This window comes from Durio zibethinus, chromosome 22, assembly GCF_047325235.1.
Source record: "Durio zibethinus cultivar Kanyao isolate XHJ-2024 chromosome 22, ASM4732523v1, whole genome shotgun sequence".
NCBI lineage: Eukaryota > Viridiplantae > Streptophyta > Magnoliopsida > Malvales > Malvaceae > Durio > Durio zibethinus.
Window position 1 is genome coordinate 19,026,280 of NC_143183.1, and position 70,205 is coordinate 19,096,484.

A 70,205-nucleotide genomic window follows, 5' to 3' on the forward strand; every position below is an offset into this window, starting at 1 on the left:
TACATTTAAATAAATTTTTAATTTTAATTTATATTTAAATAAGTCCTTAACCTTTGATTTATACTTAAACACGTTCTTAATGTAAACTAATTTTTTGTTTGAAATAAAAACTTTTTTAGATATGAATTAAAGAATAGAATCTTATTTCAGTATAATAAAAATTGTAGAAACTTATTTAAAAAAATAAAATAAATAAGAGAATTTTTAAATATTTTAGCCGGTTTTAAATTTGATAACCTGTGCTGGGGCGGGGGTAGGTTCGGATAAGGAAAACATAGAATCAGGTGGCCCAAGTCGGGGCTGGGGACGGGTCTGATGCCGGTTATCTAAGCCCAACACCTATTCACGGGAGACGACTCTGGAGAAACATGGGCCTTTAGTCAAGTTGAGGCATTAAAGTAGTTAAAAGTCAATGGCTGGAGCTGGAGAGATTGAGAAAATATAGTACCATTAAATAACAAGATCATGAAAAATCTTTGACCATTTATTCTGAGGAACAGGGTCTATCCTCCTCATACAACTAAATTTGGCCCCCTTCTTTGCTTTTGCAAACTCAGGCTTTTTTCTTTTCCTTACAGGTTAGTTTAGCTGAATCAATCACATTAATTTCACAACGAAGGCCAATTAATATGTTATCTCTGAAATTTAAATCGCAATCCATTTTTAGTTGTCATTTTGCAGGAGTCTTTTTTTCTCAAATTAAGTGAATTGCTACGGCATGTTGGACTTCGCACGTCTAAGGGAAAAAGATTTACACAGTGAAATTTATGAAAATTTTTTATTAAAAATGAGTAAATAAAAATAAAAATTAATAAATTAAATAATTTCATCACATAGATTAAACATGTAAAATTTAAAAAATTTTAATAAATTTTGATATATTTATTAAATAAATATTTTTAATAAAAATATTGATAAAACTTTTATCGTTTTATAAGTACCGATTAAATTTGAACCATAAATAATATTTTTAATTTTTTTACATATTATTTATTTTTACATTAAACTTTATCAATCTATTGTTTTAGATTTTATATTAAAATTTTTATTAAATCATTTAAAAAAAATTTCACAATTTCAATTAAATAATTTCACATAAGTTTTGTTCAGTCTAAGGATCTTGAGATCATGGATAAAGAATTCTTTGGCTTCAATTTCCAAGTTTTTTATTTTTTATTTTTTTGCATATGATCTATAACATTTTGGTCTTATTATGTTCGTGATCAATCTTTTTGATCAATCATGAAATTGAAAATTTTTTCAGTCTATCATTTACATTTGTTCACTATAAATTTATATAAAATGAGACAATTAATTATGACAAGTGATACAATATTGTAAATATGATTATCTTGTTAGTAATGGGATAAGTTGATCCAACAGCTCCTTTTGCGTTCAATTAATGACGTCGGTGATAGCTTTAAGAGACAAGTAGTAGGAAAATATCAAATATCCCAAAGAGAGATCATGGCATGTTTGCATTTACATGAAAATTAATCAAGAAATTAATTTAGGGTTCAATTCTTTTGATTCATATAATCATTTTAAAAAAATGATGTCCAACAAATTTAAGATTTAAATTTTAATATTTATAATTCTTTTTTTATTTTCAAGCTGCACCCTTTGTATCAAAAAAAAAAAAAAAGAAAAAGAAACCTTGAGCTTTAGCTTTTGAATAATGATGCTTTAGCTACATATCTTTTCCTTTTAAGAAGCTTAATCAGAGACAAAGGGAAGAAATTGATGAAAGCGAGGTCAAACAATAATTTCAAAAAAGAAGAGATCAAAATAATAATTTAGCGGGACTGATCATTATATAGTAAAGAAGATAAAAAATTTTTTGGAGGGACCATGGCTCCTACTGCCCCATCTAGCTCCACCCCTGAGCTTAATTATAAAGCCATAATAACAAAGAAATTAAGCAAAAACTTTTCTTGAAAAAATTTCTCCCTTTGACATGCAATAAATTCTCTATCAACCACGCACATGGATATATTCATACACATTCAACAGCCAAGCACTTTTGGGTTTTGAATCTTTTTGAAAATTAAAGTTTAGTACCAAAATGACAGTTTCACCTCTTCCATTTTAAAGGGTTGGTTGAGGTTGGACCCCCATTTGCATTTACTTCATGCATTTGCCGACTGAGATCTAGACCACAAGGTTAATCCAAGGCTAGTCGATGCTACACTCATAAAATGGTTTTGCAAGGAGAATTTAATTTGTTAGATATTCCAAGGTTGAAAAACGGTTTTTTTTTTTCCTTTTTTCTTTTGTGTGGATGGCTAAAAACATCGATAGACATAGCCATCAAGCTGTTGAATGGCATGGCATAAGCTTCCGCCATACTTTGCTGCATGTTGGATTATGTGGTTTGTATATAATATTTCTGGTTTTGATCAAAAGGGTCATCGGATTCATAGATATAATGTGACTAGTTGTTTCCCGTCGCTCACATCTTGAAACATAGGTCAATGCTCGAGCGGCCAATACTTGTACTATAAACATAGAGGGGTTTAGATTCAGCTGAGTCGAATATCCTGTGATTATATATGTTTGACATTTGAAAAAATTGATGTAAGATCTTGTGATACGAAAGTACTAAAGTTAATTTCTCTCTTGAGGAAAAGCTAGCTAGATAGTATTTCAATAAATAGTTTGAGAGATGGCGAATACAGTCTATTAACTGTCACTTAAGTGACCTAAACAAAGATAATTTGTGTGATGATTGAATTAGAAGTTAGAGCTTAACTTAATCGGTTTATGAAATTGTTCTTATATGTAGCGATGGATTCAATAATTTTTTTTTAATGATATCCACTTATAATATATATAAAATACTATTGATGGATTTATTAATTTTTTTCAATGGAAAGGATGTCCAAAAATTGTTTTGAAGGTGTTTAGGAAAAATTTTACTTTAGATTTTCTTACTTTCCAATTTTTACGGTATCCAAAATAATTTTTTGGGGTGTCTAAAGAAAAAAAATTTTAAAAATTTTCTTGCTTTTAATCATGTACACCCCACAACAGCTTATGTGGTGACATCTAGTAGAACTGAGATTCAAATCTCAGCAATTATAAATTTTTTTTATTTGAGACTATTGACTCCTTTGTAAAAAAAGAAACTAAATTTCATTTTGATTAAACGTTATTTTGGGTCTTCAAGTAAAAAAAAATCACCATGATCTATAAGAACAATCCATGTTTTGGTTTTACAGACCAGATAATGCATGATGCCATGCCTTAAAGGCCAATACATATAACCTAACCATGTGAAATTGATTAAGTTTTATAGTACGGATGTAACAAGAAGGGTCGACTCAGATGAGCAAAGAAAACCTAACCATGTGAGCTGGCTGGCAATTGGTGTCAGATAAGAGATAAATCAATCACAATCCACAAATACTTTTCATCGAATAAAACAACTTAACCAAGAGAAATTGTTGGATACTTGATAGTAGTAGCTAAGATTATTATTTGCCTATTAAATGCAGCAAACGGTTTGTTGTTGAGATGATTTAATGCAATCCAATTGGCTTATAAAAGCATTTGAGATTTTGAAGCTCTCATGAACGAAGCTAAAACTCGAAAAAAATGGTAAGCTTAACTAAAAGAGTGGTCTTGTTATCTTTGCTTTGCTTCAATGTGCTTGTAGTGAATGTTGTTGCTAGAAATGTGGTGAGTACGAAAAAGAACGACGATGAGAAGTTCCTAACTATCCAAAAGGCTGGTGGCTTTGGTGCCAGAGGTGGGGGTGGTTTTGGAGGTGGGGCTGGTGGAGGTGCTGGAGGAGGTTTTGGTGGTGGTGCTGGGGGCGGTTTTGGTGGAGGAGCTGGTGGTGGTGCCGGCGGAGGGTTTGGTGGTGGAGTTGGGAAAGGAGGTGGTTTTGGTGGTGGGATTGGTAAGGGTGGTGGACTTGGTGGTGGCATTGGAAAAGGTGGTGGACTTGGTGGAGGAATTGGCAAGGGCGGAGGCCTTGGTGGTGGAATTGGCAAAGGAGGAGGAGTTGGTGGTGGAATTGGGAAGGGTGGCGGATTTGGAGGTGGCATTGGGAAGGGTGGTGGGATTGGCAAAGGAGGAGGTCTTGGTGGTGGAATAGGAAAGGGTGGTGGCTATGGAGGTGGTATTGGTAAGGGAGGAGGCATTGGAGGTGGAATTGGAAAGGGTGGTGGACTTGGTGGAGGAATAGGAAAAGGTGGAGGACTTGGCGGAGGAATTGGGAAGGGTGGTGGTATTGGTGGCGGTGGCGGTTTTGGTAAAGGTGGTGGCATTGGAGGTGGGATTGGAAAAGGTGGTGGTGTTGGAGGTGGCGTAGGTGGTGGATTTGGAGGTGGTGCCGGAGGTGGAGGTGGTTTCGGTGGTGGTGGTGGTTTCGGTGGAGGGGTAGGTGGAGGTGGTGGATTTGGAGGTGGCGGTGGTTTTGGAGCTGGTGGGGGTGGGGGTGGCGGAATTGTACACCACTAAAACTATAAGCTTGACATTGCTTGCATCCATGCATGCATGGATTTATCCGAAATGAGTGTTTGTTTAATTAAATTAATACTGTTATGCGTCTTCCTATATAAGATCATGTGAAAGATTTTGTTGAAATTGAAAGACTACATGTTAGCAATAAATTTAATCTCTTATCAAATCCCACGCACCCACCTACTTTTATATTTTGTAATTTAAGTATAACATATAGTTTTGGGTTTAACTTTTGAAAAAAAAACCTCCATAAAACTAGTATGAATTCAATCCTCACAACCTCAATCATAAAAAAAAAAAAAAAAAATCAGCTGTTAAGTGTCGACATTATATCGATATAAGAAGCCTCTTCCAAGTTCCAACAGCTTCAAGCAAAGATGTTAATCCACACAGTAAATCTAGTTTAGCATTACAAACTTGGATTGCAAAGTTCAACTACGAGCAGTTGCATTTTAATGTTAGGGTTCTTGACTTGTGTAGAATTGCTGAAAAAATTATCATAAATAAATTTTATGCAATGAAGAATCTTCCTATATAGTTCAAATTATGAAAAATGTTTAATGTCACGATTTTTTTTTGTTTAATTTATACTTATTGCATTAAATTATTTGATGCGTTCAATACCTAAGACTTTCACCCTCAAATTAAAAATCATGATTCCATCCTTGCTCTCATTTACCACTTTGCAAAATAAATATTTTCCGTACCATAATTCTGTTTAAGAACATGCAAGAAGAAAATTACAAACTTTTTATCAAGCAAAATGTGGATAACATTATTGTAGATTTGATAATTTTAAATATAATATGATAATAAGATATAAAAATAAAAAAATAAAAATGATATGATTTAAAATAAAAATATAAAATATAAAATATAAAATGTAAAGATAAAATAAGATATTTTTAAAAATAAGATATAAAAATAAAAAAATAAAAATGATATGATTTAAAATAAAAATATAAAATATATTTTTTAAAAATATAAAAAATAAAAATTTTAGATATTTTAAAAAATATAATTTTAAAACATAAAAATATGAACAAAAAAATAAAAAGAGGGATCCAAATTAGAGTTACTCATGGGCTAAGTTTGGGTCGGACATAGCATAATATTCTAACATTTTAAATAAATTTAAGCTTGATTCGGTTTTATTTTTTAGGCATCATTTATTATCAAATCTATTTTTACATGTAATAATAAAATCTAAACTTACTTAAAGTACTTATATTTAAAATTAAAGAAAATAATTTTTTTATTTTTAATAAATTATTAATTTAATTAATTTTAACTAAATTTATGAGCTATTTATTTGTGGATCTAATTTAATTTTATTGAATATAATTTAAAATTAAATTGTTATTTTATATAAAAAAATAAATTTATCTTATTATGAGTAATAAAACAAATGAGTTTTATCCATTATAAAAAATAAAATAAATTGACTTTGTTCCGTAATAATAAAAATATTTTTTAATTTTTGAGTTTGTTCTTAAATGATAAAATCTAAGTTTCGCTCTATTTTTAATAGTTTTTTATTTATTTATCTAAATTTATTTAACAAGTTTAATATTTGTATTCAAATATTTTAAAATTTCTAATAAATTTTTGAGTTTAGACAGATTTACCGATTCATGAATTGATCTAATCCAAATTGTGAGGTTGGGTTCCAAAACCAACCAAATTACCTTGGTTAATATTTTTCCTGGTGGGGGTTGAGTTGAGAGGGAAAGGAGCAAAGAAAACTTTATTTCTTTTCTTTTTTCTTGGACAAAGAGAAGCATGAGGCGGGGGAGGACTTTAGACTTTTGGATCACTTTTGAATATTGATGGGCTAAATCCTAAGCCTAACTGACCAGGTTGGAGCTTTACCTTGTAATTTGCTGCGTGGGAACAGGTTTTTCACTTTAAGTAAACTACGAAAAAATGCTACACTAGATTTGACTTTTGTCGTACACTACATCTCTTGCAAAAAAAAAAAAGAATGAAATGGTTTGGATTGAACAGAAACCAAAGTAACCGTCGATTATCTTGGCTTAATTGGTAAATCATTCAAATTTATATTTAAAAATTGAGAATTTAATAAAATTTAAATGCATAATATTTTTTAGTTAAATATATAATTGGGTAAAAAATTTAGAAATAAATTAAAAATTAAAAAAAACCAAATTAACCGTACAACATCCAGAACATTAAACACTACACACATTTCCCAATAGTTTTCTTTGATACAAAGGAAATCTTATTTCGGAGAAAATAATTACAATATTGGTATTATAAATTTATTAAATATTATTTTTTAAAAATTGATGGCATGAAATAATTGAATCTGGATTTGCAACAAATTTTTAAAGATTTTTTTTTGTTCTCAGCAAAACAGAAAGAGTAAATAATTTTTTTCTCTCTGTTTTATTTTTAATTTTTTTTTAAATTATGTCATTTTTTTACATTTAAAATTTTATTTTTTTATATAATTTTTTTATTTTTAATATTAAAAATTATAAAACTTTAATTTTATAAATTTTTTTAATTTTAATATAAAATATTAAAATTAAAATTTTTTAAAATAAAAATTAATATCACCTAAATAATTTGAGATAAAGAAAGTAATTTTTTTTCAAACTTTTTTTTTGTCAGGTAATAAGCTACAACTTGTCTTACTGAAGAAAAATCTTGGTAATATTTTTTTGGATTTGAGTCTTGTTAGTGATTGTTTGTTAGAATCATTTTGAATACATGATTTATAATCATTTGTCTTAAATTATCAGATATGATACATTTTACTCTGATTTGAGAGACTGAATAACTTATCTAAATTTTTAAAAAAATGACACAGTTATTGTTAGGCTTGAAACAATAAACACAATAATGCAAAAGTAGTTTATCATAACAAACCCACAGTAATAGACAACAATCAATAATAAAAAACACAAAAAATAAAGCATACTAAGATTTACATGAAAAGCCTTCTAGTGTAGAGAAAAAAATTAAGGACCACAAAAAAAAACTCCACTATTAAATAATGGATATACAAAATTCTTCTCTAGCTAAAACTAGAGTTAATTAGAGAAATCTCATCAAATAAGTGACTCAACAAATACACACTAGATTTTTTCTTAGAGAGTTTTAAACCTGATCTTCACCGTTCAAAATGTAAAATTTTGAATCGTAAACCTATTGACAAAATTTTAGCTCAATCGGACCACGAATCGAGTTTCGTTCAACCAACTCTCCCTTCTTCCTTTTTTTATTTTTTTGATTTTTTTCTTTCTTTTCTTGGTTTACAACACCACCTTAAAATAGTCTTACCTCTTTCGATTAAGTAGCTAGGGCTCTGTGTAAAAAAAAAAACCAATGCTTATGGCCTTTGATTGGTCTAAAACATGGGGTTAGACCTCATTTCCCTAACAATCTCCCCCACTAACCCTATTAAGAGGAGATTCATTACCATAACAGTTTCATTTGAAACTTATCTTGGCCAATGAATTTATTCCAGTCAAGTTATTGTAGAGCTCAAGCTTTTTCTTAAAAAGTATCTTAGTCAACATATCTGCTACATTATTATCAGTATGAATTTTTTTCAATAGCATCTATTGTTCCTCAATCACTGAATATAACTAGTGATATCTAACATAAATGTTCTTTGTTTTAACATAGTATATGGTATTCTTACTCAAATCTAAAACACTCTGGCTATTACAAACTATCACATACTCTTTCTAATTCAACCATAATTCAAGAAAAAAATATTTCATCCAAAGTATTTTTTTATCTGTTTTAGTTGCTGCAATATACTCAGTCTTTATAGTTGACAAAACAACACACTTTTAACAACTTAGATTGTCAAGACACAGCTTCTCATGCAAAAGTGAACAAACACCCTAAAGTAGATTTTTTACCATTAAAATCACTTGCCATATCAGTATCAGTAAACCTTTCTAGAACTGATTATGAAACTCCATAACTCAAGTATATTTTTGAGGTGCCCCTCAAATATCTAAAAATCTATTTTATTGCTTCCCAAAGAACTTTTTTTTAGATTAAAAAAAAATCTGTTCACTAGACTAACTATGTAAGCAATGTCAGGTCGTGTACAAATCATAAGATATATTAAAGAATCGACTGCAAAAGAATAAAAAATACTAGACATAGCTAGTTACTCTTTCTTAGACATCAAATAAGATTTTTTACTTAGATGAAAATGGTTGACAAGTGAACTGCTAACTGATTTAGCATATTGTATGTTGAATCTACTAAGCACTCGTTCAACATATTTTTCTTATGATAATCATAGCTTTTTAGCTTTTTTATCCCAAATAATGTCCATACCGAGAATCTACTTTGTTGGACCTAAATCTTTCATATCAAATGACTTAGACAATTGTTCTTTTAACTTGTGAACTATACTAGCATCTTGTTCCATAATCAACATATCATCAACATATAATAAGAGAACAATGAAGTTACCATCAAAAACTTTTTTGATATACATATAAGGATATGCTACTATTCTTTTATAGTTGTGATTCACCATAAAAAAATTAAACTTTTTGTACCACTGTCAAAGAGTTTGTTTCAAGTCATACAAGTTTTTTTTTTTAATTTACAAACTAAGTGCTCTTTCCCTTTTATTTCAAAACCCTCAGGCTAATTCATATAAATGTCTTTTTGTAAGTCACCATACAAGAATACAGTCTTGACATTAAGTTGCTCAAACTCAAGATTTAAACTAGTTGTTAATCTCAATACCACTAGAATGAAATTCATCTTCATGACTGGAGAGAAGATTGCATCAAAATTGATGCCTGATTTTTGAGAAAAATCTTTCACCACCAATCAAGCTTTGTATCTCACTAGCTTGTCACTATCTTTTTTCAACTTGAATACCAATTTATTTTTTAATGACTTCTTTCTTTTTGAAAGTTTAACAATATCATAAGTATCATTTTTTGATAATGCTCCATCTTTTTTTTTTATTACTTGTAACTAGTGCTCTCTATCAGGAATAACTTGTACATCTTGAAAGCTCTTTGTCTTCTCTTAATTGATAACTAAAATAAAATTTGAACTTGGATACAAAATAGATGGTCTGTGCTCTCTAATAGATCTTCTAGGCTAAAACCTTATACCACATAATTTCAAAGGTAGCTTCCCTTGCTCAACATTTTCAGGTAAAAAGGATTGCTCTTTCTGCTCAAAATTAATTACATTTGACTTATCACTAACTATGACTGGTTCATTCATATCCTCAAGTTTTGTTTCTTGCTCATTTTCACCATCTGTAGTTTTTTCCTGTGAAACCCCTATTGATGTTGAAACATCCCACTTAACAGTAATCTATGTAGTCTTCATATTTTTTTCAAGGTCTACGATGGTTTTTTTTCATGAAAGATCACATCTTTATTTTTGAATGTCTTTCTCTTCACTAGATCTCATACCCTATAGTTAAATTTATCATCACTATATCCTACAAACACACACTATAAGACTTTACTATTAAGCTTTGACCTATGTTCTTTCGGTATATGCATGAATGCTTTATATCTGAAAATTTTTAAATAAGAGTATAAAGCATATTTTTCTGTTCACACTTTTTTTAAAAATGTCAAAACCCAAAAGAACTAATGGTGATTTGTTAAGCAAATAACAAGCTGTGTTGATTGTTTCACCTTATAATAGTTTTGGTAATTTTACCATCCTCAACATACATCTGACTTTTTTCATAATGGTATGGTTCATCCTTTTAGCTACACCATTATGCTGTAGTGTTTCAAGTTTTATCATCTCATGTTTGATTTCATGCTTTGAATAATACTTTTTAAAATCTTTATATGTGTATTCTCTATCATTAGCAATTCGAATAACACTTCAAGGGTAATCTTGTCATCTTTTCTACCATGACATGAAATTTTTGAAAATACTGTAATACTTAGCTTTTATTTTTCAACACATATACTCAAATCTTATGTGAAACATCATCAATAAAAGTAATAAAATATTTGTTATCACTTAATGACTCAACCTCAATGGGATCACATATGTTAGAATAAATTAATTTTAATTTATTTTTTTCTAAGAACTCTTATAAAAAAAAATCTACGATGCTTACAAAACAAATAATGATAACATAAATTGAGAAACATATCTTTGGTCAAGAGAATGAGAGACTGTTTTACCAAAACCTGTAACCCCTTCTCACTCATATGTGCTAGCTTTTTATGCCATAAGTGTGCTGAAGCATCATCCTCAATGGCATTTATCTAGTTGCCATTCAATCGTATCCATATCTTGTACATTATGCAGCATAGTTTTTCCCTTGCAACTATTATAAATTCTTTAAAAAGCTTTCACTGTTCACTCTTTTGTCATCTATCATATTCTCCATTATTAAGGATATTAATAGTAAGTAAGTTCATTCTCATATTTGAAATGTGTCTGACATCTCATAAAGTCAACATATAACTTGTACTAGTTTATACAATAATATCATCAATCCCAACAATCTGTGACATACTTTTATTTTTCATCTTGGCACAACTAAAATCTCCTGCTTTGTAAGTTGTAATCAGCTCTCTCTTAGAAACACAATGATATGTCACTCTTGTGTCAACTATCCACTCAATGTTGAGATCACCAATATGATTACAATCACTATGTGTACAAATCAAAGTAATTAAATCACTATCTGAAATCACTGCTATAACATTGTCACTATCTGAACTCTTATCTTTTTCATATTTCTACTCTTGCTTCAAGATTTTACAGTGTCGTTTTATATAACCTGCTTTACCATAATGGAGACACTTCACTTTATCTCTGGACATGGATCTATATATAGACTTACTATGTCCTTTTAAGTTTTGACCTTTGTCGATGTTTTACCCGTATTCTCTATAACTAGAGCTTGATTCCCAGGGTCTACATCTTTTAACTTTGTTTTTTCATTAAGCATATTTTCTTTAACCATCTCCAATATTACATTATAATCAAGAGTTGAATTAAGAACAGTTACAACTAGAGTATTTAAGCTGTTTGGCAATGAACCCAAAAAAATAATGCCTTCATTTCATCATCCATCTTAAGCTCTATAGTAGTTATTTGATTAAATATATTTTAAAAATTACTCAAGTGCTCTGTAATAGATCGTCTATCCTTGTAGTATAAAGTTGCAAGCATTTTAACAAGCATAACTTTATTCATACCTGTTTTTCTCTCATACAATGCTATTAAATTTTTTTAAACATTGTGGGCATCTGTCTTCTGCATTACATGATAAAATATGCTGATATTAACCCCATTTTCTGATTGTAACCAGTGTCTTCTGCCTAACTTCTTTTAGTTTTTATCTTTCATATCTGCTGGTTTAGTTGAATCACTCAATACCGGCTCATACAAATTTTTACAGTATAAATGATCTTTCATCATAGGCTTTCAAATTAAATAATTTGATGCTGTTAATTTTATTATGAAACCTGTATCACCTTTCATGATTTCAAACAGAATTTACTTTTGTTTTGGGCTGTTTTTATATCAATGTCTCAAAATAACCCTCGTTTTAATACCACTTGTTGGGCCTGAAGCAATAAATACAATCATGCAGAAGCAATATATCTTAATAAACCCATAGCAATAGACAACAATCAATAATAAAAAATGCATGAAAAATAAAACACACTAAAATTTACGTGAAAAACCCTTCAATGTAGAGAAAAAAATTACAGACCACCAGAAAAAACTTCACTATCAAATAATAGATATACAAAGTTCTTCTCTAGCTAAACTAGAGCTAATCAATAATTAAAGAGAGACAATTGAAAAAATTTTACAAAATAAGTGACTCAATAAATACATATTAGATTTGTTCATAAAGAGCTTCAAACCTGATTTTTATCGTTCAAAATATAAAACTCTGAATCACAAATTTGTTGATAAAATTTTAATTCAATCGTACCATGAATTGAGTTTCATTTAATCAACTCTTTTTTCTCTTTTTTTTTTTTTTGGCTTTTCTTCTTTTTTTTCTTAATTTACGATACCACCCTAAAATAATTTCACTTCTTTGTATTAAGTAACAAGGTTCTGTGTAAAAAAAAAAATCAAAATTCATAATCTTTAATTGATCCAAAATCAATTATACGAAATTGGGTCCCATTTTTCTAACAGTTACCGCTTACCAAAAAAAAAAAAAATAACAATGTTACCATAAATTCGTTGCTTATTTATATTTAAAATGGTAGAAGACTTGGCAGTGAGCAAGAGACAGAGAGGCAGTATCTGTAATGCATGGACCATGGGAGCCAGCAGCTGTCAGCATAGCATTGTAGGAGAAGATTTCAAACTGGGACAGGGACATTCCTTCCAAGAAACTGACTTTTCTATATTTTAAATTTGAAAAGAAAATTTTTCAGTGGTACATTGGTTATGACTCTTTTTGTTCACACCTTTAGGACAAAAACCTGCTGCTACATTTAACGCACTCATACTTTCACCGTATGAAACTTCATAACCAAAAAAACACACATAATAATCAAGACTTTAGTCCAAAATGAGATGGTAAACCGGAGAAGAAGAAAAAGTTGAAAGCTTTGCTTTGGATTCTTGCTTTGCAAGTGAAAAATTAAGGACCCTTTTTTTGGTTTGGGTGAATTGTGGAGATGCACAGTGATGTGGGTGTCTGGTGGGCTCAATCAATGTTTTTTGCTATGGAAAGGTACTTTCTTTTTAGTTATTTTTAACCACACTTGTATTTTTTTGTTCTCTTTGTATGATTATGTAAATGGGTGATTATATTCACCTGTGTTTTACCTCCAACTGTAGCTTTCAGTGTATGGTATTGGAATTTTAGTGTTTTTTTTTTTTTTTTTTGATGTGGGTTGCTCGGAATTCATCATGTTTGAGTTGAATTTTCTGGGTTTTTTGTTATTTAGTTGCACTCTTTATCTTTGATGAGAAAATTGGCTGTTTAAGCCCAGTACCTGGGCGGTTATGGTGGTTTTCTCAAACTGGGCTGCAGGAAAATAGGTGGGTTTTTTCTTGTTTCAACATGTGATTCGGACTTTAAATTCTTGGTTCAGAATTTTAGAGCTCAAGGCTTCCAGTATTTAGAGAGTGCTAAGATTTGGAATTGTGGTTTAAATCTCTTACCAAGAGTTCTTCTTTGTTTCTTTAGCATACAGAGGTTAATTTTGTTTTCCTTTCAGGTAGATAATTGAGCATTTCTGGCTTCAGAGTTCACCGAACAACTTCATTTGTATCTCACAAGCTAATAATGCATGCATTTTATGATGTTTATGTTATTGAGATGCTCCTAATTTTGGATGGTTTGTTATCTTGATGCTATTTTTGAAGGATTTCCAGTGTAATACAAGGGTATGGCAGTTAAGGATTGGATAAGTAAGAAGAGATTTAGTATTCGAGGGAGGTTTCAGAAAATGATGAAGTGCATCCGGTCAGGACAGCAATTAAAAGTTGATGATACTATTGCTTCCTCTGAGTCCCTAGCGACTCGGGACTATTCGGTGAGTGGTTACTCGTCTAGAGCAGGTGAGATGGTGGAGACGAAGGTTGACAATAGCAATATTGAAGAAGCTGAGTCATCTCTTCGTGAGAGTGGTTATCTGAACTACGAGGTTGGTACTGGTAGCATCAAAAGTTTTGTTTCCTGGGTTTCAACTTTTTCTCTTCTCGCTTTTAGCATTTTTTTAATTGTGTTTTGCATTCTCTCGATCTTTAGATTTAGCTATGTTAGATTGATTTGCAGTGCTCAGCTTTAGCTAACAAATAGTTTAAATTTATAGGAAGCAAGGGCGTTGTTAGGACGGCTTGAGTATCAAAAAGGAAATATAGAAGCTGCACTTCATGTATTTGAAGGAATAGATGTTGTTGCAGTGACTTCCAAGATGAAAGTCTCCCTTTCTAGAAGATGCGAACAAAACCGGCGCCACTCACAAAGTGATGCTGTTCCAACTATGTCTATGCATGCTGTTAGCTTACTTCTTGAAGCTATATTTCTGAAAGCAAAATCATTACAGCACCTTGGAAGGTTTGGAGGTATGATCTCAATTTTCTTTTTACTTATTTATTTTTGAAGATCTCTCATGCAATACTACTTAATTCACTGACCTAATAGAAACTGAAAGACAGACATTCTAGACATCTTTGATGGTTCAGTGGATAATCATCACTGCAAAGTCACATTTTTATTTTCTTTTCCTGATATTTTTACAGAAGCTGCTCAATCATGCAAAGTTATTTTGGATATTGTTGAATCTGCACTGCCAGAAGGCCTGCCCGACAACTTCTTTACAGATTGTAAATTACCAGAAATTTTGAACAAAGCTGTGGAATTGCTTCCAGAGCTATGGAAAGTTGCAGGAGATCCCCAAGAAGCTATCTTGTCGTACCGTCGGGCTCTCCTCTATTACTGGAATCTTGATACAGGAACCAAAGCAAAACTAGAAAAGGAATTTGCAGTGTTGCTTTTATACAGTGGTGCTGAAGCAAGCCCTCCAACCCTCCGTTCGCAGATGGAAGGCTCCTTTGTGCCAAGAAACAACATAGAGGAGGCTATTCTTTTATTACTAATTCTACTGAGAAAGTTTGCTCTCAAAAGGATTGGATGGGATCCATCAATCTTGGATCATCTTGCTTTTGCTCTATCGGTTTCAGGGGAGCTAAGAGCCATAGCTCATCAGGTTGAAGAGCTGCATCCAGAGATCATGAATAGAAAAGAAAAATATTGTACTTTGGCTCTCTGCTACTATGGGGAAGGTGAGGACATAATTGCTTTGAATCTTCTGCAGAATCTTTTGAATAGCAGAGACAACCCAGACTACATTCTGGAATTATTGCTAGCCTCAAAAATTTGTGGGGAGAATGTGAGTTCTATTGAGGAAGGGATAAATTGGGCACAGGAAGCCCTTACTGGATTGAATGGGAGATGTGGACAGATGGTGAGTAAAGCGAACTGCTTACTGGGGGTGTTATTGTCAGCTCAAATTCGGTTGGTTTCTTCTGATTCTCAGAGGATTTTGAAGCAGTCTGAAACACTTGAGGTGCTGGAAACTGCAGAAAAGATGATGAAAGAAAGGGATCCGTACATTGTATTCCATCTTTGTCTAGAAAATGCTGAGCAGAGAAAGATGGATATTGCTCTTTATTATGCAAAGCAGCTGTTGAAACTTGAAGCAGGGTCTAGTGTTAAAGGATATGTCCTTTTGGCTCGGATATTGTCAGCTCAAAAACGGTATGTTGATGCAGAGACAGTAATTAATGCTGCTCTTGACCAAACTGGGAAGTGGGATCAAGGAGAACTGTTGAGAACCAAAGCTAAACTTCAGATTGCTCAGGGCCAGTTAAAAAATGCGGTTGAGACATACACTCATCTTCTTGCTGTTCTCCAAGTTCAGTATAAAAGCTCAGGTGCTGGGAAGAAACTTTTAAAGGTAGGTTGCACATACCATTTTATCAAGTTTATTCTTTTGAAGTTGAATTTGGCCAAAAGGGTTAAACTTGCAACTGGTTGGCAAGCCTATGAAAGGAAGTGAAAAATCAAATAAATTGACTTTCCTCTTCAATAGAAGAACTTGTCACTTGGAGATAAGTATATAGCTTTCTCAGCAATGTTCATAGTAACCTTAAGTGTCTAGTTGATAGTACTATCATCAATCACATAATAAAGAGATTATTGAGCATCTATTACTTTGTCATCCCTGCATTTCTAGTGCTGAAACAGAGAAGTGGCCTACTGTGCATGGATGCTCCTGACCATGAGAGCCATGCAAAACATTGGACTAAATATGATGTAAAAAGATTGGAACTTTATGCTTGTTAAAGTGGTTTATCCCACATCTAATAAATATCAAATTTCCTATAGTCTTATATTCAAGTTGGGCCTCTCCACTTACTGCCAATTGGTATTAGGTTGGATGCTTAACAATGCATCTTTTGTTTCCAGAGTGAGATGGTTGCATTTTATTCCAAGCCACTTAAAATCTACAAAAGTTTGATTTGTGTTGAATGGGTTGCAGTATAAAACTGAGGTTTTTTTGTATGATAATTTCAGTTCAATAGGAGTGACAATGTGTTGTAGGTTCTAATCCTCACGCATATTAATGTTGCAAAAGATAGGTTAAAATAATAAAAAGGCCTTTGAATTTTACCACTTTATCTAAGAAAGCCCTTATATGTACTTTTATTGCACTCAAATAAGCTCTTAACTTTTGATTTGCATCCAAGTAAGCCCTTAACATCAAAGGATAAGGCCTTATTTGAGTACAATAAAAGTATAGGAGTTTATTTAAGAAAAGTGGTATAGTTCATGGCCTTTTTTATTATTTTAGCTCAAAAGATATTAATCACATCATCCATATGTTTATGTAACTGTAGAAGCTTTCATTAAATTGAGTCAGAGAATTGCACTAGCATGTAACTGATAAAATCAGAAGTCCGTAAAAGGATTCTTGGCTAAGTGCTCTTCTTATTCCTCACAGCCTAAGGGAAAGAGGGATAGAAGCTTGGAAATTGAAACATGGCATGATCTAGCTAATGTGTATACAAGCTTGTCGCAGTGGCAGGATGCTGAGGTCTGTCTGTCAAAATCCAAGGCTATCAGTCCTTTTTCTGCTTCTAGATGGTACTCTACCGGTATGCACATACTTCATTTATCTCTTGTTAATAAATTATTCTCAATATCTCGATTGGTAACGTCTATTACATAAAAGTTGCTGGTGTTTGCTCTCAACTTGTCAGCCTAATCATTTGTACTTGAATATATGTTGACTATAGCTTATAGATCATTTCTCATAACTGTGAAAATGATTTCTAGCAACTTTTTCATGTTTCACTTTTATCAGAGGAAGAAAGAATACTGCACTTGGATTGCACCACCAAAGTACTTTGTTAAGTCCTTAGACAGCTAGTTGGTCAATCAATGCCCATAGTTATCTTCTAATATAAGCTTTGGTTTGAACTTTTCTTTAATCATTCTCCTCTGAACTCATTTTCAGTTATATATAGTTTATGGGTTGTTGATATTTATGAGTATTTGCAATCGGTAGTCTTTTAGACAGTGAGTGATCTTGTTAGCTAAAACTTAGTGGTGATTTTGTTAGGTTTACTTAACGAAGCTAAGGGGTTTCACCAGGAAGCTCTGAGATCATACAGGAAAGCATTAGATGTTGAACCGACACATGTTCCGAGCTTGATATCTACTGCTTGCATCCTTAGACAGCTAGGTGGTCAATCAATGCCCATAGTTAGAAGTTTTCTGACCGACGCCCTTCGACTCGACAGAACAAACCCGGCTGCCTGGTACAATCTGGGGTTGCTTTACAAGTCTGATATTAGTGCGTCAGCACTAGAGGCTGCAGAATGCTTTGAGGCTGCTGCTCTTCTTGAAGAATCTGCACCAATTGAACCCTTTAGATAAACAGCTTTATCTGCACATTTTGTTCACTGTTAGCCATGTGTGAATTGTTGTATGTAATTTGGAGACATGTCATTTTGTACATCTTAGCTTAGGTTATCTAGCATATATAGATGTGGAAAAAGTTTTTACAAGAAAACAAAAAAGAACAGAATGGTATGTTTCTGTGAGTTGCTTCATATTATATGAGTTTAAATATATATAATTTCATTCCAAGTTCATCTTGTATGCTTGTAATACAAAAGGTATGTAATTTGTTTGTAATTATAACTGCAGCAAGGGAAATTAGGAAATTAGGGTTTCAATATTGGTGTATTTTCTACACCAATTTGAAGAGAATTAAAGAAACCAAAATTATTGGTCTATTTTCGTTAGGGCTAATAATTATTTAGTAGGATATTCACCTCCCTTATATGAAAATAAATAAATTAGTTAAGTTGGTCATATAATTGATTTTAAGAGATGATTTCACCTGTCAACAAATATATATAGATTTTTATCTGGGATGGTGGGATTTAAATTCTCATTTTACATGTTTTTCTAAGACTTTTTAAACATTAGTTCAAGAAATTGAAACCCTAACAAATATCTTAAGCGCTTTATTCAAAGCCCTAAAATAAATCTAAAGTCAAAAAATGTTTTGCCTTTCAAAAATTTTTTCTTTTTTTTTTTAATTCTAATCTTAGCAAAAACCAAATAAACCCTAATATAAGTTTATAAGTTTTTAGAATGAAAATTTTTTTAGGTAATTTAGTTTTGAAATACCTTTCTTCTTCCTTAAGTTACATTCTTTTATCAAAGAGAATAACAAAGAAAAAAGAGAAAAGTATTTCACTCCAAACTTGTAACAATCAATATTGAAAAGAAAAGAAAAGGTCCGAAGATGCAAGGCATCCAAGTCCTCGTGAATGAACTTGTCTCCTAGCTTCAAAAAAGGTTAGATTTATCAAGTTTTTGTGCAATATATGAGTTTTTTTGGATTATAATTCGTGGGGTTTTAATAGCATTAATGTGGTTTTGATCAATTATGGTGGCAGGAGAATTGAGGGTTCAGACACAACTGTTCTCTTCACAGCAGAATTGCATAGGTCAGTGATATCATAGCACAAGACGTCATCTGCTAACCAGGCTGGAGCTCTCATTCCAGCAGTGAGGGATGTCGGAGTGAAGTTAATTGCAGCAAATCCTGTTGGTATGCTTTAACTTTAATAAGCATTATTTTATGGTTATTCTTGGGTTATTATGCTAAATTTAACATTTAGAATTTTAGATATCCCCACCTGGGCATTTGACTCCATGGTTGGTAAAAAGATTAGATATCCATTCAAGATAAATGCAGATTGTTCCGATACATATCAACCTTCATTATGCTAATAGTTGAGAGCTCCTTTGAGTAATTTAACTGGTGCATATTCAAATATCTTCTGAATTTATGTACATGGCTGTCTTTCTTTAGGTGAAAATATGCTGTTTATTGCCCTAAGTTTAAAGAAATTGTGATATTTGACAGTTGGTTATTGCATACAAGGAAAGCTGGGATAAGAATTTGTATTTCAATGTTGTCTTTAACCATCGCAGACTTGCAGTTTATTTTTTCAAGTTTGTAATATATATTCTATAGCAAAACTGTTCCCATGAATTAAAATTGCAGAGCTTGCTGTTGGAAACATTATGAGGAGAGTTTTTCATATCATTAAGGAAGTGAATCTTGCAGTCATCGCAAACGCTGTTGGAGGAATGGGAATATCAACTTGCACCGATGATCAAAATATTGGTATCAAATATGATGTTCATGATTTGCTCACTTCAACTATTGCTGATTTGCTTTCCCCTACATTGCATTCCTTGAGCGCTTGCCAGACTCAATAACAGCTTCCAAGACTTGCAATTTGTGGGAGTGTAAACGAAAAGGAACATGCAACCTCTATATCCATTTATTTTTATATCAATGGCATGTTTATTTTTATAGGCCAAAACGGTTTATTTTTTATATCTATGGTATGTTTCATCCTTCACAGCAGCTGCTAAAATGAGAGTTTGAAATTGAAGAATTATGTCCTAGAGGCGTTTAATTACCTCATTTAAGATATAAAGAACTGTCAGGGACAAATTGCAGAACAAGTAGTGGAGCATATTCATCAAAAATAATTTTTACTACAGTTGCTTCACATAGTACTATATAATCTTGCCATTTGCTTATTTAATTTTGCCTCAGTTTCTGTGTTTCTTACTTCGTTAATGTTTCTGCATGGTTAAATTATTTTGACTAGTTACCTTGATTCTTCAGTGAAGTTGTATAAACTTTCGGTTGTTCATGAACGGTGAGAAATTTCCTGCTTGCTGCAACGAAGAAAAATGGGTCATTTCAGGTTCAGGTTTTTGTTGCCGAGGGTGCTCCAAAGTCGGTACACAAAACTATAAATCGGATCCTTTATAGCTTGGAAAAGCCAATATCCCACGATTAAGTTTACTGATTCATTGCTTCTTGATCAATAATAGGTATCAGGGCCATGTTCTTGCAAAAGAGTTTGCAGCAAAAGAAATACAAACAGCATTGATAGCTGATTCTGCAATTTTGCAATGATTTCTCGAGTCAACATGGTAACTGTCAACTTTGCTGTGTTTCCACCTTGTTATTGGATATTGTGGATGCTGTTAAGCTGATTCAAATCTGAAAGTTTCTTCTATAGGTTATTGTTGGAGTTTATGCAGTTATGGCCAATGGTGTAGTCATAGGACCTGTTAGGTTGAATATGGTTGCTCTTGCTGCAAAAAGGCTTGCGGTTGCATTTGTTGTGGTTGCGGGCTGTCACAAGGCATGTTAGTTCAATAAAAGATCCTTTCAACTTTAATTGTTAGATTAAAAGTCATTCAACCAAGAGTCCTTATCAAAAATGACTATTCTCTTTAGAATTTACGATCTATTGATGATTTTTGTATAATGCGGCATAGTTATGTCCACTACACCCAAACAATCCACAGGTCTTGCTGAATGAAATGAGATCTCCATCTGAACTGATGGATTTTGCGGAATTCTCAGATTGCATGGATCATGGAACCGGCAACTGTGCCCCTCTACTTCATGTTGCGAATCCTTCCTTAGATTATGTTCCTCCAGAGCTCGTCAGTCTTTTCATAACTGACATGTAACAGCACTTTCTCTGTTAATCATTTTAATAACAATGTACTGGTTAAGCTCTGACTGATGTTGTTTTCTGATGATATTCTAATGATTTTGTTCCTTGCTTTACAGGGAAGGCCATAACACCTCATCTATTTACCGGCTCATCTCTGACCATTACTCAGTAGATGATTTGATCCTGGAACAGCAGACTGCTTCTAGAATATTAAGAGATTAATGGACCTGCATAGTTGCTGTTGGAAGTCGATGAAATTTCTCAATTAGCTGAACTACATATGCAGCTGTAATCATGCATGAAAGGATATAGATTTTTGCAACTGAAATTTCAACTATGCATTTGTATCAATTCATAAGCAATTATGCCAAATCTCGATGTTTAACCAAGCACAACCTTCTATGCTTAGTCATGTCCGAATCTGTTCCTCTTTGATGCATACGATAGTTGGGCACTTTTAATACCCAAAGCAATGCAAGATGGATACCGAAGCCAGCTGGATCAAAACTCAAAAGTATATTCACCAATTCAACTGACTTCTGTTTTTACAAATACAGCAATACGGGGAATCATGATATTCTCATTTCAACAACAGTATTCAAGATATCAGGCTAATAAGAATTGAATAAGAAGATGGAATCAAAATAAGGGGAAAAGAACAGAAATTAGCAAAAGCTTTACCGACGACTTTGTTTTCTTGAAAATAATTTTCCAACTACAACTGGAATCTAAAAATCAGGTCCCTTATCATTCCTTGCGAAGATCTATCCCAGCCTTCTTAGCAACAGCATCCAGTCCATTCTTCTCTATAGTCTTCAATGCCTTTGTTGACAAACGCAATTTTAAATAGCGCTTACCGGCTTCCCACCACACCTTCTTGTATTGGAGGTTGACAAACTGCAATTTTTTCGTCTTGTGGTTTGAGAAGGAAACTTTGTTAGCTCTGTTTGCCTTCTTTCCGGTGAAAGGGCATACTCTGCCTGAAAAGATTGATCAAGATATGGATCACTCTTCATTTTCCACCAATCAATTAAATGGCTCTATTAAAATCAACAAAATGAATGACCCCCACCCTTTTCGTTCTTTCAAAAAAGGCGACATCCTCATCACTAATAACAACTGAAATAGCCATCAAATTCACCTTCATTACCCTTCGATCTTTAGTTCTAAATTCGACAGGAAGTTATGACCAGCATTCTAAAGCTCCCATAGCCATAAATTTCCATTCAGTCTGGAACATTTAACCAATCACAGCCAATCACCAACACTCAATTCTACCCACTGTTCCAACCAAATTAACAAAAATTCCTCCACAGACAGTACATTAAACCAACAAAAAGTAAAGCTCCCTCCTCAAAAGTTCGAAACTCATCTCAAAGGGCCAATATATTAAACAAACTCACACAAGAAAACATGAATTTTAATTTCATAAACTCTAATTAATAACAGATTCCAGCACAGAACTAGCATGCTATGTAATGAAAGGAGGTTACCAATACAAAATTGAAAAGAAATTGTCAAATTCAAACAATTCAAAGATTTTAGCTTGGTGTTTTTGTCTTCTATATATTTATCCAAATGCAACTTAAACCAATCAAGTTCACATTTTCATTTAACCTTTGCATTCAAGTCAACATACCCAGAGAAAATTTCACTACCACTCTCCTAAAAACACCCACTTGCATTACAAAATTGTTAACTTTCAATCTCACAATGAAATTTCACATGATTGAACAAAAACAAAAAGAAACATGCAAAATTGAAACCAACCCAGAAAAAAAAAATCTGAGTAAAAAAAAAAAGAGAAAGGATTTACGAGCAACAGGCTGGAGAGTAGGAGCGAAAGTTGAGGATATGGGTTTTACAGGTGCCACGTCAGGAATGTTGAAGGAGATTTTGAGGCCGCTGAGTTGAGAAGTAACAAAACCCAGAAGTTGTGAAGATGGCCTTGTCCTTAGAGGCTCCGGTTTGTGGAATCGAAGAACAGAACTACTTCCCAAAGTAACCAACGTTGCCATTGTTGCTTTGTCTGTCTTTCGGTTTTTGTTTATCTGCCTGTTTTTGTGAAGGAAAAAGAAAGGAATGTGTGGATAATGATTTTGTTCATAGTTTTCATTTGGGCCTTTATATCTTAAAAGGGTCCTTTTTTTTTTTTTTTAATATGAAAATTCCATCGAACTTTTTATTAGCTGTTATATTGGGCTTTGGCCTTCAAATAAAAGAAATCAAAACCCTTTCCTTTTGAAAAGGCTAAAAAAATGGGTCACGCTGAAAAAAGGAGCCAGATATCATCTTATATATAAATTTTGCTAATATACGATTTTTTTTTTATGGTGCCACTTTGATGCAACTTTTTTTTTCTTTGCATTTTTTATATTTTTTAATATTCAGTAAATATTTTTAAAAGATTTAAAATTTTAGTTGGGACTTTTTGTACCTTTTGCTTTTTTTAAAAAAAATTTTCAATAAATTTTTTTTTAGATTTTAATTTTTTTTATGAAATTTACTTGATATCAAAGATATATCATGTATTTGAATTTTTTTATTATTTTTTCATTTTATATATTTAATAAATATTTTTAAAATTTTAAATTCTTCTTGTCTAACTTAATTTTTTGTTTAAAAACTTTTATTCTTTATTTTTTGTTAGACAAATATTATAAAAAAATTAATGAAAATAGAGATTATAAAACAATTCATATTCAATTGGTTTACATTTACTCTAATCCATTACATGTGCATATTTTTAAAAAAATCAATATCAAATCAAAATATATATTTTTAAATTATAATTGGATCAATGACGTGTTTAGATGTTCTACCCTACCTCAAGTATATATAAAAATATTTTTAGTTATTTATTTAATTTTATATTTATATATATAAATATTTTATATTTTTCTAATTTGGTTTTTTTTTTTCTTAACTTTAAAATTTTCTTTTAATATATTTTGTAAAAATATAAATCAATAAAAGTAAAGACAATAAAAACAATTCGTATTCTATAAGATTTGATTTGCATTGATACCGTTTGTATATATATATATATATATATATATATATATATATATATATATATATATATATATATATTTATATTTTAATAAATTCCAATAGGTCAATTTTTTTTTTTTTTTGAAATCGGAATTATGTCAAACAAATTTTGGACCTTTTTCTGAGTATAAAAAATTTAATTTGATTATTTTTATATTTATTTTTATGTATATATATTATGTTAACAAAGTAACGATTTTATTTTTTTTATCTAATAAATAGACGTAATATCTTATTTGAACTTTTTATCTTTTTTTGCCATATCTTTTTATGAATCCTATATATAAATCTTACCATTTTTGCTTTACACATGTCATCCCATCATTTTTTTTCTTTTTTTTTAAAAATAAACCTTTGCTTTTTTTTTTTTATTTTGTATTTTCTTATTGGGTTTCCTTTTTATCTTTTTACTTTATATTTTTGTTAGATAATTTTTGTACTAAAACAAGTCAATGGAAATTGAAATGATAAAACAATATATATTCAATAAGTTTTAATTTATCACAATCCAATATAAATTTTATTTTTTAAAATAATTTAAGATTAAATCGAGATTTTTTTAATTCAAACTTGGGTCAAAAGTGAATTTAAGGTTTTTAATCCTTACCTCGGGTATATATAAAAATTATTTATTTAAATTTAAATTTATAATATATATATTATATTAATAAAATTATTATTTAATATCTTAATTTAATAATTTATTTCTTTCCATTTTTCTTTATTTTTTTATATTTCCTTTGTTTTTTTTTTATTTTTTAAAATTAAATAAATTTTGTAAAAAAAAAAAAAATTTGAGGTAGAGATAAAAAATAACTCATATTTAATAGGTTTTCAATTTGCTCTTATATAATAGGTGCATTTTTTTTAAAATCTAAGATTAAGTTGAGTTTTTTTTCTTTTTTTTTTAAATTGAGTCCAAATAAAAGGCGGGTTTAAGATATTTTGTTTCGTATCAGATATATATATATGTATAATATATTTTATTATTTATTTAATTTTATATCATTTTTATGTTGTGTAGTTACTTGACTTTTTCCCTTTTTCTTTTTTTGCTTTTTTTTAAAATTTTTTTTAGTTTTTCTTTAATTTTTTTTAGTTAGATAATTTTTTTTTTTTAAATAACGTATGTATGTACGTTGCACCTCATTTCAATTTCTTTTGTCTTCTTTAGTTTTTTTAATTAAATAATCAACAATGAATATAATTGGTAAATTAGTTTTTTAAGAAAATGTTAATGGAAATATAAATAATAAAACAATTCATATCCAAAATGTTTTGATTCATACAGATCCGATAAATGTATTATTTTATTTATGATTGAATCGAGATTTTTCACCAAAAATTAAGGTTGAGTTGAATGCGAGTTTGTGATGTTTCGTTTTATTTTGATTATATATATTAAATTATATTATAATTATTTATTTAGTTTTATATTTATAGATATGCATTGTATTAATAATTTTATTATTTAATATTTTAATTTAAAAAATATAATATTTATATATAACTAAGATGTAATTTATCTATCCATTCATTCATTATATAAATTCGATTCATTTTAACTTTTATTTAACGCAAGTTCAAGGTTTCAACATGCCATCTTATGTTTCTTTTGTTTTTTTTTTTTTTTCCTTTTAATTTTTTTTAGATTTTTATTTAGATAAATTTTGTGAAAAAAATAATATAGGAACTCATGTGACCCCTAATTTGTTTTTTTTTTTATTTTTTTAATTAGATAAATTTTACAACCAAAAGAGTCATTAATGAGTAAAAATAATAAAACAATGTCTATTCTATGGATATTCACTTAATTGAGATATCCAAGAAGTAGCTAATGAGCTTTCTTTAAAAATTTTTTTTTTGCCCCTTTTTTTTAATAAAAAATTTTGTAAAACCTTTTTTTTTTTTTTTTTTTCTCTTTTACTCATTTTTTTTGAGTTTTTTTTTTTTTTTGCTTTTTTCATTTTACCCTTTTCTTATTTTTCTCCCTTTTTTTTAATTTTTAGTATTTATTTTTTAAAATTATTTTTGTGAGAAAAAGGGGTCAAGATATTTATGTTTTATTCCCTTTTTTTTCCTTTTTTTTTAATTAGATAAATTTTACAAAAAATACAGTTGATAGCTATATTTAAATCAAGCAATTCAAAATACTACACTAAAAAAATGAAAGTTATACAAATTAAAATTTAACCAAAATTATATATATTTAACAGAAATAAAAAAAAAGCATAAAACACAATATTAATACATGACTATTTTATATAATACAAATATTAAAATTATCATATCTACCCGTGACAACCGCAGATATCTTTCCAATATATATTAAAGATAAACCAGCAAATTTAAAGCTTCTACTTCTTATTGATGTCGTTGTGCTTGCGAATGCGTACTCTGTCACCAAATTCTTTCATGCACTCCCTGTAGAACTCCTTGCTTCTAACTTTATTGTTGACAATGAAAATCCCAATAATTATTGTGACTACTACGAAGACACCAAATACACCAATCCCAATGTTCGAAGTCGTCAAGGTAAGAGACAACCCCATCGACGCCACGAAGAAGATAAACACAAGCAGCAGTAGAACATGAAGCAGCTGACCATATGGAACCCAAGGGAGGATAAACAGTGTCACTAAAAGTGTTGCCAAGAAATCTACTGCATTGAAGATGGAGAAAGACACGGCTAGCGGCTCAAGCTTGAACCCAATAAGATCATTCAGATCAGTACCAGAATCACCCTGTTGATTATTTGTAGTGTCGAACGGGTTGCCAGGTTGGTTATTAGGAGTGTCAAACGGGAACGGTGCACCAAAATCAACCGGTTGATCATTAGCCACACCAATTGCAGCCGGGAAAACATTGTTCTGCTTAAGATATGCTTGGCCAAGGTCATATGGCGGATTGACAGCCGATTGGTAGGTGGCTGTTAAAATTAACACAAGCACTACTAGTAATGCGTTGCGAGTGCTATTCGATATGTTTTTCCTCATCCGACTCATGACTAAGTTTGATTTTTCAGAAAACGAGATCTTTGATCTTAAGAACTTATCGAAGGTTGAATTAATGGGGATGAAGGAAGCCTTCACACACCCAGCATAGTCTAGAATTTCAAATGTTTCACTGTTACGAAATTGGCTTTGGCCTTGTAAGATATCCATGGCTGTCAATCCTCTCCAATTCTTAGCGTTCTTGTTGATCCCAGACTCTAGTAGAAGTTTTGCCATCTGCAGATATTATTGATGCATAGAAGAAACAATTAATTAACAAATAAAATGCATCAGTAAGTAAAAAAAAAAAAAAAGATATCTCTTTCAATAACATGTTTAAAAGATTTAGATCTCTCTCACTAGTAAGTTTAAAAATAGCAGGAATGCCATCAGCCATGTTATCGGATTTTCGGTGATTACAGAATTCAAATCCTCATAGTTTCAAATATAAAAAGAACACAGATGGTATTATGGTTCATGCCTTGGGTTGATTTTTGGATACCGCAATGTGGAACACAGATTCGCCCTCCTTGTTCTTCCAATTCAGAACTTCTTTTTCCCACAATTTGCCATCTTTATTGTCTATCCTCCGAAGCCAACCCACCAAGACTTCAAAAACTTCCCATAGGTTGTTTTGGGCTGCAATGTGCAAAGCAGTCTCATTTTGATTTGTCACATCTCTGATACATTCAGGACAACACAAGAGAAATGTGATTAGAAGACGACGGTCTACTGCTTCTCCAACTACGTAGTGCAAAGGAGTTTTACCCCCCTTCCCTTTGACACGAAGGAGATCTTTATCAATTCCCAGGAGATCAAGGATGGTCTCTTTTTGCCCATTTTGCAAGACAAGGTGAATAGGGCTAAAACCGTCAGGGTTCAGCTTTAAAGCTAGTGAGGGCTTCAAGTTCATGATCTCGATGGCAAAATCAGCGTGCCCTGCAGCTGCAGCTATGTGAAGTGGAGTATCAAAGAATGGCTTCTGATCAATGTCTTCCAAAACATTTGCGTCCTCTCGAATTAATGCATACAGTTCATCAATATTTCCTGCTTGAGCAGCCCCTCGCAACCTCTCATGAATCTCAGCCATTTGAAGAAAGACTGTTAAGGATAACAAGATAAGGTATATAAAAGGGAATGGTGAGAGAATTTTGTATACTTTTCTTTTCTTTTTTCCTTTCTTTTGATAGGAAGTTAGAAAAAATTATATATAGAAGGTGATCCTTGAAGTTCCAAGGAAATTTCCAAGCATTAAAAACAAGCTAGACTATAAGGCGATCCATGAAGTTCCAAGGAAATCTTCAACATTCCAAAAAAAGTTAAGAAATTAAATGACTTCCTGTTTTTTGTTGAACGAAAGGACTTAACCATTACTTGGACGAAAGGAAGACATCTGTCAGTTTCCCATTTGACTGGAGGATGAGATAGTGATACTTCAAAGACAGTTCCTAATTTGGTCAGCAGTCAACCATACTTTTGTTAAATCAATTTTGCTTGGACGTAACTTATTGTGTTCGATCCAATTATATTTGTCAAAGAAACTTCCTTGCAAAATGGTAACGGTACACGTTTTTAGCCATTTAGGTCAACACTGCTTTTCCAGTTTCAACTGGACAAGATGTAAGTAGCAGTAAAGTTCATGAAATATTTTATAAGAAAAATGAGTAAATGAAAATTAAAATTAGATAGAATTTAAATGTATATAAATTAAAAATGTTATATTTATCTTATTTTTTTATAAGATGATGACAATTTTGATTTTAATTGTTAAATAAAAAAACTCTCAATTAATTAAACATTTGAGTGAATATAAATAAAATCAAATAATAAATTAATCATATAAAATTTGATATAATTTAATTTAACTGATTACGTTCACAAATAAAAAAAAAGGTTTATTAATTCTATACTTAAATTTTGGTAATATATGGATGGATAATATATGATCAAAATTTAAGCCAAATGTCACTATTTTTTTTGCTTTTTTGCTTTCTTTCAGCCTTTTTTCTTTTTCAACTTTTTCCCTTCTTTTTTCGTAATTTTTTATATTTAACAAATTTTTTTATAAAATTTATTTTTTAAAGTGGATCGACTTTACACCGAACTTTTTTTTATGTTTTTTTCTTTTTTTGTTTAAGATTTAAATTTATTTTTTTTATGAGGTTTGTTTGATGCAAAAGATATGTTGCGGGTTTGTTTTTTTTTTTTTTTTTATCTTTTTTTATTTTTATATATTTAATAAATATATTTTCAGATTTATTTTTTTTTTTTGTTTTATCCATATAAGAGTATGTCATGTATCAAGTTATTTTTTTCTTTTTAATTTTTATTAATTTTTTCTATTTACTTTGTCATTTTCTTTCTTTTAAAATATTTATATATTTTCATAATATTTTACTTTGACACAATTCAAGTAGACATTTGATCGTTTTGTTTTAAAATAACATACTTTAAGAAGAATCAAAATAATATACTTAGGATGTTTTCTTTTTAACCTATTTTGAAGCATATTTAAAATTTACAATTTATTATTTATTTAACTTTATAGAAATATGTATTATATTAATACAATTATTTTTTATTTTAGTTTAATATACTAATATTTTAAACTTAATATAAAAGTCAAAATAATGCCCAAAGTGATTTTTTTTTATTTTTTATTTTTTTCAATGTTTTTGCTTTTAGTATTTATTTTTATTAGATAAATTTATTAAAAAAATCAATTAAAATATTTACGTATCATTCTCATTTATTTTTTAATTTTTTAATTTTTTAATCAAATAAATTTTGTAAAAAAAATATGATAAATAAAAATAACTAAATAAAAAAAATTTACCCCACACAACAAGTTAACATTTTTCCTAATGTATCATCAATGGTAATCAAATGAAAAAAAAAAAAGAAAAAAGTCAGTGGCCCTATCCATGCAGGACTACAAAAATACCAGTGTGTAACACACAAACGTCTAACTATCAGTAGCATATCTCCTTTTACAGCAGCAATCTCAAATAAAAGAAGAAAGAGACAGATTGGGTTCTCAGACGGTTGATAAATGGAGTGACCAGCACCAAGATCGTCAGATAGACGTAGCTCCTGTTACTTCCAGTGCCTAACATATTGCAACAAAGGGTCCTGTTCTAAGTACAGACTAGTTGAAGCCTTAAAAAATTATAAGTCCAAGCTAGTCAAAGTGAGATTTCCTCGTGTCATATGGCCGAGGACTACTGTAATGATACTCCAATGAACCATGATGACGCACAAAATACTACAAAAATAAGCACACATGGAGTTTGAAGGTTAGATGAAGGAGTTATATCTCCAATTGCAGTGATCCAATTCATTTTGGAAATTTCACCCGGTAAAGGTCTGGATCAATGTACTCCACTGTCACAATCCGGTCATCAAATAGCCGTCCATGTATACAGTGAGCAGCCATGCATGAAGCTTCTATTCTTCTATACTCAACAAACACGCAGCCAGGCTCAAAAATTTGTTTCAAATTGTTCTCCTTGCTATTTTCATCTTCATCAATAGTATCTGATTCCATTCTCACACTACCAGTAGAACCATCAACAGCTTCCAGTAACTTTCCGTTGGCTTCCTCCTGCTGCAGATCTTCTTTGGACACTAATTTTTTTTCAACTTTTATGACTGCACTTTGAGTATTATCAGCAATCTTCTCATATTGAGAGTCTGGTTTCTCTTTTGAGGTATTCAGCAGCATAGGGATCTGTTGAGAGATTGTTACTGAGACACTCATAGTGATAGGATCTTCGACTGCCAACTCAGTATGACCTTCTGGTAATTCTCCATTGACTTCCTCCAGATTTGAGTTTTCTTCAGCTGCCAATATCTTCCCAAAATTTGTGGCGTCACTTTGAATATTATCGGCATTCCCATCAGAATGATAATCTGATTCCTCTTTTGAGGTATTCACCGAATTAGCAACCCTTTGAGAAACTGTCTTGTCTGCAGTCTCCAAGGCCTGATCTTCAACAGCTATTTCAGTATCAATCTGAGCTCCACCAACACTGTTGCTATCAAGCCCCTCAAGCTGACATGGCTCAGCATCCAAGCTCCCTTGGTTTATGTCTTCGCTATTGATATTACCTTCAAACTCAACTTGTGGACATAACTCATTGTCCAAAAGGTTGCCCACAAGTTTCTCATCATCATAGCTGCTGCATGCCATTACATCGTGAGAGTCACTTGGAAATTTTATCCCAGCAGTTCCTCCTGAGTTTCCATCAGTAACTTCTTCCATTGTCTCTTTTTCAACATTTATTTCATCATCTTCAAGGTTCTGCCTGGTCCCAGTTTCCCTCGTATTATCATCCATTTTGTTATCTCCAGTTGTGATGATACTATTTGCATGCTTGACAACATTAGCAGATTTAATAGTACCAAACCTGGAGGATTGATGGTTCAACATATATATTTCAGATTAACCCAATAAAGAAATATGATTATGAAAAGAGATAAAATTCAAATGGGGAGTTTTTGTCAGACCTGGAACACTCTAACCGTACATCTTCTAGTACTTCTTCCACCTCTGCTTCAGATAGTGATGACAAGTCATCTGGGAACTAATCCACAAAAACAGGGACAAGAATTACGATAAGGAATATGGTTTTCCTTTCAGAAAAAAAAAAAAAAAGGTCAGTGAGTGGACTAGAAATAAACTTACGTAGCGCACATCTATGGCATGGAAGTCAAAACATGAAAGCATTACCAACATAACTACACAAGCATCTAATCCATAATACTTTACCAGATTTTTAAGCTTAAGGACTTGAGTAGGTTTCTGAAGAAGTGGCCTAGCAAATTGAGGGATAACACAGGATTGTTGGTCTCCACCATTTCCCTAGGACATGTTTTCTTTCCAGTTAGCACAAATCTCCAGATACTGTTATAGCTAATGAGGGAAAAAAAAAAAAGCTGATGCTTGCAAGAAAATAACAGTGCTTGTGTAGTACCAAGGATGAGCCATCAGGAACAGCCTGAACTGCAGTGATTACTTGCCCTCCCAACTTCATTCCATTCAGACCCGCACAGGCTTTGTGGGTAACAGATTGGTCTACATACTGATATGTTAAAGTTATCCAATATTCAAGTTAGGCAGAGCAGATTCATTTACAAGCATTAAAGAAAAGATTGAATAATAAGCAAAGAATAGAGACTATGCATAAGGAAAGAACAGAAGCAAATAAGAAAATGAGTAGGGGAGAACAGCTGCAATGATGACACTCTTTTGCACAAAAGGTTTGACATATTTACACAAAAACAAGCACAAAACAGAAGCAAATGCACTCCATGTTACCTCAAGAATAGCATATTGTTCACTTAGATCCTCATTAATCTCAAAGTGATATGCCTTCAAAGGACCAAAGGCTTTAGCGATCTCCACAAGCTGAAAATGGCATACAAATCCTAGTCAGTTTAAAAGAGTGATAAAATTAGAAATGAAAATAAGAAAGAGAAAAGAATAATAAGTCGAGAGGAGGAAGATGATGCAGGAATATAAGAGCCCTAAAGCTAATTTCTGAGAAGCATTGAGAATTTTAAAATCTTATTACCATTTCAGGTGAAAGAGCCTTTGAAATTCCACCAATGAAGATCTGCACCAAACTCACAACAAAAGGGAATAAAAATTGCAAAAAACCGTATAAGTTGAATACATCAACAAAGTGTGCACCAGTAATATTGTAACGACCAGAAAAGGAAAAAGAAAAAAGCCGCAAGGCAGCTATAAATAAATTAGAAAACATACCGGCAGCACTTCAATAGTATGCAATACAAGTCATTTCACTGCAAATGTAGCAGACTCAAATTACGAATACATACCTTGTGATGTGAATCCTTCACGATATCACTGACTGTGGTCACTGTTGCCTCTGATTTCTGTGGTTCACCAGTCTGCATGAAAATAGCAACTGTCTGAAAACCTGCTACGATGGTAACCACAATAACCTCAGAAACAGTAAAGCAGTAGAAATGTACTAGCATTTTTGGCTGAACAGAAAACACCAATTGAGTTATAATTATTCTATCTATGACAAGATAAATGAAGGCAAAAAATATAAAAATAATCCAGATTATTTGATGATTGAGAGTAAAACACAATTCTGAATGGCAAACAAGCACCCTGATGTACAGAAACATTGAAATGAAACAGTTTTTGGTCTTCATCAGTTTCAAAGTAACATAGACCAATGACTGAAATAGCATAAATGCATCGGTAACAAGACCACATGCAATCTCCAAATTTCCTACTAGTTGGCTTCTTGTCTTAACTCTCAGCTTCTCATAATGGAATAATATCATGTAGTTAGGGTGTGTTTGGCACATGGGTCTAGTGGAAAATAAGGGGTTCAGTATGGTGTATAGGGCCCCCATTGCCCTGCACCGGTGTACCAAACAGAACCTTAATATCCTTCCCATGTATCAGTGTGCAGCAGACATTTATACCCCGAAGTGTCAAGTTTATGGATTTAAAGAGAGTAATACTAAGTCCAAGTAAAATATTGTAAGAACTAATCAATTTAAGGAACATTTTAAGGATTGCACACTTAACTGTAGGGAAAAGAAAATCATAATTACTTCTGTAAACAAAAAGAAATAATTGAAAACATTGCAAACTTCTAATCAACATATCAAAGTACAGTAAAAAATAATATATACATAAAATTGCTCCCAACTAAATTAGTTCATTAACAGAACATTCCAAACAGTCATTATACCAACGAAAATAATTATAAACACAAACTAACAAATTTCTAGTCATACTTTTTTTTTTTTGAGCCAAATATTTGCAGTGTTAATAATATCACCAGTTCCACAAAAGAGGTTCCCGAAGATAGTTCACAATAAAATCAGATATAAACAAACAAGAAAAGAAGAAAACTGTATAAACCTGAAAAGAGAAAATTGCACAAAGATTGATAATTAAATAAATCTAGTTTTCATCTGTACTACCACTTCAACAAAGTCTTTAGGGCGTCTGATTTTAAGAATGGAACCAGAGAAGGTGCTGCCATCAAAAGAAAGAGCCGCAGAAGCATCCTCTGGTGTAAGGAACTCAACAAGAGCTTGGCCCTTTCCTTTGTGTATCTGCAGTTAAGATTTGTAAGGCATAAAATGACATCTTCCTATGTTGCACTCATATGTTTAACAAGAGTAAAATGTACATCATTCAGAAAATATATCAGAGACTTACAATACAACTAATACATGGTTGCGTTCCTTGAATATGATTGATGCCAGATGAAAGCAAAAAATTATTAAAGGATGCCATAATAGCTTTCTCAGAGGCTGAAGCTGGCACATTTTCTACATAAAGCCTTCTCATAGGCCTGGTAGCTTCTGTTAACTGAACAGAGTCAAAGGAGACAGTATGCTTTGATGATAAAGAGCTAGGCGAAGCCACAACAAGAGGCTTCCTTGTAATTGAAACACTAGGAACAGCATTGAACACTGCATGCATGTTTAAGGAAATCGTTTGACTTGATGCCTGTAAATTAGACGAAACTGAACCAGAAACTATCTTTTCTGTTTCTGCAGGTGCAAGATCCCACTTAGCTGTTCTCTTCTCCGTTGAGCGATGAGCTGGGGAGGGTGTCCTAACAGCAGCTTCAGTCTTTCTCTTCCTTGGAGAGTAGCCACCAAGACCACTTGTGGACACACCATGTCGCCTATGGTGGCCACTTGAGCCATTATTTGTCATTCTGCTCCTGTCATCAGAATGCTGTCTTCCAGTCCTCCCTTTTACACCATGTAAGAACTGTTCGTGCTCTGACACATGATGAGATGCACGCTTGTGTGCCCTTGGTGAGAAAGAAATAGATCTTCCATGCCTGTCCTCACACTCTCGGCTCTGTGACCGTCTCCTTTTATGGTGTGATTCCTCGTAATGGGATCTTGATGATTCTTTCTTCTCTTTTTTTTCACTACTTTCTGAAGCCTGCCCCTTTCGGATATCATGCTTTTTTGTAGTATTCCTTTTTCTATTCTGTTCACCATCTCTAGTTTGATGTTTTCTCTTGATATCTCTCTCAGATTTTCCCTTAATTCTGCCTGCATGCCTATATCTCTCCACTATATCTCTTGAATGCTTCTTTGCATCTATATTTTCAGAACCACCAGCAGGTCGCTCATTTTTTGTCCTCACATGAATTTGTTTCTCGTATTCGCCTTCATCCTTAACACCCATATCTTTTCTCACTTCAGATTTCAATCTTCTTTCCGACCCATGATTCTCCCCATTTTTCTGCTTAGACATGCTATCGTTTCTCCTAGATGCGTTCTCAACTTTCTTGTGGGAAGTACTCTTCTCCAATTCATCCAATAGGTGCTTTTCATGACCACGAGAAAAATCTTTACTGTGTCTGTGCCTTCCTTCAGATTTCTTAACATTAATATCCTTCTGGATTGGCCTCTCCTTTGCTATCCTACCCACTTCTGTATTTCCTTCTTTGACACTTTCAGCATTTTCATTAACTTTTTTACTATTCCTCTTAAACATAATCTCATCATAGCTGAAAGGCCTTGTCCGGGCAGAAGTTCCTTCATGGGAATCATGTTGTGGGAGCTCACCACCTTTTTCATACTTTTCTTTAGGCCTACTCGATCTTCCCATCTTGCCAAGTATTCTAACTGCACTTCTTACTTGTCAAATTTACTAAAAAAGCAAACAAAGCATTCAGCCCTATAACCAAGATGAATACCATAACAGAGCTTCAGTTATAAAACAAAATTAAAAAATCCCTTCTTTACTATAGAATTATGAAGAAATCCACAAATAGCAACCTATTTTACTAAAGAAATTGAGACTTCTAATACCATTCTCATTGGTACAACCATTATTAAAAGAATCCAAGCAAAGTTTTACAACAAAGGAAAAATTTTTCCCGAGCATTTAAACTTTTAAGCCCCCAAGTAACCATTTTCTTAGACACACTAAAACAATAAAAGAAACCCATTAATTCTACTCTTTAAAGTTCTTTTCTAATAAATAAATGAAATTGTAACAAATACCCAGAAGGGGGAAATGAAGTAGGAAAAAAAAATCAAATTTTCACCCAAAGTTCCATTTTTTTCAAAAGGAAAATTTCTAAGAAAGAAACCCAACAGAGAATAGAGAAAAACAGGGCAAGTAAAAAGGATGTACCTTGAGAAAGGGTGGTGGTCGAGGCAGAGACAAGACGAGTAAGGGTGGTAGAGCTGCTCCGCCTTGGGTTGAAAACCTAGAAACTGAGTTAATATAGTTATCCTTAAATGGAAGGAATGGAGACCTTTTTCTTTTTGGTTATTTTGTTTAATTTACATTTGTTGGAAAATGTTTTTCTTTGTTTGCATTCTTTTATGGGAATTACTCTATTTTTTAAAGTCATTATTATAAGGGAAATTTGATGGGAGAGTTTAACAACAAATTGGGGTTTTTTTTTTTTTTTGGAAGTAGTGACAAGAGAGACGGGAAAGGATAAAAAAAAAAGAACAGAATTAAAAAAAATAAAGATAAACTTTATATATAATTAAAGTAATGATGTTAAAAAATAAAAGTGAGGGTAATTTTATAATTTCATTAAAATCTGTTTAATTTTTATCATCGTTATCTTTTAACAACAACGAAAATAAACCACAAAATTATAAATTAAAAAAAAATTCATAAGGAGTATAAAGGAAAATTCATTTTGAAGTGCATATGAAATTTTTTCAAAAATAAATGATAAATCTATTTTCTTACTTGCTTAGGCATGTAGGCATGAAAAAAATTCAAAAAAAAAATTTAGAACTACTATCATTTTCTTCTTGTAATATTAATTCAAACTTATAAATTTTTTTATTTTTTAACATATAGCATATGATTCTTTTTTAATGCATAATTTTTCTATTTAAAAAATTAGAGTGAATTCAATTTGATTTATTTTAATTAATATATAATATTTCTAAATTTTAAAAGTTAAATTAAATCGATTTTATTTTAAAATTGAATTAATTCGATTTTAAATTAAATTTTATTATCAATTTTTAAAATTTTTAATTTTTACTATTATATTTATAATTTAAATACAAAATAGTTATTTTATTTTATAAAAAATTAAAAGTTATATAAAAATTAATAAAAAAAATATTCAATTCGATTAAAATAATTTTAATTTTTTAAAATAAAAAAAATTCAATCCCAACTGCATACAATGATTTCGAATGGGCACGTAAGGCTTAAAAAAAAGAACTATTGTTTTTTTTTTCACTTGCTTAGAAAAAGTATTATACCGTTTATAACAAGGAAATAAATCAAGAGTTCAAGGCTACTACAGGACACCTTTGTCATCACTCGTGTTACTGAAAACATGGGGGAAACAAGAAGAAAAATTAATCAAAGTCGAGCATGACTTGATATCATAAGGTTCATACAACTTTAAGTGGGGAAGTCCAGCACAAAACATTCAAGATCAGAAAAAGAACCACTCCTACATTAAACATCAACGCATTATCCATATCCTCATAATAATGCTTCGATATGTCCAGGAACACATCAGAAAGCTCACTACTTCCATGATTTCTATACAGCATTTCTTTGTAATAAAATGTTTCACCGCATGTTCTCTCTGCGACGCACGTATCGAGTCCTGTCATTGTACCTTGGTCTGTCTTGGGCTCTCTGGGGCTGGGGTTCCACCCTCCTTTGTCTTTCAGGTGACCTTTGAACAATCTCGCCGTTAACAAACAATTCAGCTGCAAAGTGAGAGGTGCAAACGTCAAATATATTTCATGTACAATAGCAAAAGAAGAGCAGGTAAACTTCTAGCAAAGGATTTTTCCTAACCTTGCGACAGAAACTCAATATTAAATAGATATATGACACTAACGTACAATATGAAGTGAAATGAACCAGGATACGAAATATGGAACAAGCCAATAACATAGGCAGAAGATTAAATCCTTTTCTTTGTAATCAGGAGATTAATACTTAAAAAGTACCATAGATTAGAAGTTTGTGTATCATTTATTTTCCTTCTGAGAACCACAATACCGAGTAGCAAAAATAATCATGAGAACCATAGAATCACGCAAAGGCAAATTTTATGTATCTTCTCCAATAACTCTGCAGCTCCATAATGAAGCACAGAAGAGTATCGAGAAGACTTCGATGTGAGTCCATTAGCATTCAAAGCAACACATTGCCAACTCAAGGCTAGTAGCTTTGCCAAGATGGACTGCGGCGGTAAAGGGTCTATCAGCTCTTGAATAGATCATTTCTGTCCTGAACTTCCATTGAACAATATTCACTTCAGGTAACAAGTATGCACATAACATGCAGATATTGACACATGTACATTTTATGTATCTTCTCCAATAATTCTGCAACTCCGTAAATGAAAGCAGAGAACAGTATCAAGAGGACTTCGATGGGAGTCCATTAGCATTCAAAGCTACAAATTGCCAACTTAAAGCTAGTAGCTTTGCCAAGATGGACTGATGTAAACAGTTTATGAGATCATTTCTGTTCCAGACTTCCAATGAATAATATTCATTTCATCTTGTTGATAATAACAAATATGCACATAACATGCAGATATTGACTCATTACATGTTTGAGTAAAGCCTATATGAATATATACATACATTACATCTATTAAGTATAATCTTCTCCAAGCTGAAGCTCCATAGAGCATCAGAAGTACAGATACAAAGACACTTTGTTCAAGATCATTAGCATTAGAAGCTAAACAGTACAAATGAAACTCTATAGCTTTGCCAGGATGGACTGATGCTATCTTCTGAAAAGAACAATTCCCATAGTACAAGTTACCATAATTGCTACATATTTCTCCGATAGTATTTCAATTGTCAACATGGCCACAGTATCATGACTGGCACTCTTATCTCACAATAGGCTATTCCCATCACCCAGAGCAGCCATGACTATTTAACATAAAATGATAAGAATTAAAAAAAAAAAAAAAAGAAGATATGAGAACTGAGACAAATGATTGGTTATTGGTAAGAGAAAGATGCCCTACGCTATTTCCAAACCACAAACTAATGTTTCATCTCCACTGATCCGAACTCCATATGGATGAGAGCAGAGATTCGTGAAAGAGGCATTTGAAGTAAGTCCATTAGCATTCAAACTAAACCATTGCCTATAAGACGCTTTAGTTTTGCCAAGATGGACTAAATGCCTAGGTAAAATACTCAAACAATAACTTGGTCCACCTTTGATGGTGCAAACCATATATTAATGTCTTCTCCCTACTATTTTGAGCTCCATGTAAAAAATGAAGCAAAAAGCAATCAGAGAGACATTTGATGTAAGTCCATTAGCATTCAAAACTAAACATTGCCCATAAGCATTTTAGCTTTGCCAAGATGGACTAGCACGTACTGTCTAAAATGGAACCAGGCATTACACTTGCTAAATATTGGGCATGCTAATTACCTTGTTGGGGTCAATTAAAACAAATAGAACGTTCCCATGCATAATTTAACTTTTATATCTACTGATAGGCAATTAGAGATTGTAAGAAACAAAATAAACAGGCAAAAGCAATTACACAAATGCAATCGCATAGTCCAAATAAAAAGAAAAGCACGCATGTTAATGGCACTTAACCATTAAACAGGAGAAGAAGCTTATATACATAAAAGATCAACGGACATTGTCATATGACCTCAGAAGGAAAGATAAGTCAAGAGCAAATTTGAGAATGGATGCACGTCCTCAATCATCATTTTATGCAAATACTAGCAAAAGTTTTTGCAAAACTATTTACGCTGGAAAGTCTTACCCCCATAGTCCTTGTATTCAGGGTCAACATAAGAATCCGGAAGCACAAAGAGAACACCAGGCAATCCTGTTAACAAGGAAAGAACAAAATTTATATATTAGAGAACATAAACTTCCATCACGAAAAGAAAACAAAAAATAAATCCACCAACTGAAGGAAAACTAAAAGCAAGACCTTCTAGCTTATTTGAGGTCTCCTCATCAATCTCGCAGCCGAAACCAAAGTACCTCTCACAGGAGACGTTACAGATCTTCTTCTTAGCCTCTTCCTCACTGACATAGAGAACTAACAAATAAATATCAAACACGATAATCTTAAAAAAAAATTAAAATAAAAACTAAGTCAAAATAGTGTAAGCAATATCAAAGTAGTCCAAACCCAGAAATGAATATATTAGATAACCAAACCTACTTAAGAATCAATCTTTAAGAAAACAAACCCCATACCCATAAAATTAACCAACTTAAAAACGAAAAATTATCTTCCTTTCCAACCTTAACCCATTATTTTCCTCCCATTTTCCCACATTTTCACACCATTCAAACAACCAAAAATCCACCAAAAGATTAAAAATATACCTGCCAACGACTTTGCAAGGGTTTTGATATAGCAATCAATCATTTCCTGCTTGGTAGCTCCTTCTCCACCGGGCTTATCCATAACAATAAGTCAATGCTCATAATCACACCCCGGAAAAAGCGGGGCCATCTCGGTGGGTGGCCGGTCACTGAAGTTTGACCCCGAGTTCAGCGGGGAGTAAGCAGAGTTTCCAGAGCGGTTGACGCGGCATCGGATGGAGGTGAAGCGAGGTAGGCCGAGAGGAAGAACTTGGACAGCGTAGGAAAAAGGGGTAAGACGGCGACCGGAGAAGAGGAGAGAAGGTATGGAAGGAGGGTGAGTGATGGATTGGGTGGAGAGTAGGCGTTTGGGGAGCATAAAGGAGAGAGTAAGGTGGCGCGTGAGGATGGAGCTGGCGGCACGTATTACGGTTTGTGCCATGTGGAGAGATTGATTCGAAACAGACTAGAGTGTGAGGGTTTTTGGACTGAAAGGGTTTTGACATTTTCGGGATAAGGGAGGTATTTAAATATCTTTATATTTTCTCTCTCTTAGATTTTTGAGCTTTGAAATAGGCCCAATTACAGAAATGTTTCTTCATTTTCAAAAGAAAAAGAAAAGAATTTTGTGCTTTTCTCTTTTGATCAAATGCAAAAATGCATTGTTACCATATTATTTTTGAATTAATAAAAATTGAATATTTTATTCATAAAATTTAAGTTTAGTTTTTATTGTCAGTAATTTATTGAATGATTTATAAATTTAATATAAATTTTTATTGAGATCTCATAATCATGCAAGACAGAGACTTGCGCCAATCCATGCAGTCTCCGTCTTACACTCTCTAACACCTTCATTTGCCTGAACATCCTCTGATTCCTTTCCTCCCATATTAGATATATACATGCATTCCAGGCAATTCTCAATAAGGTAGAGATCAAGGCTTTTTCCTTTAATATGTTCTTTGCCCAACTCAGCTCTGTATACCATTTGCCCAACTCAGCTCTGTATACCAGCTTCCTACCCTTCTGTCAATCTTGCATGGCTGAAGTATCTTCTGCCAGAATTCTTTTTTATAGTCACAATCGAAATAAACAGGATCTCTAGTCTCATCTGCATTTTGGCACAAGCAGCATCTACCATCAATTTCCATTCCCCACAATGACATCTTATCCTTGATTGAAAGCCTATTCAAAATGGTCATCCAGGTTATCAATGAGCATTTTGGAATGTGATATTTGAACCATATGACTTTTTGCCATCCCACTTTCCCTTGTTTTGGTTTGATCTCATTCCATTCCATGGCAGCCACGTACCAGCCCATTGGAATGGCCAAACCTCCACTCCATTCTCCCTTTTTTATAAATTTCAATGCAATCTGCCTCAACTGGAGCAATTTCCTCTAGTTCCAACTACTGGTTTGCTTAGCTATTGCTTGCCATATGCTTCTCCCTTCCGGTTCATAGGCTTCAATCCAAGCAATCCATAAAACAACCTGATATGCTGTCGACCCATAAAACAATAATGCAATCCAAACTATGCCCTTTTTTAACCCAATCCGACCCATATTAGCAAGTCGGGTTGGATCTCGGGTTTGCTTGTCCAAGCTACACCCTAATGCCAAAATCGGGTTAACCTAATCCAAGCTGCACCGCTAATGCCAAAGTTGAGTTTGATTCAAGTGAAGTATCCCCAAAAGCACATTTCAAAAGAAAAAGAAAGACTTAGAGAAAATATTCAAAGTTTGCAAATGAAAGGCTGTAAAAGAAAATATTCAAAGTTTGCAAACGAGCATCCAAGGCCATTGAAATTTAAGGGGGAAAACTGTGAATGCTCAAATTATCCTGAATTCTTGATATTATCAATGAGGAGTTCCAATTTATTGAGTACACAAACAAAGTTTATTGTTTTCCACAAGTAGCTCCAAGTCTCACTCAAACAGAATACAGCTACATAACACAGCAAAGACTTATTCCTTTAAGAAGAAAAACAGGAGTTTTTATCGCATCTGCATCACAGCATCTTCTGACTGTTCATTAACTTCATTTCTGCCATTGTCTTGAAACCATATGCTCTGATTTCTGCCATTAGAGAGGGATTTTAAGTGAGTGTTTGTCAGCTAACATGCACAAAGATTTATGGATCAGACAAGTTAATCAAGTCATATACTAGGATAATCCAAGCAGAATTTTGCTAATAATGAAACAAGTTCAGCACCCATGTTGTTTCATCTTGCCAAGGGCAAATGCAAGTTTCTGAACCAGTTATGAAATATGTTGCTCTAATAAGAAAATTTTCAGATTGTATTAAACTTGGAAATCTATTTAAAGTTTTAAACTATAAAAACCAAAGTATATAATCCTACATCTACATTCACCACTAGTTGTTGTCTTAGACCCTTTCATGTATACTTCAAACCAACAAGAAAAAAAAAATGGGGAGAGCTATGTTTTAGTAATGAACTATGAAAACCAAAGACAACTAACCTGCTCAGAATAAGGCAAGTACTTCCCATCAAATGTCACAACAATGCGTTCCTTCCCGTCCACTCCATTAACTTTGTCAACAGAGCAGTAGAAATCTATAGCTGACATGCTAAACAAAAACGAACTTGTTTTAATGAATGGAAACATGAAAATTCAAATCCATTTTCTCACAACTTGTTTAAGCTTTCCATGTTTGAAACTCAATCCAATCTTCCATCACTTCCAAGTGTATCTAATGTATTTCAGTATAAACCAAAATCAATCCCATATCTTTTCTGATGAATCATTCATTGTTCCAATTAGTAGAACAATTTTACATGAAAAGTCCCTTTTGCTGCCTGCCTGCCTTAATTCCTGTTCTAAAGTGCACTATTTGAATTCAACTTCCATATCCTATTCTAACTTGAAATCAAGCATCCCAATGAGAACACCCAAAGACAATTCACTCGGGCAATGAATCAAACAATCAGAAATCAGCTTATTTTTCTAAATTCAAATTGGATAAAAGTTCCAAATTTTGCTCACCATTTCTTCGACTCACAAATTAGATCAAATTCAAACAACCAAAATAAATGAATTGCAATTAAAAAGCTTACATGCCATCACCAAACTCTTCATTGATAATCTCCTTTATACTCTCACCAAAATGCATAACAGCCTCATTCAACCTGAAATTAAAAAAAAAAAAAGGTATGAAAAAAAAATCCTAATTTTTTTGCAATTTTATATGAATTATGTAAGAAAAACCTGTAAACAGTTGGTTCTTGGATAAGGTTAGGATCATAGGAGCGCAAGGGTGGCTTCATCATCTCATGGAGAAGCTCCTCAGGGAGGTCAGGCAAAGCTGACCGTAGCTTAGAGGCGGTTTGAGGCTTGAGCTGAGCTTGGCGTTTAAGGAGCTGAGCTACATAGACGTTCGTTAACCCAGTTTCCTCTGCTAATTGATTGTAGGTTTTGCCTGATTTTTGCTTTATGGTTTGGAGTCGGCTGCTGATGGTGGCTTTGGTTTGGCTGTCTTCCATTTCTTCGGGATTCTGTTTTTCGAAAGATAGGGAAAGTTGAAGGCAGTAACTCGGTTATCAAGTGAAGTACTACAAGTAGTTTCAGTTCTAACTTTCGAGTTTTAAGATTGTCGGAATTTTCACTTTCACTTTGAAAAAGAAAATATGATCACGTCATGTTGGGTGGACTTTATTAGACAAAGTTTAATTTTAAAATTTTTTAATTTTTTTTATCCTACTATTATATTTTCAATATTAAAAAAAATTGAAACTCTTAAAAATTGAAATAAGATCTAAATTTACCACTTTAGATGATGTATCAATTTTTTTCACTCGTTTTGGAATGGGCATAATTTTATCATGTATTTTTTTAAGTTTATTAAAAATAAACAAAAATTAAAATATTTTATAAAAATATTATTTTTTCTTGTTAAAAATTCTTTTAAAAAAATAAAACTTTTAAAATGATGGGTAATAAGTTTGATTGAAAAGGGAAATACTGGCTCTGTTTGGTTTTAAAAAATATTTTTTATTTTTATTTTTTGGTTTTTGTTTTTTAAAAATGAATTTGATAAATAAAAATAAAAATTATTTTTTAAAAATGTAAAAATAAAAAATAAATAAAATATTCAATGATATTATTATTAATGCCATCCAATTATAAATATAATATATATTAATTAATTAATAACATTAAAAAAGTTCAAATATAATAATTTGTAAAAAAATAAAAAAAATAATGTACATATTTTATTTTTACAATTAAAAGTATATATTTTTTGTTTTCATATTTCAACTCATTTTTATTTTTGTTTTTTAAAAAAATTATTTTCATTTTCAGTTATTAAATACATTTTCACTCATTTTCTTATGTTTTAAAAAATAAAAATAAAAAATAATTTTATTTTTTAAAATCAAATGCTACTTAAATTTCATAATTAGTTATTGAGTTTTAATCAAAATCTTATTTAAGTTATTATATTTTAATTTATATCATTACAATTTTTTAATTATATCAAGCCTAATAACAATTTTTATTAAAAAAATTAATAGAAAAAAACATAAATTACCAAGTAAACTGCCCACTAGCTATTGCAACAATAACTTTTCTTTTAAATATCACATCAACCTTTTAAGACACACAAAAAGGAAAAAAAAAAAAAAAGAAAACACTGCAAATCCAATTCCTGCAACAAAAAACATAACAAAAATAAAAGAAAATTTTAATTTTTTGTCTTGTTTTAAACCTATTGTTATTATGAGTATAAATGATATATTAATACTTACAAATTATTCATGTTCAATTCGAATAAAAATTAAATTCGATTCGATTATTATCGAATCGAACTCAAATTCGAGTAGTTCGATTTATCGATCGAGTCAAGTTCAAATATTTTTATATTTAACTCGAGTAGCTCGTGAGTCTAATCAAATTTTTATATTTAAATTTTTTATTATTTTAATTAATAAAATATATCGAATTCAAGTTCGAATTCGAATATAAATAATCGAACTCTTATCGAATATAAGAATCGAGTTTATTTTAACATATTAATCGAACTTAATCGAACGAATTTGAATAATTCGATTTTGATTACAAATCGAGCTCGAATTAAAAAAAAATTCGATCAAATTCAAATCAAATATCGAACCTCAAATTAAAAATTAAATTCAAACTCAAATTTTTTACTATATCGACTCAACTTAATTACATCTCTAACTGACACCACACACCAATCAAAACCAACCCTCTCGAAAGCCCAATCAACTCCACCCAAATCTATGATTTTTCATTAACAATTATTATAAAAATTCAACCGAAAAACAACCCAAGATATAAAAAGAGCATAAAATCACACACAACAGCTAATATGAAAATCAAATCAAAATTTTGAGAAAAAAAAAAGTGAACTGTATATGCCAACTGATGTGACCTGAAATGACACTAATGTGGTCATTTACCTGATAATGAAATCATTTTTCCATTAATTTTCTTATTAAGGGAATCGAATTCCATAATTTAATGATTTTATTTATATAAATTAAAATTTAATGATTTAAATGAGATTTTTGTGAAAATTTAATAACAACGGTAAAATTTACTTCGAAAAAAACAAAAGACTATTTGTCCCTTTACTTTTGTCTCTCCTCATTTGTTCCCTTAACGTGGCAATAATCTATTGGTTTAACTATAATATCTCATTTATAAATTAAATAATTTATTCACGAATCGAAAGACTCACATTTGAATTTATCCAATTAACTGTATGTGGTATTGGGTAAGTAGCATGATTTGATTAAAAAATATCAAAAGTTAGGATATTTTATAAAATTATTTTTAAACCGAATTAAAGTGTACAATTTACACTTGTTAAAAATAAATAAATGATTTCAATTTGATCCATCATTAGTGATGGATTTGGACCTTATCTCGTAAAATTTTATGTAATAATTGACTTTCAATAATAAATTGGGTTTAAGTGGGCTTCGTAGCCCACTTTGTACCCAATAAAAGGGCTCCTCCAGATACCCATTTTAAAAGGTCTCATCTATGTGCTTTCGGCCCCTTTCAGCCCATATATATAGCAAGACAATGTGAAGCAATCGTTTCTCCTCGATTCTCGGTTATCTTTCCGGCAACCGATTAAGAAAATAGAGAGAATTAATAGAAAATTCTATTAAGTGGCTTTTAATATAAACTATCAAACACATGGAAAAAAAATTAAACTGTTGAAAATTTTAATTTTATGGGTATTTCTTAATTTGCCTAGTTTGTACTATATTGTAAAAGGTGACAAAAAAAAAAATGCTGAAGCGATGTGATGATATATAATGTCATCTCATGTCACCTACCACCAAAAGTATTGGAAAAATTGGATTGCCACCAAACATGGCATTCATGTAACACACCAATCAAAGGGACAGGCATCCACGAAATTCATGCATTTCAATGTTCTGTCACGCATTGCCAAGAGATTGCCTAATTAATTAAATTAATAAAGTTCAACACCAATACTTTCTTTTAATCGTGACATAAGCATGTGAATTCACTTGTCTACTTAACTTTTTATTTTTTATTTTTTAATTTATTTTTAAATTATCTATACTCTATTATTTACTTGATTGAAAAAAAATATTACGTATATAAATTTTTTTAAATCTATAACCTTCAAGTTTTAATTTCAATAACATATTAATTGATTCAAATGATAACCGACTACATAACTATTTTTTCTATTTATATCATTGCTGTAGACATCAATTTTGTTTGGTCTTTTTTTTAATAATAAATATTATTTTAATAATAATAACAACAAAATTGATTTAATTAAAATTAAAAATCAATTAATTATTAAAAATTAATAAAAATTAATTTAAAAAAAAACAAAAAGACAAACAAAAAAGCTCAAACGAAAAAAACAAAAACACAGAGGCTGGTGCCAGTAGGTGCCGTGCACAACACCACCAGTCACCTACGCCCCTGCCTTAGTCATCATACAACCCACCCTTATCCAATCCCCTCACTAGGCCTTTATAACCACTCCCATACCCTGCAAACCCTGTTCACTCTCTATTTACCAGAAACCCCTCAACCAACCCCTTTAAAGCCCTAGACCTCTCATAGGGAAACCTTCGGTTCGATCACTATTAGAAAGCCTACTAGTCCTAGTTGCACTCAATATCCCTCTTACACCAAACATTTCCAAATGCAACCAAATACATATGCTTATACCCAAAATCCAAATACAAAAAGAAAAAAGAAAAGACAACAGAATCACAACACAGTTCTCCACGTAGGGAGGAACCTCATCGTCGAAGCTTCATGCAATAACAAAAAAACAGATCAATATTTGTTTTTTTTTAAAAAAAGAAAACAAAAATTTTCAAACCCTGATCTACGTCGATCGGGGTAATTTTTAGCAAAGAGGATGACAGATCTGAGCAAAGAGGTTAAGAAGAGCATTTCGATGAATTTTAGGAACTTTTTGATCACTGGTGACCATCGACGACCATTGGCGACGACTCTAAGTGATGGTCGGTGTGACGGCACGGCATCGGCTCCTGGTAAAGCCAGAAAGATAAGGGAGAGTTGAGAAATTCGTTTTTTGAGAAAAAGGATGAAATGAACTGAAAAAAAAATTGACTTTCATAAAAAAACCAAAAGAGCAAAATGACGTTGTTTTGAGCATATGAAGATTCGCGCGTACCCATTGATCAAACCTGAGATCCGCGTAAACTGACCCGCTAACCCGTCTTATCCAGCCTTTGACCGGTCTAGATGAACCGCCAGCGAACCGGATTGAACCATCTCAATCGAATAGCGTGCCAAACCGAACCTTTTTTCATGTCCAACTGAACTGTCGTTGATCGGACTGTTGATTGATCCGGTTCAGATAAAAAATAAAATTTTTTTTAATTTTTTAATTTTTTTATATATTATTTTTTTTGTTATTTTGAGTTTTTTTTTTTTATATTTATGCATGATAATTTTTTAAATTTATTAGAATAATTATTTGATTATTTTTATTGATAATAAAATGAAATAAAATAGGATAATAACTAAAAAAATACTAAAAATGCTAAATAATAATAATCTAAAAAAATAATAAAAATTGAATAATTTTTATTTATTTATTTATTTTATTTTTCCTGCATAAATGTTGGAGAGAATAAAAATATACTTTTAAAAATAATTCCGCCTATATGTTGGAGAATTATTATATAAAGATTAATTAATAAATAATAATAATAATAATAATAATAATATTAATGTTATTGTTAAAAATAAGTTTTCATAAAAAGGAAAATATATGAAAAATTTTTAATAAATTTTCAAAAATCATAAAAATCAAACTTACTTCGAAATCTACCTAGATATTGAAGATTTTTAGAAATATTTGTGCTTTTTCAAAACTAAAATTAAAACCCTAGACCTTTCAAACCTTAAAATAAACCCCCAAACCCTAAAATCAAATCCCTAAAATTGAAACCCTAAATTCAAAACCCAAAAATCCAAAATCCCAAACCTTAAATTCTAGCCTTTAAACACTAAACCCTAATCCTTCCTAGTCCTAAAATCGAAATCCTAAAATTCAAAATGACAAACCCTAAAATCCAAAAACCTTAAAATTCAAATACAAAAATCTCAAATTTGGTACACAACTTCGAACCATCATTGAAAAGACCGTTCAAACTCCAAAACCTCTAAAACCCTAAATCTATTCTGAAAATTCTAAAGACACGTGTGAAAATCTCATTTGAAATAATTTGTTCCCGAATGCCGCCTAGATGATGGGGTATTTAGAAAACTTTATTTCATTAAGTTTTTTCACACGTATTCTAAATTCGCATTAATAATGGGATTAATAAATAAAAAGCATAATGGTATAATGTGATCTTAAATATAAATAGTCGCACCAAAACTCTGCCTAGATGATGGGGAGTCAAGGTAATCTCATTATATTTAAGAATCCAATTTCAAATTTGCACTTCATTATCATACACAATATTTATTGGTTTACATACATTTATTTGTTATTGTTTGCACTTGTTTACATTTCTTTTTCTTTAATTGTTACTTACTATCTGATAATAACATTATTTACTCTTTTGCATAAAAATGTTTTTTAATTTTCTTACTTTTAAAATTATGATATTATAAAATAAAACAAAAATAACATTCTAAAGAAAATAATTCTTGGTACTCTGCCTAGATGTTAGAGAGTCACCAATAATTATCTTTCACAAAGAGTGTTATTTTTATTTTAAGAAGTATTTTATTTAATCTTAAGCGAAAAGAGTTATTTTAAATTATGCCTAGATGTTGAAGAATTTTAAGATAATTTTTTAACTTAAAGATTTCTTCAATATTTCTAAAAAAGAATTTTAACCAAAATTTATTTTTTTAAAGTGAAGGAAATTAGTGTTAAATTTCAAATTGAAACTAATTTTATCTAACACCGAGAATAATGCGTAATTAAATGGTACCAATTTATGAGCGTTGTGGGGGTACTAATCTTTCCCCACATGCAATCGACTCTCAGACCTAACTTGATTTTTGCAGATCAAAATTTATTTTTTTGATAAACTTTAAACTCGTTTTTATAGTTTTATTAAAAAGATAAATTTTTGGGTGGTCAATCACACACTAATAAAGATTAGTGATGATTTTTTTTTATTTTTTTCGATTGTAAAATATTTTACGTCTGATGGTCATAAAATCGTTATGACAATTAAAATTGCTCTCTTACACCTTTGCATCTAACCAAAGAGCCGATTTGGATAAAAAAGATACCATTTGTCACCATAATTTTGTCTTTTTTGGTGAGGGCAACATCAGCATGCTTTCATAATTTTTAATTGCATAAATTCATATAGAGAACAATGAAAGATGTTAAAAAAAACCTTTACGTAAATTAAACGGTTTCATAAGAATATTTCTTTTTTCGTTCGGTCATTAATTATTTTGATTTGAACCTTATTACATGTTGAATCAATTATTTTTATTTGACAAATACGAATAATGAAAATATGAAGGGACAAGGAAGTCTAGTAATTTTCCCAAAGAAACATTTCTACCAATATATATATGTTTGAAGGGACAAATTGGATGAAATTGAAATGGACCCTTTTTTCATCTTCGTCCATTAATGTTTGCCATCTGTTCTCACATTGGGTATAAGAATGTCTAATTTTTCTATTACTTCTTATATGTTGAATCAGTTATTTTTATTTGACAAATACTAATAATGAAAATATGAAGGGATAAGGAAGTCTAGTAACTTTCCCAAAGAAGCATTTCTACCAATATATATATATATTTGAAGGGTCAAGTTGGATGAAATTGAAATGGACCTTTTTTTCATTTTCATCTATTAACGTTTGCCATCTGTTCTCACATTAGGTATAAAGATATCTAATTTTTCTATTACTTATTATGGGAAACCCTGACTTGCACATTTACATTGTAACTCTAACTTGGAATAATCTATATATTTACCTTTAGATTTTATGAAAAAAAAAAAGAAAAGAAAATGTTTATACTATATGAGTTCCCTATTTTTATTATTTGTATAATAATAATAATAGCTTTATCACTAACATATTTGAATCTGATTTAAAGAGTTCACCATATAGATATTTCAAACATGTGAATATATCTTTAATTATGATCGTCTGGTATTCCTGCTTTTCTAGGATCCTTTATTTATTTATTTATTATTGTTATTATTATATTTAATTTCAGAGTATCATTCCCTACAGTTTGGATAAAAACTTCGTGTACTTTGATATATCATTTTAAACAAAAAATTATTGGGATGATGCTAATTGAGGGATTTATTGAAGAAAGATTATCAATTTATATAGTGGAGTTTTAAATTTTATTGTCAGGATAAATAGAGTAATGCATACCTATTAAAGTATCAATAAAAAAATAAAAATAATTAAAAAAATAAAACATATAATTGTTTTTTAGTTTTGTTTATAGATTTAAAAAATTATATCGTTAATACATAAAAAATTAACTTATCTATTAAATATCCAAAATACGCACTAAGTCGTATCACATGCCCTCCAATTTTTGGATTTAAAATTAAATGTAACATGCCTGCCTATACTTAAAAAATTCCATAGATGAAAAGGACATTTCGTTTAAACTTTAATTAAAAAATGAAATTAATTCCTCCGCTCAGCCTTCTACACAAACTTACCATCTGCTTTCTTAAAATCAACGCCAATTTATCCACAATCGTATGATCTTATATATTGATAAAATTTTATATTTTTAATTTTAATGATCAAAGATAATCTTAAATGTCAAAGAATACCATATCAATTCTTCTAGATTTTACTTGGCTTCCGTATTTGACTTTTGTTTCACAAATTAAAGAAGGCAAAAATGTTGCTATTTTATAATTGTTTGTTAAGCTATCCTTTAGAGGTAAAATTTTAAAATAATAATAAAAAAACAATTAAAAATAAAGGTTGAAAGTGATCTCAACATTTGTGTTCTAATATTTAAGTTAGAAATTAGTCGAAAAGGCATATGAGAAGGAGAATATAAGTATAATAAAGTAAAATGAACCAAATTATATTTAGATGATGCTATTTGTACCTAAAATGTGATGGATTTTGGGAAACTTAAATTGTCGGAGGTCAACTCTAAATTCAAAGATAATCAAATTGATCGAGTTGAGTTGGACATTGATTTCGCAATTAAAGGATAATAAGTCAACATCCAGGGGCCTAACTAATAGATTGGGAAGATGATCGAATTGATCTGAGTTGGTGAATTCAGGTCGGATTAACATGTTTACTCCATCAAAAAATAAAATATACCTCTGATTGTTTGTTAACTATCTTTAATAAGAAGAGATGACAAATTTACCCTTTAAACCAAAAAATATCTCAAACAATAGTCAACACCTATTTAAAAATTTTAAAGGTTTCAACTTTCAAAATTCAAATCAATAAAGAACAAATACAACTTGTATAGAAATAATTTTCATATGGATCACGATATATTCAACTTTAGATATATTATGGCATGAAAAGAATACGTAATTGAAATATTCTCACTGTATTATGGATGTTTAGAATCCAATAATAACAGCACACGTATCAAATGAGATTCTTCGCATTTCGCATCAAATAGATTTTCAGTGTTAAAATCATCTAGAAGTGAGCTCAAAGTGGAATATTATAGATCCATTTTTGTTGACAAAATCTCGCAGTTGTTTGATTTATTCCACTTTATCATATCTAGTTAATAGGGCTTAACTAGACAGGCCATTTGACCATTTGACTCAGAATTTTTGATAAATGTCACATTCATCCTATAAATCTTACTATGTTCATCTCAAAATTTGAATTCAGACTTTCGCATTAAAATTTTAAACTTTAATAGTTGAAGTATTGACTTTAGCCAATGAGATTTTCACTTAGTGACAATAAGAAAATCCTAAAATTCTGAAGTCTTAAATTTTGGTTCAAGTTCTATTACATATGAATTAATTGTTCAATTATGTTCAAATTTATTAGTTAATTATCAAGTAATTATAATTTAATTATAATATAATAATTAATTATTTGGTTAATTAAATAAATGTAATATTTTATTATGATTGTAATTTTAAAAAATTGTTAACTTTGTATATATAGGTGTATGAAATATGTTTTTATTTAAATGATGGATTTCAAATTTCCGACCCTACGTACCGTAAATTAAAAAAAAAAAATGATTGTGATTAAAAATTATAATAGAGGCTAAGATGCTTCAATTATATAGAAATTGGTTTTTATACTTTCGCCCGTGGAGATGCCAATTTTACCAATGTAATCTATTGGAATTTAAACAAAAAGCTTTGTTAATTTTTTTTTCCAATACGTGTCATATTATAACTTATTAAAGAACAACATAGATTAATCTTATTTCATCTTATAAATATTAGTATTATTTTTCTCAAAATTTTTTTATATTTGTAATTGTCAAGATTTAAACCATAATTATTAAAATTAAAAGTTCAATATTTTATCAACAAGTTATGAGGCTATTGACTATAGTTTTAAGATCATGTTTCATACATAGAATGAAGGATAGTATAGTATGATAATCATTCGATATTATGTTTAGTTTGTATTTTAAGAAAAGGATAAGATTGCAAAAATAATTAATCATCCTCTTAGTATATGATGATTTAATCATCTTAAAATGAAAAGAATTATTTTTAACCCATAGAATTGAATTTATATGTTTTATTACACCCTTAAAAATTAAATTCATATTTTAAATTGTATAAATTTTGAAAAAAGATAATTTTGACTAATAAATAAATTATCATATGCTAATCCTTATATATATATATATATATCAAACATAAGATAATATAATATTATTTAATATAATTCTATTTATAATATCAACTTATCATTTCACGTCATAATCTTGTGCACCAAATGCATATTAAATTTTTTATACTTTCAAATTGAAAGTTAATTTCAAAATTTAATCTTACACATAAGTCTAATTAGGTTACTTCAAATAAAGTTTGGAAGGCTATAATGCAACTAACTTCTAAATGAAGGGTGTGAACAAAATTGATCCTTTTTTTTGAAAGGCAATTGATCCTTAATTTCTACTTATATCATATTATTTAAATGATGGACCATTGTGTGCGATAGGTTGGACTACTCTCAATCCTTTAATTTAGACCGGTCAAACAGAGATTAACATTAAAAATGAAGGTTTTGATAATTGTTATGATAAAACATTTATTACTCATTTTAAATTTGTCAAAAGAAACATAATAAAACTTTAATTCCATCAAAGAAAAATGTATTTACTATGAATTAATGTCGTATATCTGCATGTCTAGTTAGGGTGGTTGAAAATAGTTGCTAATGGTTACGTAACTGGAGTTTGTTAAGCTGATAAGAATAAAATATTTGCTTTATAAAGTCTAAATTTAATTTTTGCTGCCAATAATTATTTTTTATGGGTGATATATAGATTTAATGTAAGTTTTTGTTGAATCTGCACTATACCCTTATGTTAGGATGATCAATAAACCTTCTTATAGAAACTCACTATGTTTGAAATTGAAATTATCCTACAATTTAAGGAGTGGGAGAGAGGGTTGACCAAAAAAAGTCTTACTTATTGTTTATCCATAAAATAACAAAAAAAAAAAAAAAATCCATCATATAAATAAAACCTAAAAGTATAACAAAAGATAATAAAAAAAATAACATTTAACAAGATTGCTTATCGATCTTTTATATTAAGCTATAGCATAATAAATATAGCTAGGTTCATTACTTATCTAGATACGAGCAATTTTATATTGTTCATCAATCTTTTTCATTATCTACTATATGTTTCTATCATTTTTTTTATACCTATATGATTTTAGATCTAAATTTTTTTCCCACTTTATAGATTCATCCGTCATATTTTAAAATCTTAATTCAATTCCTCCAATTTAAAATATCAAAATTTAACCATCAAAATGTTTAAATATTAGATTTTTCATTAGGCATAATCATAAATATGTACCACATGCTTTCTAGATGAAAGAAGAAGAAAGAAGATTCCAAAATCTGATTCCCAAATATAGAAATATAAATAAATGAGTTGTAAGCGTGTCAGTGGGCCAAATAATTATCTAATAAATGGTCAATGACGATCAATAATAAATCCAAGATTCCTAGGCACGGCATCACCGTAGAATGGTGTACACACGCAACTTAAAGAAACGAGGTTGATTTTGTTATTTAGTTTTAAACATGGAGCAAACAATTATTTTATATTTTTTTGTTATAAATATTATTATTTTATATAAATATATAAAAATTAAAGTTTTTTTTTTTTTTTTTTTTTTATATAAAAAAGACAAAAGTTTAATTTGAAATTTCTTTCTTGCAGGAACATTGGCATATCTTACTTTTTCATTAACTTATTTTAGTTCTTAGTAAATTTATTTTGTTATAATATCTTTATATTAATGGTATTGTAAATGATTTTATTTTTTAAACTTTATTATATCCTTTTCTTAATAGGGTTTTTATGAATAAATGTTTATAAATAATATATATTATCTCCCATATATAAGAAAAATTGTATGTTGTAAGAGAATAATACTTTAAAAAAGTGTGCATTTTTTAGAAAAGAGTAAGTTTTTTTTTTTTTTTTCAAATTGAAAATATATACATACGCTTATTAAATTGTATATTTTTATATTTTATTTTATTTTTTGTAATTATTTAGTTAAGTCAAAGAGCATTATTATAGATGAAATAGTGGAATACTTTTATATAATGTCCTAAATCAATAAGATTACATTTTAATACATAGAATTTTTTATTAAAAAGCTTACACAAATTTGTGTCTAATCTTCTTTTTTTCTTCTTATTTGTCATTTTTTAAGGATGCATTGTTTATATATAAATATCTTCTATTTATTTCTATGCAACCAAAAGAAAGAGAGAAAGAGAAAACATTATGTGATAAAGTCATTTATTATCTAAATTGGCATTATTCATTAGTATTCGAAACAGATATTAAAAATCAAAACCAACTATTGTTTAAGACTATCATATGCTTTAACTACATGTCAATATTCGAAATGAGATAATTATTTAAAATTGTCCACATGTCAAAATAAAGAATTATTTATAATATTGAATTTTTTTTATTTTACCAAAGATTTTGGTTTTTATATATTCATGTAAGATTATAATTAAAATAATTAAATTGTATATATAATATATATTAAAAGTATAATTTTTTTGGTATAAAAAAAACGACAACCTAATAATAAAAACAAGGGTTATAAACGTTGTAATTGACTGAGAAAGTGACCTTCATAGTTAGCAAACGTTCAATTACGCCTTTTACTTAAAAGAGAAGAATTGGGCTTAATTGTCTTGTAAGGACAATTTGCATGGACTATATATATATATATATATATTCATGAGACCATGTAATAGTCATTTCTAGTTTTTCTCTACAATGTAATTAAAATTTCGCCTACCCCAGGCTTGGTTAGAATTGAGTCCATTCTTAAAATAAAGATTTTTAAGTTCAAACTTAATTTGAATATTAAATTATTAGTACAAAATTTAATTTTAATTTAAGAATATATTTCAAATTTTAATATTTAAAAAAACTAGAGCATGCGGATTAGATAGGTCAAGTTGACTATTGGGCAGAATCTTAAAAAAAAAGGATCATTCTTAGATGCAACCTAAACCAGAAACACCTATTTTATAGATAACGGTGGCTGAAAAAGTACACACGTAGGAAATGCTTTTGTTTTCAATGGGAATTGGATGTAAAATTGATGGCAAAGATGTAAATTAACTCGAACAGAATTGTCTATAAAAGGAGTGGATTGATGCAAACTCTTCTTAGCAAGTGTCAGTGTTAAGTTGTTCCATAGAAAAAAAAAAAACACTATGGCTGTTGAAGAAGGGACAGATGATTACACTCAAGATGGCACTGTGGATCTCAAAGGAAACCCAGTCCGGAGATCCAAGAGAGGTGGATGGACTGCTTGCTTCTTTGTTGTCGGTAATTAATATATTTCACTGAAATTGATTCCGATTGGTTGATGCTTTTTTTATCGTTTGCTTTTTTTTTTTCTCTTAGGTTTTGCCTCGCCCTCTTCACCTCTCTCTAGGAACACATTGAGTCTTAACTTTTGTTATGGGACCAAATCCCTTCGCTCTTTGTCACCATTCCCTGCATTAACTTTCACGACACTTTTCCTTATTAATCTTGGAATGAATCCATAGAAAGTATTAGGACTCTATTTTTTATTTTATTTTTTGTCTATTCTCATTTTATGCAATTCTAGTATTCTTGGTTTGAACATTGAAAAAGGAGCATTGATCTGGTCTAACTGCCAAATAATGCAGTGTATGAAATCTTTGAACGCATGGCTTACAGCAGTTTGTCATCCAATCTTGTCCTGTATTTGACGAGGAAGCTTCATCAAGGCCGTGTCAAGTCGGTCAACAATGTTACCAATTGGGTTGGCACCACTTTGATGACCCCAATCTTGGGTGCCTACGTTGCTGATGCATGCCTTGGTCGCTATTGGACCTTTGTCATTGCGTCTTTAATTTATATCTCGGTATGTTTACAAAAAATCTCTTTTTATGCATTTTGCATGCATACATGCATAAATGTGTTACATACGTGTGTACGAAGTAGTTGGAAACAATCCACACGGTTTAGTCCCTTTGGTAATTAACGGAAAATTTTTTTTTCCAACTAGCTAGAATCTTATTTTTGTAAAGAGTAAGAGTAAAAATCTTGAAAATTGCACAAGATGTCATGTAATGTGCTTTTAAGATAATCCGAGAAAAAATTAGATCCGAACAAGGCATGAAGATATTTCTTATCATCTTAAAAGTAAAAGTAATTGGAAACATTTCAATTCCCAGTTTTCATGATTGTAATTAATCACTAGCCTCTATTCATATGTATTTATTCGGTACTAGTTTTGAATTTGAGACTTATAAAAGTTAAGTTTAAAGTTTACATCCCAAAGTTTTAATATATATATAGTTACTTTTCAACCAAACACTCGAATATAATAATTTCAATTACTTATAAATATATAGTTACTTTTCAACCAAACACTCAAATATAACAATTTTAATTACTTATAAAATTAGTAAAACCAAACCCATTATTTTAGAATTGGATCACTAAGCCAATCAATTGGTTACTAATGTATTATTTAAGAAATAAAGCTTCAGTTCGTTATGTTAGGATGACAGTAACTTTGATATTAATTATTGGTTTAGCTTTAATATCAGTTATTAGACATAAAGTCTCAATCCAATTAAATAATTAAACCAATTAAAATATAATCAAACAATCAATCATCATATAAAAAATGATAATTTGACCTGATTTAGCTCAACTGATCTATGTTTATAGATGAGAAAAAGAGATCCATTAGTTATGAAGAATTACAAATAAATTAATAAAATAATCTCACTCACAATCAATATTCATATATCCTCTTATTTTTTTTTACTCTTATAAAATATTCTTAATCTGAATAAATATATATTAATGTACGCTCTTACACTATACTTATATGAATTTTTTCATTTTTTTTTAGTCCACTAAAATATACATACCCATAAAAACTTTCTTAATCTTTTCTAATTTTATGGAATATTTTTAACTCAAATAAATATATATTTATGTGCTCTTATGCATCATATCTATGTGAATTATTTCATTCTCTTTTAGTTCACTTAAACATATTCATCCATAAAGATTTTTTCAATCTTCTTTAATCTTATAAGGTATCTATCTTATAAAAGCTTACAACTATTTTATATAATTTTTTCATAGATATTTCATCTATTTATAAGCATATTAATTTACCTATCAAAATTTTTTTTTAAAATTTTTTTAAAGTCTTCTTATCAATTAAGTAATAATCAATTAATTTCAAATAAATTTTTTATTAAATTTGAGTAACTATTTTAAATAAATTCATACAATTATTTTTAAAAAATAATATTTGATAAATTTAAGATTTAAATTTAATAATTATAAATCCTCTATCACGTATCTTCATACCATAACCTTATATATATATATATATATATATATATATATAACTATTGTGATGTTAACTGATTATAGTCAAATTACGAAAAATAATTTGCGTTTAAACATGGATAAATGCGAAACTTTGACTGAATTTTTTTTCTACGTTTTAATTATAAGGCAATATAGAAGATAATTATATATATGCTGTCGGAAAATCTCAACAGACTTGTCATGTGGACCACGAATTTCTCACAAATTGAATCTTGTCCCGACAAGGAGTCTAGAAATTTTTGTCCTTCTTTGCCAAAGAGCATTTCTTGTACGTATGAGTCAACGTACTTTGCATAGGGATAAATTAAAGACCAACTAGGCTTTTACATGTGTTTCCTTATTGTTGGGTATGCATAAATGGTTTGCACAGTGCGGACCATTAAAATTTCAATGCCCGACGCAATAGATAAGCCTGGTTGCAAATTGACATTAAGATTTTTTTTTTTTTTTAAATTGGTTGATCATCTAAATGTGTTAAGGAATGAGGTTTGAAATTAAGATTTATAATGATATTAAAGTTGATTTTGGAATCTTAATTATAATTTAAAAGATAAAAAAATTAATTATAATTTAAGTAAAGGCTAAATTAAGATTAAGGTAAAATTAAATTTTTAAGGACCGTAATTTAATTTTTTATAAAAAAATTTAAATCACATACCAAATTCTTTGCACATAAAAAAAATATCAATTTGACTTTTTAGTATTTTGCGATAAGAATGTAAAGAACTGTGTTTGATTATGGTCATCAAATTTGTGATTTTTTAAGGGGCATGTAGTTTTTTATTAATTATGACAATTGCAACGGTCGAAATTAACCCAATTCTTGATCACAGGGAATGTCATTGCTAACATTATCAGTGTCAATACCTGGACTAAAGCCACCACCATGTCACCAAGCCAATATAGATCATTGCAAGGAGGCATCAAAATTACAGTTAGCAGTTTTTTTTTGTGCACTCTGTACTTTAGCTGTTGGAACCGGCGGCACCAAGCCAAATATTTCGACGATCGGCGCCGATCAATTCGATGATTTCCATCACAAGGAGAAGGCTCATAAGCTATCCTTCTTCAATCGGTGGGTTTTCAGCATCTTCTTTGGGACACTCTTTGCCAACACATTTCTTGTATATATTCAGGACAATCATGGTTGGACATTAGGCTATGGGCTGCCCACACTTGGCCTGGTGATTTCAGTTCTGATTTTCCTGGCAGGCACGCCATTCTATAGGCACAGGGTGCCCGCAGGGTGTTTCAAAAGGATGGCTCAGGTCATAGTAGCTGCCATAAGGAAATGGAGCGCGCCTCTTCCTAGTGACATTAAAGAACTTTATGAACTTGACCTAGAAGAGTATGGTAGGAAAGGAAAGTTTCGGATTGATTCAACACCAACCCTGAGGTTAGTGTCAATTATTGTTTGCATTAGGTACATATATTTATGGAATCTGAAATTTTCTGTCATTTTGATTTGTGGTCTTCTGATCATATGTTCAACTTTGTGGCAAAATGCAGGTTCCTGAATAAGGCTGCTGTTAAAACAGGCTCCATGGCTCCATGGATGCTATGCTCGGTAACCCAAATAGAGGAAACTAAACAGATGTTAAGAATGATCCCAATATTGATTGCCACTTTTGTGCCAAGCACCGTGATTGCTCAAATCAATACCCTTTTTGTAGAACAAGGCACCACCCTTGATAGACACATGGGTAGCTTCGAGATCCCCCCAGCAAGTTTCGCTGCATTTGTTACCTTTTCTGTGCTTATTTGTCTTGTCCTCTATGATCGTGTCTTCGTCCCAATTGTGAAAAAGTGGACAAAAAATCCTAGAGGCATCACTTTCCTTCAAAGGATGGGAATTGGTCTTGTTATCCACATCATAATCATGATAATTGCTTCTTTTATTGAGAGGCACAGACTCAATGTGGCCAGGGAACATGGCTTAGTTGAAAATGGAGGGCAACTTCCGCTAACCATATTCATTTTACTTCCCCAATTTGTGCTTATGGGCACAGCTGATGCATTTTTAGAGGTGGCTAAGATTGAGTTCTTCTATGATCAGGCACCGGAGAGTATGAAGAGTCTTGGTACTTCATATTCAACTACTAGTCTGGGAATTGGGAATTTTATTAGCAGTTTCCTTCTTTCAACAGTTTCTCATATCACTAGCAAGCATGGTCATCAAGGATGGATCTTGGATAACCTAAACAAATCTCATCTTGACTACTATTATGCATTTTTGGCTATACTCAACTTCTTGAACTTTATTTTCTTCTTGGTACTAGTCAAGTTTTATGTCTACAAGGCTGAAGTTTCAGATCCAATGCATGTACTTGCAGAACTGGAGGCGATGAGATTAAAATCATCGAATCAACAAGAGTCAAAGGAATAGGTTGATGGAACATGTTGAATAATATCACTTTCACTTGTCTATTGGAATGTCAGAGTTGAAATTCAACTTGTGAAAAGTGAAACAAGCTGTCATTCAGGGTTTGACAGAGTACTCTTCCTGTTCTTTGTCATGTTCATTTAGCCGTGAATTTACTGTTTGAATATCGAGCTTATAGCTTGGATTAGAACCTTAAAAGGAATCCATTTACTTTAGCCTTTGTTTTTCACTTTTTTTATTGTTGTGAAAAATAAAAAAAAAGAAAAATTAAAAGATATGGATTTGATTTGGATATAACAACTTTTGGATGAAATCATTTGTTTCTTATCGAAACTTCTCTTTGGATTGGGATAAATGTGCTTATAAGATTCACAGATAAACTAAGATCACCATTATCAGATTAGATCTTTGTTGACTTGACATCAACAATTGTCAAAATGGTTTTGGAGACTGTTAAACGAAAATTTTTTAAAAAGATTAAAATCAGGAGAGTCCCTAGCAATTTTTTTTGTTTGGTGTGATTGAACATTTAAAATTTTTTTTTTTAACGAAATAATAAAACAAGTTTAAAATTTATTAAAATAATGTTTTGTTTACAAGTTGATTATGCATGAAAAATGATTAACACCTTTATAACGTTTATTTAAAAAATAATATGAATTAATTACATTTTATCGTTACTATTAATAAAAATGGTTTAATTCTAATATTTAAAAATGATTCCTTTAAATTTTATTTTTTTAAAATATCTCTTTCTTAAAAAAAAAAAACCTTTTAATTAGGAATAAAATGAAAATTATTAGTACGAAATATTTTTTTATTCTCCAATATTGAGGCAGAACTTTGAAGAATATTTTTTTACTTTGGACTTTCATACTAATTCCTCAAAACTTTCACATAATGTTCATTTATAAAGAACAATCATTGAGAAGCTTTTTAATATTTAGGTAAGGTTTCAAAAATTATTTTTATTTAAGAATATTTTTTTATTTTTAAACAAATATTAAAAAAACTCACCATTTGTTGATTTTTTTAATTTTTTAATTAATGAAATATCAACAAGTATCATGTAGAGCATATGTATGATGCAAATACAAATTAAAATGTAGACAATCAATTAAATTTATCTAACACATATTTAAATTTTATTCATTTTATTTAGGAATAAAATTTTTTATTTAGCAATAAGATGAAAATCTTTAGTATTGAAATAGTTTTTAATTTTTCAATATTTAGGTAGAATTTCAAAAATTATTTCTTTATTTTTTTTATACTAATCCCTCAAAAATTTCACATAATATTCCTTTATAAAGAATAATTATTGAGAAACCCTCTAATATCTAGGTAAGGTCTTAATAATTATTTTTATGAAGAATATTAACTATTATTTATTAAAAAAACTAATTTTCAAAATTTATAAATTAGTAATTTGCAGTATTATTATTTCAAATCATATTGTAATATGAAATAAGTAAATGATATAAATACAAATAATTAACCAACTTGACCTATCTCATATTCATTTAATCATATTTTTTTCATTATCTCTTTTTTTAAAAAGAAAATTATGGTGAAATAAAATTTATTTTTATTTATTTTTGTGAAGAAAATTTCCTTTAATTTCACAATATCTAGGTGGAATTTGAAAAAGTTAACCATTCAAAACATGATTTAAATTCTCTCCAATATCTAGGCAAGGTTTTCAAATTTATTTTTGAAATATTGTTATTATTATTATTATTATTATTATTATTATTATTATTATTATTATTATTATTATTATTTTAAAAGAATTTTTGCTATTTCACATTTATTATAAATGTCTACAATGCATATATGACAATATGAACATAAATTAAATGATGCATGGAATTGTTTTTTTTTAATGGATTTTATTTAGGATAAAAATGATATTTTGGTATTTAAAAATATTTATTTTATTATTATTTTATTATTTTTAACTCCCTAATGTCTAGGTGAAATTAAAAATAATTTTAAAAAATTCACTAAATAATTTTTTTCAAAAAAATAAAGATGGTGTTCCTTTGTAAAAAATAGTTATTTAGATATCTTCCATTATCCAATTAGAGTCTCCAAAATTTTTTTTTACTTAGAAATGCTATCTTTCTTTTTTTTTTTTCAAAAATAATCATTTAAAGGAAAATTATTTTTTAATTTATAAAATTATTATTATCATTTAAAAGAATTTAAATACTCATGATAATGTAACAAAACAAAAAGGGATAAAGAATATACCAAATAGATTTTTTTGCGTTTCAACCCAAAGTCAACAAGACCAAATCTGTTGGGCTTTTTGGAGTAGGAATTGATGTGGTTTAGGTCTCTTATAGGTTAGGTCAGACCGATTTTTTTATGAATTTTTTTTTTGCCTTTTGCCCCTTTTTTTTTCTTCTTTCTTAACTGATGGTTCTCCCTTTTTTTTTCCCTCATCTCTTCTTCTCATTTCTTTTTTTTTTTCTCTTTCCTTCTTTTTCTCTCTTTCTTTTTTCCCTACCAATGCCAAAACTCCTTTTTTTATTCCTCTTTTTTTTTCTTCATCTCTTCTTCTCTTTTTTAGTTGAAACTAACTCTTTTTTTTGTCACCGCTTCTTCCTTTTTCTTTCTTATTCAATTGAAGCAAACAATCTCTTTTTTTTCTTTGCTATGATGTTAGGTTCTTTACATAAGGATTGTGGTGATTTTGTTTAGTGTTTTTGCTTTTCTTTTTGTGTAATTTTTTAGAAGGAAAAAAATAACAAGATTTTTTTTTGTTTGGGTTGGATGGTAATATGAGCTCTAGGTTGTTGATGATGATGGGTGTATGTTTTTTAAGCTGGGTTTTGAGGCTATTAATACTGTGAAATTTAGTTGGGTAGTTTTTTCTTCTTTTTTTTTTGTGATGATGGAGAGCAATGAATAGGGTAACGGCAGTAGCAATTAGATGTAGTGAGCAAAAGGTTCAAGTTCAAAGGTCGATCAGAGAAGAGGAGAGGGAAGGCTAAGGAATTTTTGTTTTGTGAACTTTTGCTGAGTTTTTTTGTTCCCAAAAATTAGTTTTGTTCATTTTCTATCAATTTTTATTTTATTTTTTCATGTAGGAAGTTAAGTCTAAAGAAAATGAAAAACCCAAACAAGATCCAAAACTTATATAGTAAAATTAGGACTTGTTGGGAGAAACAAAAATTGTGGCTGACCAAATTTGACTTTTCCTTTCTCTTTTTTTTTTTTGGAAATATTTAATTAATCAATATTGAATCTAGGCCTTAAGTTAAAATTGGGCTTCAATTTCCCTTTAGACACATATAAGATTAGCCCAAAATTGATTTAAAATGGGGTCTAAAATTGAAATTTAGACTCCAAAATTGGATTTGGGTTGAAACGATCAACTTGGACTTTTATTGGGTCGTAAACACTCTATTTTGTTTAAGGACTTTTCGAAATTCATTAGGCTTTGAATTTTGATTTTGATTGTGCAATTGGGCCTTAATTGAAAAAGTGAATTTTAGGCCCAAAGATTAAGCCCTAAATTTTATTTGTGTTTTAATTTTTTAGTTTAATTAAAATTTGGTTTAGTTTTTGTTTTTCTAGTTAAAAAGAGTCAAAGTCAATTGGCAAAAAAAAAAGGGTAAAAAATAAAAAAGAAAAATATGGGATTTGTATGAAGAATCTTGAATTCAATTCAACTTTTAGATTCTATCTTAGATTTTAACTTTAATGGTTGAATAATTTTGGAAAGACTTAGGGCTCAATCTATTGAATAAAAGGAAGATTACACAAAGAATAAAATTTAGAGAGAAATCCTAGTTTTGGTTGAATTAATTTTTTCCAAATTAAAAGGGATTCAATCCTTATATAAAAACCTTGAATCTATGATTAAAAGGGAGCCTCACAACAATTCACTTCAAAATCAAATATAGGTAATTGAAGATAGAGAAAATTTAGACAAAGTTTTAAATCAACAAGAAAAAAACAATGAAGCAAAAAATTGTAAGAAGATTCAGTTAGAGTTTTTAGAAGCAAGGTTAAGATTTATAGTAGGAAGTATTAGTTTTTTAAAGGTGAAAAGTTGTTGAAACCCATGATCTATTGAAGTAATGTTTACTTTCTTTTTTTTTTTTGCATAACTTTTATAATATTTAATTGCTCACTCTTATTTTTATATTTATTATATGGTATTTATTTTTGCATGAATTTGCACGACTAATATTATATTTGCATGATAATTTATTTGCCTAATATATTTATTTGTGTGATTGATTTAATTGCATGATTATTAATATATTTATTTGTGTGATTTATTAATATATTTGCATTATTACTAATATATTTATTTGTATGATTATATTTAATTTGATTGCATGATTATTAATATATTTATTTGTATAATTATATTTAATTTGATTGCATGATTATTAATATATTTAATTGCTTGATTATTAATATATTTATTTGTATGATTAAATTTTATTGCATGACTATTAATATATTTAATTGCATAATTATTAATATATTTATCTGTGTGATTATATTTGATTGCATGATTATATATATTTGCATGAATGATTTTTATAGTATTATATTATTGCATGATCATTAATATTATTGCATGATAATTTTTTACATGGTATGATTTTATATTATTGCATGATATATTGCATGGTATGATTCTATATTATTGCACGATTTATTGCATGATATAATTCTATATTATTGCATTAGTTATTGCATGGTATGATTTAATATTTATTACATGATTGTCTGATATTTTGATAGAATTTTTGTATCACCATGTTTTGTAAATAAATAAAAGGATTGGAATTGATTTATTTGCATGATAAAATCATCTTTGATTATGGCCTAGATAAGATAAAATATGATTAATATGACACCAATTTTAGGCATAAAGGAGTGCTAATACCTTTTCTACACATAACTAACTCTCGAACCCTAGTTTTGATGATGTGAATCAGAATCTATTCTTTTTAGAGACTCATAGTTTATATTTAGGATAACCTTAAAATGGATAGATTCACATAGGTAGCCAATTGCACCTAGATAAAAAAGATTGAGGTGACTCTACAGTTTTGTGTCTAATGGGTAGGTTTTCTCAACCTAGACGTTATGACAGTTTAACGACTCCACTGGAGATACTAGATAGTCAAGCCATTAGTTATTTATGTGTTATCCTAAGCCTTGCTTTGATGGTCTTATTATGTAATTATTTGTGATTTTCATATTACTAACCTATTTATTTTTGTTTTCTTGTTTTGCAGTTTTTAATTTTGATGTGCTTTAATTTATTTGATTATTTGGCATGTCCCTTTATACACACCACTCTTGCAATCATACATAAGCTCTAGACCCGAGCTTTGCCCTTTATTAAGAGGGAGTAAGTACCTACACTATCGTGATGAGATAACCTCCGTGTGAGCTAGCGAAAACTCTTATTCAAATTGAACATTTTTCATTTGAGCAAATATTGGGGTACCTTACTAGTCTATAATGGATGATGATGTAAGGAACAATTTGAAAACTTCTAGAGTGTCAGACTTTTGAACTAGTCTGTAAATAAACCTTAAAAATTGAACCTAAGTTAAAGTCATGCCCTTCTATTTGCTAGGAAACCCAAATTGGACACATGATAAGACATTTATTATTCTTGTAAATTTATAAATTGTTCCTGGTATATAGTATGTGCATGCTAACCTTTTATATTGTTCCTTGTATATATTATGTTTACTAACCCTTTTCTTTAACTGTATATGCATGTATTTACATCTTCAAATCTTTTTATAGCATTTATGCATACATGCATTCATTCTCTTGCAAGATAAAGATGGTTTCATAAACACATTTCTAAATATGCACCATAATTGTGATAAATTAAGGTTCAAGGATAGCTCAAACTTCAAATAATCTAAAGCACTACAACACTAGATATCAAGTAAGGATCATGGAAGAAAAAAACACTCTTCACATTTAAAAGCTAGAAAAAGCACAAGAAGAACTGAAAAGGTAGTTAGAGACTATTACTAAGTTGTTGAAAAAAATGAATAAGGTAAAGAAAGTGGTGGAAGAGGTAGTGATACAAAATGAGACTGATATATTATATCCTTTTGGCTTTAGCCCATGTTTAACACATGCATCTCAAGGGGCCAACATCAAATGTCATTTACTGCAGGCTACCCCTATGAGTATATTGAGATATCTTTAATTGCTGTTCATGCTCCTATTACTTTTATTTTTGACATCAAGACATTTGATCCTATATAAGTCCCAAATCTTGATGATCTCAAGAAGTAAGAAAAGATGAAGATAGACCTTATAAAAGCCAAAAAAAGCTCTGATTCTCAAAAGATAGATCTCATAAAAAAGAGGCTTAGAGCCATTAAAGGGATAAGTTCTATGGGTCAATGGATACTATTGGATTATGCTTGGTTCTTGATGTTGTGATTTCGCCAAAGTTCTAGGTGTATGAGTTTGAGAAGTATGATAGGACTAAGTACCTCGTTACACATGTGACAATGTATTATTGTAAAATGGTTACATAAGTGTTCATCCATGTCTTCCAAGATAGTTTCATTGGTTCAATTGCTAGATGGTATGCGCAATTGGATATGACTCATGTCCGTAGTTGAAAAAAGTTAGTAAAGGCCTTTATTACATAATACAAGCACATTATAGATCTAGCATCAGATTGCATGTCTCTACAAAGCATGAAAAGAAAGGAAATTGAAAACTTTAAAGAATATGCCCAAAGATGGAAAAATATTGTTGCCCAAATTTAACTACCGCTCACTGAAAAAAAGACCATAATTTTATTTAACAATATTCTTAAGACTCTTTACTATGAAAGAATGATTAGAAATGCCACTAAAAATTTTATTGATATAGTAATTTCTAGAGAGATAATTGAAAATGCCATTAGAAATGTAAAACTAGAGAGGGTGAGTTATCCAATGCAAAGAAATGGGTCATACTAAAAAAAAAGAAGGAGATGCGCAAGCAGTAAGTTATAAGAGGAAACAAGTTAGAGGCTTCAATCCATATTATTCTAACTTAATGTACTAACCTTACTACCCAACCATCAACAATGTCTCTTCAAGTCCTTATGCTTATCAACCAGTCATACAACTACCTAACTTTCAGTCAGCTGCTCAACTTAAGAATTGGGTGAAAAGAGAAAGATCTCCTACAAATTCAATTCCTATGACATACACTGAGCTACTCCCTTAACTTATTGAGAATTATTTGGTCGCACCAATTTCTTAGAACCTATGAAGCTTTCCTACCCCAAATGGTATAATGCTAATGTTATTTGTGACTATCATCTTAGGATTGTTGGCCATTCTACAAAAAATTTTACAATATTGAAATATAAAGTGCAAAGTTTGGTAAAAAATGAATTGGTGAATTTTGATTAAGAAACAGGGACATGTGTTGTCAAGAACCTTTGCTTAACCACACTGAGGTATAATTTTGAAAGAGTTTTTATGAATGTCTGTCATCTTTGGAGCTTTAAGAAATAATGCAAGTCTTGAATATTCTAGACTTTTTAATGTCAATTTTATTTATCTTTCATCATTTCAATAAAGTGATAGATATATTTCATTACATTTTTCCTTTATTCTATTGCCTTTATATACATGCCATTCATATTTCACTCATCTGCATGATCTAAATAATGAATGTTCAAACAATCATGACAATAGTTCATGATTCAATTTTGAAAGCATCGTTCATTTTGATAAAATTGATAGGTTAAGACTCTTAATTTATTGAACGAAAAGCGAATAGGTTTCATGAAATGAAACTAGCTTAGGATTTTGCTCATTCATAGATAAAGGTGATGCAATGTGTGATTTTTTTATGATGGTTCATTCATAAGTTTGCTCTTAGTCAATAAATGTTCTTCATTAAGAGTATTTATTTTGGAAATGAAAAATGACCATATTTTTTTCCCTTGACACAAGGAGTAAAATTATCCATTTTGCTATCCCATTTGAGCCTATTGAATTTTTTTTTTAAAGAAACCCTAACCAATGATCACCCTTCATATTGGAGAGCAAAGTTTGAATAAAAGCTTGACCACAAAGAGAAAAATAAAGAAAAAAGAAAGTGAAGGTCCTTAAAGACTTCAGGGGAACAAAAAAAAAAAAACTTCTTTGGTGCTTAGATTCTTTCTAAAAGAGGATAAAAAGTGCAAAATGTGAAACAAAAAAAGAAGAAAAAAGAAAAAGAGAGAATTGATGAAGACTAGCATAAAAAATAAAGTGCTTTATATGATGATAAAACTTGCTCATAGGTCGGATAGCTTGCTCAAACCCGAAAACTGGCCCAAAATTTTAAAGGGCTTGGATATGATATTAAGCTCGTTAAATGGGCTTGAACAAATAAATGAAGCTTGATTAAAAAATAAAATTGGCTTGGGTTTTACCATTTTGACCTGGCTCAAAAATTAAAAAATATTTTTTTATAGTGAGACAAGATCCATTTGCTTTATTTTTTATGATAGACTTGGCCTATTTGCTTTATTACTTATAATAGGATAAAGCCAATTGCTTCTTTATATAAAATAATGATCTAATTTTAAATTACATTCAACAAAATTAAATTGGACCCAAACTCAAATGACTTATGAATACAATTAAAATTAATTAAATTAGTTAAATTAATAATTTATAAAAAAATGAAAAAAAATTTTTTACCCAATTTTAAATACAAGTGCTTCGAATGGGTTTGGACTTTATCACTACATGTAAAATGGGGCTTG

The 70,205-nt window shown here is 30.2% G+C and overlaps 9 protein-coding genes and 2 pseudogenes across 18 annotated transcripts; 4 read left to right on the forward strand and 7 right to left on the reverse strand.

The window, feature by feature from the left end:
• Window positions 1-3,415: 3,415 nt before the first annotated feature.
• On the forward strand, window positions 3,416-4,636 carry LOC111307147 (uncharacterized). Its single transcript, XM_022905168.2, has one exon. It carries the CDS (start codon window positions 3,598-3,600, stop codon window positions 4,465-4,467), a length of 870 nt encoding a protein of 289 aa, XP_022760903.2. The 5' UTR covers window positions 3,416-3,597; the 3' UTR covers window positions 4,468-4,636.
• An 8,188-nt stretch (window positions 4,637-12,824) lies between these two features.
• On the forward strand, window positions 12,825-18,112 carry LOC111306736 (protein NPGR2-like). Of its 4 annotated transcripts, none has more exons than XM_022904583.2 (6): window positions 12,867-13,180; window positions 13,828-14,099; window positions 14,268-14,520; window positions 14,698-15,914; window positions 16,962-17,115; window positions 17,583-18,112. In XM_022904583.2, exons 2-6 carry the CDS (start codon window positions 13,842-13,844, stop codon window positions 17,897-17,899), a joined length of 2,199 nt encoding a protein of 732 aa, XP_022760318.2. In that variant the 5' UTR covers window positions 12,867-13,180; window positions 13,828-13,841; the 3' UTR covers window positions 17,900-18,112. The 4 variants fall into 4 exon arrangements, with proteins under 4 accessions (XP_022760319.2, XP_022760318.2, XP_022760316.2 ...); XM_022904581.2 differs by having other exon boundaries at window positions 12,868-13,180; window positions 13,819-14,099; XM_022904582.2 differs by lacking the exon at window positions 12,867-13,180 and adding an exon at window positions 13,238-13,491 and having other exon boundaries at window positions 13,819-14,099.
• Window positions 18,113-20,199: 2,087 nt separating this feature from the next.
• On the forward strand, window positions 20,200-21,422 carry LOC111307148 (uncharacterized; annotated as a pseudogene). The gene is made up of 5 exons (XR_016331909.1): window positions 20,200-20,297; window positions 20,396-20,497; window positions 20,587-20,716; window positions 20,937-21,042; window positions 21,150-21,422. The product of XR_016331909.1 is annotated as an uncharacterized LOC111307148 (transcript).
• Window positions 21,423-21,530: 108 nt separating this feature from the next.
• On the reverse strand, window positions 21,531-23,139 carry LOC111306737 (large ribosomal subunit protein bL28c-like). Its single transcript, XM_022904585.2, has 2 exons — window positions 22,850-23,139; window positions 21,531-22,013 (listed from the first exon to the last, which is right to left on the reverse strand). Exons 1-2 carry the CDS (start codon window positions 23,049-23,051, stop codon window positions 21,781-21,783), a joined length of 435 nt encoding a protein of 144 aa, XP_022760320.2. The 5' UTR covers window positions 23,052-23,139; the 3' UTR covers window positions 21,531-21,780.
• Window positions 23,140-26,246: 3,107 nt separating this feature from the next.
• Window positions 26,247-28,268, reverse strand: LOC111307412 (ankyrin repeat-containing protein BDA1-like). The gene is made up of 2 exons (XM_022905422.2): window positions 27,562-28,268; window positions 26,247-27,317 (listed from the first exon to the last, which is right to left on the reverse strand). The coding sequence occupies exons 1-2, from the start codon at window positions 28,168-28,170 to the stop codon at window positions 26,445-26,447; spliced, it is 1,482 nt and encodes a 493-aa protein (XP_022761157.2). The 5' UTR covers window positions 28,171-28,268; the 3' UTR covers window positions 26,247-26,444.
• Window positions 28,269-29,881: 1,613 nt separating this feature from the next.
• LOC111306738 (uncharacterized) lies at window positions 29,882-36,311 on the reverse strand. 6 transcript variants are annotated; one of them, XM_089751351.1, is made up of 10 exons: window positions 36,247-36,311; window positions 34,297-35,732; window positions 34,056-34,190; window positions 32,925-32,996; window positions 32,657-32,698; window positions 32,401-32,490; window positions 32,057-32,164; window positions 31,852-31,944; window positions 31,590-31,666; window positions 29,882-31,489 (listed from the first exon to the last, which is right to left on the reverse strand). In XM_089751351.1, the coding sequence occupies exons 2-10, from the start codon at window positions 35,713-35,715 to the stop codon at window positions 30,418-30,420; spliced, it is 3,108 nt and encodes a 1,035-aa protein (XP_089607477.1). In that variant the 5' UTR covers window positions 35,716-35,732; window positions 36,247-36,311; the 3' UTR covers window positions 29,882-30,417. The 6 variants fall into 6 exon arrangements, with proteins under 6 accessions (XP_089607477.1, XP_089607476.1, XP_022760321.2 ...); XM_089751350.1 differs by having other exon boundaries at window positions 31,768-31,944; XM_022904586.2 differs by having other exon boundaries at window positions 34,297-35,757.
• A 987-nt stretch (window positions 36,312-37,298) lies between these two features.
• On the reverse strand, window positions 37,299-40,985 carry LOC111307413 (multiple organellar RNA editing factor 2, chloroplastic). The gene is made up of 4 exons (XM_089751611.1): window positions 40,458-40,985; window positions 40,046-40,143; window positions 39,872-39,937; window positions 37,299-37,814 (listed from the first exon to the last, which is right to left on the reverse strand). Exons 1-4 carry the CDS (start codon window positions 40,529-40,531, stop codon window positions 37,672-37,674), a joined length of 381 nt encoding a protein of 126 aa, XP_089607737.1. The 5' UTR covers window positions 40,532-40,985; the 3' UTR covers window positions 37,299-37,671.
• LOC149512663 (multiple organellar RNA editing factor 5, chloroplastic/mitochondrial pseudogene) lies at window positions 40,541-40,870 on the reverse strand (annotated as a pseudogene).
• A 417-nt stretch (window positions 40,986-41,402) lies between the features above and the next one.
• On the reverse strand, window positions 41,403-41,753 carry LOC149512664 (uncharacterized). The gene has a single exon (XM_089751479.1). The coding sequence runs from the start codon at window positions 41,751-41,753 to the stop codon at window positions 41,403-41,405; it is 351 nt and encodes a 116-aa protein (XP_089607605.1).
• Window positions 41,754-42,256: 503 nt separating this feature from the next.
• On the reverse strand, window positions 42,257-44,025 carry LOC111307415 (cyanate hydratase-like). Its single transcript, XM_022905425.2, has 4 exons — window positions 43,663-44,025; window positions 43,512-43,583; window positions 42,916-43,024; window positions 42,257-42,510 (listed from the first exon to the last, which is right to left on the reverse strand). The coding sequence occupies exons 1-4, from the start codon at window positions 43,935-43,937 to the stop codon at window positions 42,472-42,474; spliced, it is 495 nt and encodes a 164-aa protein (XP_022761160.2). The 5' UTR covers window positions 43,938-44,025; the 3' UTR covers window positions 42,257-42,471.
• A 12,819-nt stretch (window positions 44,026-56,844) lies between these two features.
• Window positions 56,845-61,435, forward strand: LOC111307416 (protein NRT1/ PTR FAMILY 5.2-like). The gene is made up of 4 exons (XM_022905427.2): window positions 56,845-56,988; window positions 57,336-57,553; window positions 59,883-60,445; window positions 60,559-61,435. The coding sequence occupies exons 1-4, from the start codon at window positions 56,874-56,876 to the stop codon at window positions 61,433-61,435; spliced, it is 1,773 nt and encodes a 590-aa protein (XP_022761162.2). The 5' UTR covers window positions 56,845-56,873.
• Window positions 61,436-70,205: the final 8,770 nt, after the last annotated feature.

Excerpts from the sequence above, each read along its gene's own strand:
- LOC149512664 (XM_089751479.1), bottom strand. The coding sequence starts at position 41,753 with ATGGGCTGGTACGTGGCTGCCATGGAATGGAATGAGATCAAACCAAAA.
- LOC111307412 (XM_022905422.2), bottom strand. The coding sequence starts at position 28,170 with ATGGCTGAGATTCATGAGAGGTTGCGAGGGGCTGCTCAAGCAGGAAAT. Across the intron at positions 27,318-27,561 it reads TATCCAAAAATCAACCCAAG|ATGGCAAAACTTCTACTAGA; the intron begins GCATGAACCATA and ends TAATATCTGCAG.
- LOC111306738 (XM_089751350.1), bottom strand. The coding sequence starts at position 35,715 with ATGGGAAGATCGAGTAGGCCTAAAGAAAAGTATGAAAAAGGTGGTGAG. Across the intron at positions 32,491-32,656 it reads AGGCTCTTTCACCTGAAATG|CTTGTGGAGATCGCTAAAGC; the intron begins GTAATAAGATTT and ends TGCCATTTTCAG. Across the intron at positions 31,490-31,589 it reads GTACGGTTAGAGTGTTCCAG|GTTTGGTACTATTAAATCTG; the intron begins GTCTGACAAAAA and ends TCAATCCTCCAG.
- LOC111307416 (XM_022905427.2), top strand. The coding sequence starts at position 56,874 with ATGGCTGTTGAAGAAGGGACAGATGATTACACTCAAGATGGCACTGTG. Across the intron at positions 57,554-59,882 it reads CGTCTTTAATTTATATCTCG|GGAATGTCATTGCTAACATT; the intron begins GTATGTTTACAA and ends TCTTGATCACAG. Across the intron at positions 60,446-60,558 it reads GATTCAACACCAACCCTGAG|GTTCCTGAATAAGGCTGCTG; the intron begins GTTAGTGTCAAT and ends GGCAAAATGCAG.
- LOC111307147 (XM_022905168.2), top strand. The coding sequence starts at position 3,598 with ATGGTAAGCTTAACTAAAAGAGTGGTCTTGTTATCTTTGCTTTGCTTC.
- LOC111307415 (XM_022905425.2), bottom strand. The coding sequence starts at position 43,937 with ATGGAAGACAGCCAAACCAAAGCCACCATCAGCAGCCGACTCCAAACC. Across the intron at positions 43,584-43,662 it reads CAAGAACCAACTGTTTACAG|GTTGAATGAGGCTGTTATGC; the intron begins GTTTTTCTTACA and ends TTTTAATTTCAG. Across the intron at positions 43,025-43,511 it reads GAAGAGTTTGGTGATGGCAT|CATGTCAGCTATAGATTTCT; the intron begins GTAAGCTTTTTA and ends GTTTTTGTTTAG.
- LOC111306737 (XM_022904585.2), bottom strand. The coding sequence starts at position 23,051 with ATGGCAACGTTGGTTACTTTGGGAAGTAGTTCTGTTCTTCGATTCCAC. Across the intron at positions 22,014-22,849 it reads TACTCTCCAGCCTGTTGCTC|GCAGAGTATGCCCTTTCACC; the intron begins GTAAATCCTTTC and ends CAATCTTTTCAG.
- LOC111306736 (XM_022904583.2), top strand. The coding sequence starts at position 13,842 with ATGGCAGTTAAGGATTGGATAAGTAAGAAGAGATTTAGTATTCGAGGG. Across the intron at positions 14,100-14,267 it reads GTGGTTATCTGAACTACGAG|GAAGCAAGGGCGTTGTTAGG; the intron begins GTTGGTACTGGT and ends TTAAATTTATAG. Across the intron at positions 17,116-17,582 it reads TTCTAGATGGTACTCTACCG|GTTTACTTAACGAAGCTAAG; the intron begins GTATGCACATAC and ends TGATTTTGTTAG.
- LOC111307413 (XM_089751611.1), bottom strand. The coding sequence starts at position 40,531 with ATGGATAAGCCCGGTGGAGAAGGAGCTACCAAGCAGGAAATGATTGAT. Across the intron at positions 40,144-40,457 it reads ATCAAAACCCTTGCAAAGTC|TGAGGAAGAGGCTAAGAAGA; the intron begins GTTGGCAGGTAT and ends TCTCTATGTCAG. Across the intron at positions 37,815-39,871 it reads TGAATACAAGGACTATGGGG|CTGAATTGTTTGTTAACGGC; the intron begins GTAAGACTTTCC and ends CTCACTTTGCAG.